The sequence below is a fragment of the Callorhinus ursinus genome, unplaced genomic scaffold (genome assembly GCF_003265705.2).
Source record: "Callorhinus ursinus isolate GAN/ISIS: 27379988/994484 unplaced genomic scaffold, GSC_fseal_2.0 scaffold14, whole genome shotgun sequence".
Classification (NCBI taxonomy): domain Eukaryota; kingdom Metazoa; phylum Chordata; class Mammalia; order Carnivora; family Otariidae; genus Callorhinus; species Callorhinus ursinus.
The window spans coordinates 30,100,775-30,172,863 of record NW_027397076.1 but is presented as its reverse complement, the minus strand read 5'-3'; the positions used below and the strand labels follow the sequence as shown (position 1 = coordinate 30,172,863).

The window sequence follows — 72,089 nt, the reverse complement described above, 5'->3', positions numbered from 1 at the left end:
CTCTTCTTCCTTTTTTCTTAGGCTAATTGAGACCCAATTAAAGTGATTCCATGAACCATTAATAAGATCCAACCCACAACTAGAGAAGCACTATAATATTTGAAGGTGCTTTGGATCTAAGAAGAGATATAAGCATGAGTCTTCCCCTAGAAGACTCATTCTAATATTTTTAGAGTCCGATTAATTAACAGTAATGATTATCATTATCATAGCATTCTTGAATGCTTATTATGTGCTTATGAAGTGTTTTGCATGCAAACCCTCCGGTCTTTGCAGTAAGGTGGGGATTATTACTGTACCCATTTGACAGATGAGGAAACTGAGGAAGAGAGATTAAGACATTTACTCGAGTTCCCATGGCTAGTACATGATAGGACCAGATTTTGAACTAAGCAGCCCAATTCTAAAAACCCTTGTCTTCAACTCCTTTGGCCTTCCACCCACTCTGCTTCAGCTGGATACGAGTCCAGGGACGCTGACTCCTAAGGGTAGAAGAAAACTAGCTGCAAAGGTTAGCGCCAAAGCTACAGAAACATCTGATGATTCTAATAAGCTGTAAGACACTGGGAGAGAGAAACCTGATGGTTCTAACTGGCCATAAGACACAGACAGAAGGAGATTGGGGAACAGTGAGAGGTGAGCTAGTTTCCGCCCTCAGAGTAGTTGTGGACAGTTTGCACAGAGCCTGTTGTGTTCCCAAATCTTTTCTCTCCCTACCCAAGGAAGAGTAGGTAGAAGAAACACGAAGCCTATATAAACCAAGGTCAGAAGGCATATTAGAACAGCAGGGCTAGTTTTTCGGTCAGACATTGGACAGAAATCTGAAATGAAACTCCACCCTAAACACACACATGCAGATATCTGTCTATCCTACTTCTTAAAAACACAGAACCTATAATCTTTATTGGACTGTGCAGGGGGGGGTAGAGGGGAAGGGAGCTACAGTCTGAATTTGCAAATAGGAACAGCAGCAAAAGCTACTCCATGAAAAATGTGTTCTTTATGATGTTAATTGAGGCATCAACACCTTGCTGCCCTGGTCTTCACAGAGTCCAGAAATTGGGTTTTCCTAGGTCACCCACTACAATCCTCTTTTTCTTTCCTTTGATATTTTACCATTGGTGCTTCAGTCAAAGACTTGCCTTGTTCTACTGGAGGAGGAGGAGGATTTGGTTTGGTGGTAAAAGGGCACCATGGAAGTGGCAGGACATCCTCATCAGGCAAGTCTTTAAAAACTGACGCAGTGATTCAGGCCAGCATTTAATAACATCACAACCAGGAAGTCCTTTTTTAGATCTAATCTGCACCCATCTTGCTGCAATTTATAAATAAACTTTAGCCTCCTACTTCAGCCCCAGAGTGCCGGATGCCCAAGGAAAATTTAAAACAGTAATTGAGTGTACACCAAGCCCAGGAGAGTTCATTAATTTGCATACAATGCACTGTGATCCTCAGATAAAAGATGCCACATTTGTAGGAAGCCTCACGATTTTTTTTTCACAGATTAGTCCCATAATTAAACTCCTGCTAATAGTACTTGCAAATACTTACTTCATTACAAAATAATTCCTATTCAGAAAAGAAAAAGATGTGGCTCGTTTACTTATTTTATTGTTGGATGGACATGCACAGTGGATTTTTATCTAAAAACTCAGGGCACTGAGCTCTCGCTGAGATAAAGTAGGAACAATGCTGAGATAAATAAGGAGCAATGCTTTCAAATCCTCTGCACGGGAGGAAAATGTGCTTCAGCTTCCCAGGTGTTGGTCAGAGGTGGGCGGACTGGGTCTGTGGTTGCATATTAACTCCCTGACCTCCACTAGATAGCCAGGTGACAGCTGCAGTGAGGTTTCTTTGAAGTGTGACATTCTTGCGGCACTTCAAAGGGCCCTGGCCTCTGAGGTGGGTATGTTTGTTGGCCACACCTGGTACCTGCCAACCCCACCGTAGCAGCTGGCCCACAGGAAGCTCCTAAGAACCAGCCCGGATCTCTCTAATGAAAACTGCACCAAAGAGAATGGGGCCCTGAGACCAATCAAGAGCTTTGAGCCCTGTCCTTTTCTGAGAAATAATGTCTCCTCCACCGTGGTCGCAGCTCAGAAATGGCCAAGTATGGAATTCTGACTGGAAGATGCTCTTCGTGGAAATCAAACCTTATTCACACAGGGAAGAGGTCTGAGCAGCGAGGCTTAGTTAAAAGTGAAATGTGAGCAGAACGCTAAAGCTGTAAACTGCTGGAAAAGGTAGGTGTGAAAGAACCACAATAACTGAAGACAACTGGCCAAAAGGAGCACATAGAGATCAGATCTAGAATAGAAAAATAACCCTGGCTTCAGTCCAGGTCGATTAAAAAGCACTGAGCACATCCCTTATGTCTTGCACCATCCCGTCACCTGGAGCGATCACCTTTCCATGGCCGTGCTCAGTAACTGGAATTACGGAATCCCTACTCTGAACAGACGTGCTATGAAGGTGACGAAACACAATACTCCTCAAAGAATTTACAGTCTGGTGGAGATTATCAGCTATAGACCTCCCTGTCAGGCATTGGGCCTCTAAGAACAGACATCCTTGGGTTTCAATCAGAGTTGTCCCATTTGTTCACTGAGAGATACCGTAATAAAAAATATGTGAATAAGGTCTCTCTCTCTCTCTTTTCCTCTCTCTCTCTCAGAACATCTTATTGTACTGTACTCACCCTTCTTCTCAGGATGTGAGATGCTAAAGTGCCCACGCCGCGAGAGGAAGCCAGGTGAATGACGGAGGCATTGTGACGCACCTGTAGGCTCCTGCTGACCTTCTGATGATTCGTCAGAAGGGGGACCCTCAGCTTCCCGCCTGTGGTTGACGTGGGTAACTGACACCTTGGAAAGCAAAACTGCGGATTAGGGAGGATTGCTAGATCTGCACTCACAACTCGCATGTTCCTTGGAGGGGAAAGGGCCTATACCAGCTCTGGCAGAGAATGCTGTGACCATCAGTAACAGGAGTCCCCTGTGTAATTTTCCTACTACGTCTCGCCTGGAAGCCAGTGTCGCAGACCCCACCCTGGTGAGGCACAGCAGAGAGCTGGAAGGTGCTCGTACTCATCCCAACCCACTGCATGAACAGTGCTCAGCTCATGTGCTCATGACAATTAGATGAGATCATGAATGTGACGCTCTTAGCAGAGTGACTGGCACATATTAAGGACTCAATGTCCATAGTTTTTATTAAGATTCTAGGCGTTGTCTGGGGCACCTGGGTGGCTCTGTCGGTTGAACATCCAACTCTTGATCTTGGCTCAGGTCTTGATCTAGGGGCCATGAGTCCAAGCCCTGTGGTGGGTTCCACACTGGGTGTAAAACCTACTTAAAAAAAAAAAAAAAAAGACATAGGCACTGTCCCTGGAATAGCAAGTGATTATTTTTCATCAACATATCTATTCCTATCACGGAGCCTATCCACATAATGAAAGATAACTGCAGATGAGAGAAGACAAAGGCAGAGACTGAGGGCCTTGCTTAACTTTGCATCCTCACACGTATTACCGAGTACTGGAAAGAGCACTGCTTTGGATTCAGATAGACTTGAGTTTAAATACTGACTTCACAACATACTTACCAACTTACTTAACCTCTGTCTCAGTTTTCCCATCTATAAAATGGAAAAATGGATTGTAAAAATCAGACATAATGTATATAAAATACCTAGCCCAATGCCTGGTGTACCCTGGCTAATAAGATACATTCAGGGCACCAACTTTCTCTGTTGGTTCTTCTTTGTGCCTTTTATAGATTCCCTTTTAGCAAGTGCTTTGTAAATAGCAAAGGCCATGAAAATTGTCTGTAAAGGTAGCATAGAATCACATGCTGGCAAACATCATTTTTCACCAGAAAGAATGAGTGCGTATAATTGTTAGAGAACCCAGTGTGTCAGCATATCAGCCATGCTTCCCATAGGTGAGGTCACAGGTAAGTCCAGTCCCAGCCAGAATGGAAAAATAGCAGGAATCGACTTTTTTTTTTAAGATTTATTTATTTATTTGAGAGACTGTGCACACATGTACCGGTAGTGGGGAGGGACACGGGGAATCTCAGGCAGACTCCCCACTGAGCACAGAGCCCAACATGGAACTCGATCCCATGACCGATGAACTCGTGATCTGGCCAAAACCAAGAGTCAGGCGCCCAACCAACTGAGCCACCCAGGCGTCCCAGATATTTATTTTAATTAACACATATCCTTCCCTTATTCCCAGTAACTGCCCCCATGACTTTCTTTGTCTCCATTACCAACTAGGCAATGACTTCCAGGCCTTTCTCTCTCTCTCTCACACACACACACACACACACACACACACACACACACACACACCCTGCATTCTTGGATCTAGCCCCCGTCTTCTTCATATTGGTAGTCAAATGTGGCACATTGTGGTGGAAATGGCCTGAGCTTTGAGGCTAGACACATCAGTGACTTCCTAAAAACCAATCTCCCTTTCAAACAGCCAGTTTCTCTAAGACCCAACCCCAGCCTTTTCTACCACCTTTGCCAAGGCGAAAGCATGTATGGTCTCTCACCTAAACCCCTTAAAACACTCCCAGACTCCACTGCAGCGCAGTTCTCCTCTATCTGTACTCCAGGGGTCTGCCATAGGGATCTATACCTGGTATTCTACTCACTCCCCCATGGAAAAACAACCCCATCTGTGAATATGAAAGCTATTAATATTATTGCTTCTGCTACCATTATAATGAAAGCTTAACTTTATGAAAGCATTGTGCTAAGGGCTATCAATACATTAGATTTTTATTTCTTCCAACTGTAAAGTAAGTGTTCTTTTTCCAATTTTGCAAATAAGCAAACTGAGACTAAGTTTGGATAGCCTGCCCAAGGCCATAAAGCTAAAATATAGCAGCTCTGGGATTGCAAACAGATTATTCATTCATATATCCACCTACTCATTCCTTCAACCTCCAACAAATAGTTATTGAGTATATACTCTGTGCCAGGCAGAACCAGGTATATCAACAAATGAGGTGGATGCCATTCCTGCCCTAGAGGGATTTGTCTTCAGTCTGACACCAAATCCTGTTTCTCAACCACTAAATGTGTTGTCTCCCAAAGTAGAGGCTAAAGAGATGTCCTAGCATCGTAGAGTATACACTAATCTGGAAAAGGACTCATAATTTGACTTACCTGGAGACTATAGCCTGATGTTCCAAATCATCACCCTTCACAAGCTAAAGGAAGAACTCCTAGAAGAACATTCAAGCTCTTGCTCAATTTGAGTACAGTGAGAAAAGTCAACATCTGTTAAGTGTCGGTCACTCACAGTTGACCACCCTCCTTTTCCAGCACAAGGGTCCATCCTGCCTGATGGAGGGCATTTCTAACAGATGCTTCAGTTAATTTCTTTGTTTCAGGCTGGTTTGCCTCACTTCTAAGATTGTTCCTCTATCTGTCTCTCCCATACCCAGCCAAGGCCAGACAGGGAGGCTCCCAGTTAGTATTTTAGTGTGATTTTAGAAAACACTGAGATGCTCACTACGATCTCCTCCTCTAGAGCCTCTGCACTGCACATCATTAGGAACATAGAGAATATAATTTGACAGGTGCCCCTAGGATAGGAGATTCCCCCACAAAACCGTAGTAATTCCTTACATACCCCAGATGCATCAGTGTCTCCTTCCACACTTAGTGAAGATATTTTAAATGCAAATATTCTTCTAAATGGCCATATCCACACTAAGAGTCCATCTTTTCCTGATGCCATTTGGGGGCGGGAGTGGTAGGGAAGTGGGGGTAGAGTTCCTTTTGGCAGCCAGGATTGAAGGAGAATTTGGAACATAAGGGAAAAAAGTACTGAAGACACTGAGGACAGACCCTGTCCACGTCTTACTCCCTATACCAAATTTGGGCCTCATTTTCAAAATTACAAGAACCTCAAACCAAGGGTAAAGCAAGTTGAAATATAAGACCCTGCTTTGTGTTCCTACACTTCACTCACAACATGTACCAGTAGATAAAAATCTGACACAATTTAGAGGAAAAATATATAATTTCCATGGTACCAAACCGCCAATTATTTTCTAGTTTTCAGAAGATTTATTATAACGTTCTGACACACATATCATTTTAAGGAGACAACTCAAGTTTCAAAAAAGAGGCATTTCGTATAAGCTTCCATAGGAAAATATAGCCTGTCTTCCACGAATAAGATGGGTTTCACTTAATATCCCATTAAAGTGTGACTTGCTTTCAGCTCATAAATCTTGAAAACCAATTCTGGCCCCCTGCGTACTGTTTTCATTGGCTAACTCACTTTTTCCTTCCCTTGACACTTTATAGTTTGTGTTTAAATATGAGGCACAGCTGGTTTTGCCAGTGGGGGTTTCTGGTTTGGTTTTACAAGAAAACACAGAACAAAATCCTCAAAGAGTTACAACAGGTGTTCCATTTTCTCCTCAGAGTGAAATAGTACATTGTGTAGCGATGAAAGGGAAATGAAAAAGGTAAGATGATGAACCACCCAACGTAGCAGGACAGAAGATGTGAGATGAGGCTGATTGCAGCTTTAGAGCATCTGCTATATTCTACATCTTTATAGACACAGCCTGTCTGTCTGTCCCCTTTAAAAAAAAATCACCAGTGATAAGGACACAGACTTGAAAATGAATGTTCATATTCTCAAATTGGAGAGTGTGTGTGACAGGGTTTGGGGGCTGGTGATGGCAAGGGAATTCTTAACAGATAGCCTATTTTCAGGTTGTATATCATATTTCCCTTTTGGCTCGCACAGCAGGTATGGACTAAGAGTACTCTGGGTGGCCTAACAACCAACCAAATCAAGTTCCTGTCAAGCAAGAGAGGCGGAAGAGCCAAGGATTGGAACATAAAGGACACTATATGTTAGAACCAACCTTGACAATATGTGAGTGATACCCTATATTGTGTTAATTTTCAGATAGTTCTTTTTTAAAAAATATTTTTATTTTTTTATTTTAGAGAGAAAGCGAAGAGAGTGGGGGGAGGGGCAGAGGGAGAGACTCTTCAAGCAGACTCCCCACTGAGCATGGAGCCTGACTTGGGGCTCCATCCCATGACCCATGAGTTCATGACCTGAGCCAAAATCACAAGTCAGACGTTCAACCAACTGAGCCACCCAGGTGCCCCCAGATAGTTCTTTAACTAAGGGAAATAATAAAAAGAAGAGTGATGATGGTGATAGCTAGGATTCATCAATTGCTTAATATGATTCAGGTGCTGTTCTAAGCATTTTACTTAGAGTAATTCATTTAATCCTGATAACAACCCTATGTGCAGGTACAATGATTATCACCATTATCATCTGTATGAGGATCCTGAGGTCTGGGAGTGAGGTGACTGGCTGATGGTCACACAGAGAACAAGGAATGAGCCAGGATGAAATAGCTAAAGAGGAAAGCCTTTGGACAAGCTTATAACTGGGTACCATGGGGAATGTTAGCTATCTTCTTGTTCAGTGTTCTCTGCAGTCAGGTGGTAGGAAACACTGGTGATCTGGCCATCCAGGGACTCTTAAAACGTCTTCAGAAATGCTTAACCTATTCCAAAATTTCCAATTACTCTGCCCAGACTAACCATTAGTTATAGAAAATGCCCAATAAACTTGTTCTATGTTCCTGTTACGATTTCCAGTGCTCTAAATGTATTACTGATGTAGGCTCATAAACCCAGTGAAATGGGTACATGATCATGATCTCATTTACAGATTTGGAAACTGAGGAACGGCAAGGCTTAAAAATTTCCCACCTTTAGACAAATGGGATATGGTTTTTTCAGGATTCTAACCTGGGCTTTTATGGGTTCAGAACTTTGAGAAAGAACACACCTGTTTTGTTCACCCTTCCTTCACATACCTGGAACACATATGTGTTGAAGGATAATCAACAACCGATGTCCAATAATGTTTGTTGAACTGAATTGATACCAGACATGAACCTGGATACTCAAAGACCCTCTTGTTTCCTGATTACACATCAATTGTCATTCCTTTTGGAGCTGCAATGTCTCAAACCAAGAAATAATTACACAGAGAGAAATTCTATGCTCCTACCTAGCAGGCTCTTATGTGCTCTGTTTTCTCACTGCCTGTTGGAAGCCCACTTGTTGTTTCAAAGGCTGGCATTCCCTTCTCTGGAAGACATCCCTGATCACTGCAACACACAGACCTCCTCGCTCCCTCCTGTGTGCTTTACAGCCAGAGCTCTTCTAACTTCTGTGTGCATCCAAACCACCTGGGGATCCTGTTATGAGACAAAATCTGATTCAGTGGGGCTGGGATGAGGAGTGGGATTCTGTATTTTTAACAACCCAGGGATGCAATTCTTGCCCAGGAACCACACTGAGTAGAGCAAAGCTCTGTATCACTCCATTGGTTAAAAGGGTTGGTTATCACCTCACTTACCTTGCTAGGCTGTGAGTTCCATATGGGCAATGGCTCCTGCTTATTTGTCTTTATACCTCGCACAACATTCTACTTTATTTTGAAGTACTCTTGATATTAGAGGTTCCTCACCACAATTCTGTGGGATCTGGATAACCAGTCTTACTATCCTGATGAGGAAAACTGGGGCTTGGGGAACTTGAAGAGCTTGCCCAGAGTCACCAAGTTATCCCAAGTTCTTGCCCATGGTCAGATTTTCAGGTTTAATTAGCTCAGGTCCTGCCTTGTGAGCCTACCAACCTTCTTAGCAGAATAGCATGGGGGAATGGGCATGGGCAGGCATGTTATGTGGTCACAGTAACTGGGGAGTTCCTGGTGGTTGGGGATCAGAACTTGTAACTGCTACTGCACAGGACAGTCCAGACAGTATTGTCTCACCCAAAATGCCATGAAGGGAAACTCACAGAAGACATTTAGTGTACATGCAATCACTAAGATGATGATGCTCAAATCTTGGCTTGAATCTTCCAGCAGCAATGATGCAGCACAGCTTAGTGGTTAAGAGGCTGCTCTGGGATTTAGGATCTGCCCCTGTTGGGTCTCTGACCACAGCCAAGTTAGCTCACCCCTTCTCTGTCCCTTCCTCTGCAAAGTGAAGATGCTAATGATAGTATCTACTTTACCAGATGGCAGGAAGGTTGAAATGAGAAATTGCATATAAAGTACACAATGAATTCTCAATAACCACTAGCCATTTCATTATTACTATTACATTTTTTGTTCTGCAGTTGTTCATTTCAAACAAAGTAATGGTTTGAATGGTTAGTCATCTCCCAACTAAACGAAGGAACAGCCACTTTGTCAAAGCCAGCATGACTCATGAGGGAATGTTTGGAACCTGTGCCCCGCAACACACACACACACACACACACACACACACACACACACACACACACACACTCCCTTCGTCAAGCACAACTGTTCTGTATCTCCCTGGATGCCCAGGACCCCCATTTCAGCCCAAAATAGGGTTAGAAGTAGGGATGGCACCTGACCTCCCAAAGCTGAGTGCCCTGGTTTTTTTTTCTCTTCCTTTAACAAAACTCACTCGGTATATTCCTCTGAAACTGCTGTTACATGATCATAATACCCTCCCAGGAAACTTATCTGTATTTTGGCCAGAAGCCCTATACAGATACTATATCTCACTCAAAGAAAAAATTCAAAAGGTCCTGGCAGGTGGGATTGTTACTCACTAATGTATGAGCCCTCTTTCTGGAAAGCTCTTTTCACCTCAGACATTTGATGATCTCCTACTCATATTTTAACCTCACATACGGTGTACTCTGTGAGGTTTTCATGCCTCTAGCCCCCCATCCTCGTCCCATCAAAGAGCCAGAATCTCTCCTCTGTGGTACCATTACAACCTGCACAGGACTCCACTGCATTATATTGTTATTAGCCCACTACTCCACTCCATACTCAGCAAAGCATCCGCCCACCCTAACCCTTCCAAGCTCCTCCTTCCTCTGATTTATCTGGGGAAATCTGGGGCACAGGCTGCACCCAGCTTCCACATTCCTGCTTGTTTACAGTTGCCTTTGAAGTACTGAGCAATGGTCCCCAATTCCTGCAACGTGATTATGCAGAGCAAAACCTCTCTAAATTTCCAGACCACAGCCCCACTCTTGGAGGAAAGGAGGTTCACTATCCAAAGGAGGAGTTCAATCCCAATTTCTAAGAATAGAGCCATCACACCTGGGTAAATTATGTCAACATCCCCATGTGTGAAAATGGTGATGGTCATTTTTTGTTCCAAAAGCAATGCTCACCTTCCTTTTGCCCTGACTTGTTCAATCCCCAGTCAGAACCATGCATGGGTCCACATCCAAACTAGGCCAGAAGTTACTTGAAGGCAGGGACAGCACCACATTCATCTTTACATCTCTGGGGGCTACTGTGGTCCCTGATGCTTAAAGTAGTGAGGAGGAAGAAGATGCGGGTTTCGAGCCCTTTCGACAACCTCCATATCACACCTCTTTGGCAACCAGTTCCCCAAGTGTGGGAAATTCCAGCCTGCTGGGAACTTCTACTTGCCAGACCCTGCAGCAACCTGAAAGATGAGCTGTGTGAAATATAAAAGAAGACACACACATAAAACAGGGCTTGCATTTACACTTTGATTTAGCTCTTTTTATGCAGTCCCAAATGAGATCAAGACCTGAGCTGAGGGGCGCCTGGGTGGCTCAGTTGGTTGAGCGACTGCCCTCAGCTCAGGTCATGATCCTGGAGTCCCAGGATCGAGTCCCACAGTGGGCTCCCTGCTCAGTGGAGAGTCTGCTTCTCCCTCTGACCCTCTCCCCTCTCAAGCTCTCTCTCACTCTCTCTCTCTCTAATAAATAAATAAAATCTTAAAAAAAAAAAGATTTGAGCTGAGATCAAGTCAGACACTTAACCAACTGAGACACCCAGGCACCCCTAGTTTTCCTTTTTTTAATTAGTAAATATCTTGAGGGAGATACTTAGAAACTGCAGATACTGTGTTTGTTCTCAAACTTTCATGCACCGATACCTGCCACAATTGTTACTGTAGTGTTCTAATGGTGATTTTCCATTTCCCTCATCCCATCTATATTTATTAATTGGAATCCTCTATAAGGAGGAATTGTTCCTTCTCCTCAATTTATTTATTCAATTAATTATCGCTATCATTATGGACTCATGGATATTTTCTTCTGACTTTTATTTAATCTAACACTATCATTATTTATTTTGTTTTACAGGATAACCCAATATTTTTTAAAAAGCTGATAAAGGAACCATTAGCTTCACCTTTCTAACTCTGTTTCCTCTTCTACTGAATGAAAATAATAATAATAATGCTGCTCTTAAAAGGCTGTTGTAAAGAGAGGCGCCTGGGTGGCTCAGTCGGTTGAGTTTCTGATTCTTGATTTCAGCTTGGGTCATGATCTCAGGGTCCTGGGATTGGGCCCCGCAGCCAGTTCTGTGCTAGGAAGGGAGTCTGCTTGGGGATTTTGCTCCCTCTCCCTCTGCCCCTCCCCTAGTTTGTGCCGTCTCTCTCCCTCTCTCTCTCAAATAAATAAATAAATCTTTAAAAAAAATGGTCGTTGCAAAGATTAATAATTTCATGTATATAAAGCCCTCAGCTTATTGCTTAGCATCCAGTAGACTCTTAATATATATGAGCCACAGCATCACTATAGTCCGTACGTAAATATATGTGTCAGATACAGACAAGACCCAGTGACATAGTGAAGTGTTGTCAGTTGTGGAGCAGAATTCAGGAAGACAAGTCAGGCAGGAATTCCACAAGTCAGGCAGGAGGCACAGGACCGGCTGCTGCTAACCAGCCACTGATATTGGGCAAATCACGTCCCCATCTGGAATACAATTCCTCACGGATGAACACTGGAGGTCTGTCCAATTCTAACACTGTGTGACACCAACCTGTCTTAGATATATGGAAAGATTTGGTTAGTCCCACTAAGTCAGGAAACAAATCAGTAATGTTCCTATAATGAGTTGGAGAAGGGGCTAATTCACAAAAGCATAATGTAAGAATTTTCTGCCAAAGTAGAGACAGGAATGAGAAAAAGCAAGGAAAATGACACATGTGGCTATTTTCTTGTCAGGCTAGTGCTTCAATCTCCTAGTAAAACTCTCCCGATTTCCCTGCATCCAAGTGTTACACATGGTGTTGTGGTTTGTTTTTGTTTTTGGTCATTCCTTCGGATCACAAATATAAGCAACTTTTTTCTTGTAATTACATAATTGTATCTTAAAAGTTTATTGAAAAAAATGAAAACTTTTTAAAATGAAATAAATTGTGCTGTTCATCTGTGTTGTTCACTTGTGTATCACCGGGGTCTAAGTCAGTGCGGGTCACTTAGTGTGAGCTCAAAAAAATGTTTGATTTTTTTTTTAAGATTTTTTTCTTTATTTATATGCCAGAGAGAGAGAGAGCACAAGTAGGGGGAGTGGCAGGCAGAGGGAGAAGCAGGCTCCCCACTGAGCAAGGAGCCTGAGACGGAACTCAATCCCAGGACCCTGGGAGCATGACCCGAGCCGAAGGCAGACATTTAACCGACTGAGCCACCTAGGCGTCCCAGAATGTTTGTTGATTTAAAAAAGAATGAACAAATTATACAATATACGTATTACAAAAGAATGAAAAGCATTTCATAAAAAGATAGCAACAATATGATCATTTCAAAGGAGTTCGAGAGTAGAACCAGGCCAGGGTGAAGGTGAAAAATTGTTCCTCGTCTCACATGGGTTAAAAGGTCCCAGAGACGTGTTGAAGTGGGAGCTGCCACCACTGCTCTCTCTCCAGCTTCCTCTTCTGAAAAAATACCCTTTAACACCGGGCACCAAACCTTGTTGGATGAATGAAAGCCAGTGGCCCAAGGTCAATGGCGTCTGTGACAGGCTCTGAGCCTTGTTCAGGTTCCACATTTAGTGTGACTCAGATGTTACTCCCTCCCAAAGTTAAGGACACAAATCTGAACAATTCATAAGCACCTCTGAAAATAACTTCAACATGCTCCGTTAATACCATCTCCAGACATACTCCAAAATTAAATCCCTGCCTTGTTTGTTTTCCCAACACCGGCTCCTTGACTGACCAAACTGTTTCACAGGAGCATTTAACCTGCTCTCCTCTCGTGGAAACACCAGCTACAGGGACCACACTGGGGAGCTGCCTTATAGGCAACACGTAAAGTCCTGGTGGTGCCGGAACCACCTCTTGGATAAGGTCCAGGGTGGACGGGCAGTGAGCAGCACCATAGAGAGAGGGGTGCTACAGCGCAGCGGATGTGTCCGGGGCAACCGCATGCCATGTTGTCCTCACCGTCTTCCGATTGGCTTCTCTCACTACGCTTACAATGCTGACCACAGGCTCTGGGCCACTACTGTGCTCATGACATCACGGGTCTGGCCGCCTCTGTGACCTTGTGCCTGGTACCCCTGGGTGAAGGGGGTCAATAAGCTAAAAATAAACAATAATCATCATCCTTATGATTATCCCATAGTGTAATTAACATTTAATAAGATAATAGACTCAAAATTAGGGGTGCAATAAATGTTGATTTTCCTTCCCTCATCCACAAACCTGCCTGAGCCAATCAAGGAAGTAAAGGAAGACAGGAAGTAAAAATGGTTAAGAATCAGGTTTTAAGTCCCATTCCCACTTCTCTTTTTTTTTTTTTTCCTAGTTCAGCAGAAACTATGAGAGACCAAAGAAGGTCAAAGAATCCTTGTGGGGAATTGCCATGAAGAGTGTGATGAAATATTCTAAATGGCCCGCATGTTCTCAAAGGAGGAAGCAACACGAAGGAGAATCCAGAGCCAGTAAATGGGTCCTTTTCATGCCCAAATTCTGTAGATCTTAGACCTTGCCAGGCTACTTCTCAGGAAAGTGAAAGGGGAGGGGGCAGTATGGGGAGAAGAGAAGTGTTCCTACTCCCATTACAAAATTGTTTAATTTTACCTGCCCTCAGAAAACCCAGAACACAGAAGAGAAACCACTGAAAGTTTCATGCTTGTTTCACCTCTTCACTGTCTTTACTGTAAACATGTGTTGTAGTAGGAATATTGTTAGTTTACGACACAGTAAACACGGATGAGCAGTTCTGCGGAATTTGGGGTGATGGAGAGAATGGGACCTGTACACAGCTGCAGCCCAGTGTCATCCCATGGTCATAACTTAATACAAATGAATTATATAGTGCCACCAGCGGAAATAGAAGAGATATGACCTTAGAAAATAGCAATCTTGCAAACATAGGCGGTAAGAAAAGCAAGGAAGTGATTACCGCAAAAGTCATGATAGTGGTTACCTCTGAGGAGGGAGGGGGTGTGGTCTAGCAGGTAAACAAAGGAGGGGCCTCTGGGCTTGCCCTGGTCCATTTCTTGATTGAGGGGTGTTCGTTTTATAATTATTCATTATACTGTACATTTATGTTTTCTGTTTGTATATTCTGTTTCATAATTTTTAAAAGTTTAAAAAAAGAAAGAGAATAATATCCCTCCCATCATTGAGGGGAAAAAAAAAACAGTTTACTGCAGAGCTTAGCTCTAGGTAATTTCAACATCTTCCTCAACCGGCAGCCATGTTCCTCCCATAGATTGTTTTCTGGGAGCAAAGCAGGAGGATGGATTTTTTGAGGAGTCACAAGTAGACTGCTGTTAACACTCCAGGATAGATGACTTACCAGAGACTGTTTTAATACTGGAGTATGTTTGGGATAGATTTTTTAAAGTCCAATTATTCTAGAGTTAGAATTCAGTGGGGCACCACAAGAGAGCCGAAAGTTCTCCAAGAGGTAGGCAGCATTCACAAGTCAGAGTCATCAGACACAAAGAAAGGGGATACAAATGGGCTTATGAATTAATCAGAAAAAAACACAAAAATTTTAAGGCGATATTAAGAACTCAGTTCCTCTGATTCAGGGCATAGCGGAGCCTGGGGGCCTGCATGTGAAGAAAATCCCTCCTGTGTTTGGCATCTGAGTGACTCACCCAGAAAACCATCCACTGCATGCAGCAAAGAGGAAATGAATCATGGAAGCTTCTGACCTTTGCCCTTGTCATCTTGGTACAGGGAAACCACCCACAGACAGTCTCAACAGAGCTGGAGACAGGGCAGCCAAACAAGGCACAAGAAAAGTGATGCAAATGCATTGGCAGAAGAGAGCAAGATAATCAGGTCAGGAGAATGCAGCTGAGGGGCTGAGAATACAGAGTAAGCATTGATTTTCTGAGAAAACTTAGCAGTTGAACTGGCATCGAGGATGATCCGGCAGTATCCACTGGCATGTTGTCTCACGCAGTTATCTGAACACCTTCCAGCATGGGCTGGCGGGGGGGGGGGGGGGGGGTGGAGGAGCAGCTTAGAGGGGAACAATGACCCAGTGCCCCTTGGGATCCCCATCCTATGTTTGGTATTTAGAGAATTTGCTTGGCTTGCTTCAAGGAAGTAGACCAAACTCATACAAGTATGAAAGTTGGAATGAATTTGACAGGATCATTTACATTTAAGCAGATGGGAGCTCAGTGTCTGCTCCAGAAAGGCAAAGTTTACAATAACTGGTGGAGGAGTCCAAACACAATCTGACGAATTGTCCACAGCCATAGTCCAACATTCAGGTTGTGATTGTAGTTTTAAACAAACTCAGCATGACTTCAAAACGCTAATCCAAAAGCTAAATATAGTTCATCCAAAAACATGTACAGAGTAGAAAGCTAACACCCAGGAGGAGAAGGAAAAGCTCTCCTTGCTTATGGTAATGAACACAAGTGCTTTTGCAACAGCCTCTCTCCTCACCAATCAATAGTCAGGGAACTGGTGACCCCCTGCTGAGCTGCAGACTTCAAAGGCATTTCCCTCTGCTCCACTATGAGCTTTCTAGTGCAATTTCCCTCCTTATACGGGTCTACAAAGAGTATGGCATCCTCCATACCTTATAAAGTAATCTACTATCCCTCAAAGAAAGTACCCAGGCCCTTGCCGTTGGAATGAATTTGGCTAAGAAACCTTGCCCTTGCTGGTTAGGAGAGTGGGAATTAGGTGCTCACATGCCACGCAGCTTACTTCAGAGCTCTGATCTGTGCCCGGGAACTCAAGTCGTAGAGGACATTAGGATACAAATGATGTTCTGGTCCTAGCTCAAGAATGCAGGTTGGTGCTAACCTTGGACACTTTCCTTTCCCTTCCATCCTCACTTCCCTCGAGGGCCACTTGTGAATTCTCTCTTCTTACCCTCACCAACATTATCCCACTTTATTAAATTAGAGAAAGGAGTTTAGTCATTTCCAGGTAGACAGGCAGGACTTCTTGGTCCGCACCCTGTTACTGCCCTGAGCATTTACTGATGGAAATGGAAGTGATTCAGTCTTCTCTCACAGCAGAGAAGTGCAGTACGATCTATGATTCTCTGAGCACTGCTAAATGATTTACATACAATTGGTATCAGGGAGTCCTGCTATTATCTTCCCACTCCCTTTATGAACTTCCATCCTTGCAGTATTTTCAGCTAATGAGCCAGTGTGTTTTCTGTGACTACAGTAATAATTTTTTTAAACAGCTGCCATCTATTCAATGCTGACTGTATGCTCGTTACCCTGCTAACGGTTTTACTGACATTAATCCTTTTAATCTTCATAGTAACCATAGCATAGAGGTATACTATTTCTATCCCAACTTTATAGGTGGGAAACTATAAAGTAGAGAAATTGTGTCACTTGCCCAAAATGAAGCCAACTCGTAAAGGAACCAAGATTTAAGCCTAGAGCTGTTCCACTTTACAATCTGAACTCTTCACTATCACGCTGTATGGGCCCTACAAGGCTGGGGGCAGGAGAAGAAACAAGTGAATTACTTGTTGCCACACTGACTTGGGTCACCTTTTCCTTACACTCAGGTATGTAATCATAGAAGGCAGTAGAGGGGAAACAGAATAAAGCCTAATTTTCCACGCAGACATCCCACCTGTCATCTGCTCATTTTCTAGATTTCTTTCTTATGTGTAAGAAATGAGAAAGGAAGAAACCTAGCATCAGAAGTGCTAGCAGCCTGACTTCCCTCTTCCTGGATAATGGGGAATTTGACCTTTCTGAAAAGATGATCTTTCAAGCTTGACCAATCAAAGTCTCATCAGAAACACCTCATCAAGCACACATTGAAAGAGACCAATTGAGTTCAGCCTTTCATTTGGAATTCATCTTCCGACCTGCTGGGAACAACAGTAAAGATAATACAAATCGCTCTCTCATCTTCTACCTCCATTTTTAACCTGAACTAACCTATCAACAATGCACGGAGTGTCTGTCATAAGCTTTGGGATTAGAACAGTCGTTGGGTAGCAATTATGGAAGAATTAAACAGTCTGTCTTTAATGAGTACATGTTCCCCATAGTTTGGCATTTGGGAGCTGTTTCGTCTATTGATGATGTACAGTATAGAACAGTTGGTTTCTAATTCTGGAACCCACTATGTTCAAAACCATATTTTTTTAAAAATTAGCAGATTAGAGATTCAGGGTTTCTTTGGGGTAATCAGAGTTCTGACTCCAAAAATAGGAAAGGACATTGCAAAGACAACTCAAATTTTTAGATTTCAGATGAGTATCAAAGTAGTTGGAAATTTTCCAGGGAAACTAAAATCTTTGGGAGAAGGCAAAGGAATCATCTTGATTCTCGTCTGCTGATTTAGTTTAAACCCCATATCATATCAGGAAGTTTTGTCCTTAGGAACATGTGTTTTAGAATCAGACAGATCTGGTGCAAGCCCTGATTTCCCACACTTACTATCTCTAACTTGGGCAAGTTATTTAACCTCTCTGAGGATCCGTCTCCATCTATAAAATGGGTTGTGAGAACAGAATGCATCTTCTGTGTAAAAGACTGGCCCAGCATAAGAGCTCAATACATTGCAGCTTAAAAAAACTGAAATTCACATTGCATTCTTCCAGTCAACCAATTTGAAAACTGTAGGTGCCAAAGACAGGATGGCCTGTGCAAGATAAGGGCTAGCAGCACAATAAAGACTCATCATGAAAACACTGGCTGCCCAGCAGATTTTGCTAAAGGAAGGAGGAGGCGTTTCTTTCCAAGGAATTTCACCCATATTACACTCCCCAAGGACCTGAAAGCGGAAACCCACTTGAGACACCAACGGATGAAGATTGAAAACTTGTCCTTAACTGAAGCAGAGTGAGAATTTGCCAAGATAATCAACAATAACTGGCATCAGAGAAAAAGGCTTTTGAATTCAAACCCAGCTAATTGGCGGAAAAGAACAGGTCAGACAAAGGGAGCCTGGGTACCATGTGGAACTGGAATCTGAGTTCCAGTCAACCCAGAGTCCTTAAACAACTTAAACCAAATGACTTGAACCATGGAGATCTCTGACATTCAGATCTCTGGATCAAATAACTTCTTCCCAAAATAAAGCCAGTGGGAAACTTTCAAGTCGAGTTCGATAATCTTGAAACAAAATATTAATGGCAATTGTTATATGTTTTATCCCAGCTGGCAATCGTGTCATGGACTTGGCATGGGGAGAATCACCAAAACTTGCCCAAATTAAGTTTCATTATTAGGGATGTATAATTGATTTCTGAATGAACCTGAGAAACCTACAAGTAACATAATGAAGGTTAAAAAAAAAACAAAAACCACATTCTGAGCCTTATTGATTAGAGTCAGATAGAACAAAAATGCGAACCAAATCTCCGTATACAACAAATCAAAAGAAATAAAATGGGGGAGGAGAAAGGGGGAGAATAAGGAACAAAAACTAGCCAAAGAGACAATTGCCAAGTTCTCACAGCATCTACAGAGAAGGGGAGGAGCAAACATAGAAGCTGACAGGAAAAGATTCAAGAAGGAAAGTGTGGGAAAATGTGAAAGTGCATTGAGGAGGAGCCAAGTTTTAGTGGGTGGGAGAGATGAAATGATAACATCTGTTGCCGCCTAAGCTCTGAAGGAAGAATCAGGAATCTCCTGCAGACCTTTGAAGAAAGAAGAGGGCTCCCGGAGGTGGGGCAGAGGCCGAGCCATGTGAGCTCCAGGTGGGAAGAGGCTCAGTCATCACAGCAGTGGGCTGAAGACTGTGGCTGTGAACAACATAATCGTAATAATAAAGGCTTGTCTCACTCCTGTATAGAGATTTTTTTTTTTCTTCTGAGGTAATCTGTATGGAGAATAACTCCCACATATTTCTTTCACAGCTACTCTATTGTGAGGGGAAGTGGCAAGAATGGGTTAACCTGGTCACACCAACAGAACCCTGGTGGGGAGGGGGCAGTGACTAAGAGGTGGCTGGGGGCCTCCGGTGACTCAGCTAGGTCATGGCCGCTGAAGCATGGAGATGCGCTATGCAGCTCAGCTCTTCCATCTGTCGTCTGAGGGCTCTGGTGACCTGTCTTGCCCTGGGATTCAAGAGATTGCCACACACTGGCAGCTGCCTGTGCTTCTCACCTCCCTAAGACAGTCACACCCCCCCAGCAAAGTCCCCCAAGGCAGGGCTCTGAACCTCCCCTTATTCTAAGCAGCCTTCTCGCCCATTCCTCACCCTTGTTTTCATTTCCCTTTTCGCTTGGGTGAAAGGAAAGGATTCCAGATTTCGCTAGTTGAAAAAACACCTCTAACTGCCCATTTGACAGTTCCACCAGGATATCTCGTAGACACCGCCGCCTGAACGCGTCAAACATGAACTCATGATCCTCCCCTCCCCTGCTCCAAACCAATCATGCTCCACCTGAAGTTTCCCCCTTTCACTGGATGGCAGTGGCATCTTCCTTAGTCCCTTCTCTTTCGCGGGCACCCACACCCCGTCCATCGGCAAACACTGCTGGTTCACCAGCAGAATATACCCAGACTCTCACTTCTCAGCACCTCCATTGTCTCTCACCGGCAGAGTTGCAGTAACCTCCTAACTGGTTTCCGTGCTTCGGCCCTTGTCCTCCCTCGTGTGACATGGCAGGCAGACTGACACAGGTCACAGCGCCTCTCTACTTCCAGTGAGGTCCAGTCTCAGCTGGAGTAAAAGCAAACGTTCTGGGGCGCCTGGGTGGCTCAGACGGTTAAGTGTCTGCCTTCGGCTCAGGTCATGGTCCCGGGGTCCTGGGATGGAGCCCCATGTCCGGCTCCTGGCCCGGCAGGGAGCCTGCTTCTCCCTCTGCCTCTCCCCTGCTCGTGCTCTCTCTCTCTGTATCTCTGTGTCTCGAATGAATAAATAAAACCTTTAAACAAACGAACAAACAAACAAAAAGCGAACGTTCTTACCATGACCAAAAGGGCCGTGCACACTCTGGCCCCCGGTGCCTCTCTTACTTCCATCTACTTCTCCTGCCCCCTTTCCTCGCTCCAGACCACCCATTGGCCCTCTTTTACTCCTCCAAAAATGCTAAGTATACCTAGAGTTGCCAGATTTAGTAAATGAAAAACCGGACAGTGTGGCTTTTTAGTATAGTATATTATCACCCAAATATTTCATGGCACATACTTCTATTCAAAATGTAGGTGTTGTTCATCTGAAATTCATACTTCCTGTGTTTTCTCTGGCAAGCCCAGATACACCCCCACCGCAAGCCCTTTGTACTACTTGTCCCTGCTGCCTGGAACACCCTTCCTCTGAGATTTCTGTGGCCTGCTCCTTCACCTACTTCAGTCTTTTGCTCAGATATCACCTTGGGGTGGCCGGCCCCAGTCACATGAAAAACCATACTCTGGTTCTTCCTATCCCCTTTCTCTTTATTTTTCTCTAAAACATAATTTACATAATTTACTTGGTCTCCCCCAACTGGAATGTAAACTCTATGAGGGCAAGGCGGGTGTTTTGTTGTTTTTCTGACTGGTTCACTGCTCTGTCTCTAACATTACCTGACACCTAGTAGACCATCAGTGAATGTTTGTTGAATGAATGAACAAACCCCTCAAAGCTGTTAGTAATAAAACAGCCAACAACAAATTGCCACTGATTCAAGGACTTTTAGACTCTACCCTCCATCCATGTTGAGATTCCTAAAGAAGCCCACCCCCCCAAAAAAAGCCCACCCCATCCATTCTCAACAGTGTCATCCCAGAATAAATCACCTTTCTCGGCAACCCACAATACAGATTGTCTTGTTTGATATTGATTTTAAATATGAAAACTCCAAACTTCACAAAATGTAGATAATGCATTAATTTACTTTGCTTAGTGCTTTACAGCTTACAAAATGCCTTCACCATGTGAACTCCTTTGGAAGGCCTTAAATGCAAAAGAATCAGACTCATAAGGACCGACTAGTTTCACAAGGGGAAAATTTGGTTTTCATCATAGTAATTACATTTGCAAAGACAGTACCCAACCCAACCCAAAATAATTCAGCACAATTTCTGCCATACTCACCCCGCTGAAAATGTTCTTTCCAATCCAGTTGAAACTGTTACTTCTGTGACAAATAACTTATGAAATATATTTGCAGTAGATAACACCTTGACCTTGTATGTGTGTGTATGTTGTGTATGTGGTTTTAAGAAATTAATAACCTGCATCACCTCTCCTGAATAATGCTAGCCTAATTAATCATTAAACATGTGAAGGTTTTATTATCATCAAAGTCTCTTCGATGTTTACGTTAGAGCATGAGAAAAGTATACATTGTTATGTGCCACAGAGTGAGCAATGTGCAGCCCCTCTTAATTTTCAACTGTAGGGAAAAAAGCCATTGAGGCACTTCTCTGATTCACATACTGCATTTCCTTGAGTCTTTCTGGAAAAAGCTAGGAACACAGGTGTGTCTTAGCCTTAATGACGCAGGGGTTCCTAGCCTCAGCTACAGATTCGAATCACGTGGGGAGTGTTAACAATCACTTACTGGGTGCCTGGGTGGCTCAGATGGTTAAACGTCTGCCTTCGGCTCAGGTCATGATCCCGGGGTCCTGGGATCGAGCCCCACATCAGGCTCCTGGCTCAGCGGGGAGCCTGCTTCTCCCTCTGCCTCTTTCCCTGCTCATGCTTTCTCTCTCTCTCTCTCTCTCTCTGTATCTCTGTGTCTCAAATGAATAAATAAAATCTTAAAAAAAAAATCACTTACTGATCCCTCAATCCCAGAGTATCTAACATAATTGATCTGGCAGGGAGCCTGGATCCTGGGAGCGTGAAAAGCTCCCTAGGTGAGTCTAAGAAACAGCCGAGGTTGAGAATCACTATTTAAAGTTTCCCCAAAATGTACTGTGGAAAGAAGCCCGTTTTGGTTTTCAATGAGAAGCCACATTTCCAGGTTTCAAAAGCTCATCTCCAGATTATAGTGAAGTAGATGAGTTTGAAGGAGGGGGAAAAAAGCCTCTCCGATTTTATCTAAAATCAATGTGTACTGTTTGAGGAAAAAAAAAAATTTTCCAGGCTTTAATATAAACAAGAGAAGTTTCAGTTCAGCAGCCCTGGGAAACTCCCCAATTTAACGTAGCCTTTCAACGACTCTCACGTGCCATAACTGTGGCAGCAGAAATAACTGACAATGTGCTCTTTATTCACACCAAACACGGCAGTGGACTTCAAAAGAAAATCAACATTTACAGTTTAATTACTGTTTATTCCCTGTATTCAAATCAGCTTTCTTTGGCTGCCCCCTTCTAAATACTCAGAAGGGGATTTAATCATCTGATCTAATTCTTCCAAAGAATAGAAAGTTATCATTATGACAGCACAATGAAAAAAATCATTAAACAAATAAACGCAAAAGAAACTGTACGAAGGATAACCACATTGGGTATTTTTTAAAGCTTCTGTAAGATGAAACAGTTCATTTTTTGAAAGACTATAATTTAGGAGTTAAAAAGCCTGATCTCTCTTTTTTTAAGATTTTTATTTATTTATGAGAGAGAGCACCAGGTGGGGAAGGGGCAGAGGGAGAGGGAGAAGCAGACTCCCCGCTGAGCAGGGAGCCCAACTTGGGGCTCTAACCCAGGACCCTGGGAGCATGACCTGAGCCAAAGGCAGACACTTAACCAACTGAGTCACCCAGTCACCCCCTTTTTTTTTTTAAGATTTTATCTATTTATTTGAGAGAGACAACCTGAGTTGTCTTAACTGAGTTTCAACTGATTATGTCTATGCTAGCAAAATGAAATGCATCAGTAAAAAATATTAGTGCTTAAACTCAATGTGGTACCATCTATACCAGTGCTATCCAATAGAAATATAATGTAAGCCACTTATGTAATTCAAATTTCTGGCATATATATTAAAAAGTAAACAAAAAAAGTAAATGGGAACAGGTGAAATTAACTTTTATAATTTATTTAGCTTTAACCAAATATAGTTAAAATACTATTATTTCAATTAAATCAACATTAAAAATCATCAATAAAATACTCCACATTTTTTTGTACTAAAAATAGAGAATCCGTATATATTTTATATGCGCAGCACGTCGTGGTGCAGGCTAGCCACATTTCAAATGCTCAATAGCCACATGTGAGTAGGTACTAGAGAGTGCAAGTCTATAGCAACACAATAGCCTGAAAATTAAAGTATGTTCCCTTCTGGTCTTTACTTTTTGGCAAAGCACCTTTAGTTGTGCTAAACAGAAAGCCGGGCTTCATGACAAATGGCCCATGCTGAGCACTTTCTACCCTTTAAATTTTTTTACACGGCTTTGCTAGAAATGGAAACTATAGTTTGGCCCTTTTCTGCACTGGTATAATTCATGTTCGCTTTTCATTAGCCAAAAAGAATGAATCTGACTCAGCCTGGTTCTTAGTTACCCCTGAAAATTAATAGCACTTGTCTCCAACATATGACCTATTCATGTTAGACACAGTTGTTTTAACACCTTCTTTCCCCTGGCTAGTAATATTTGTTGATTACACTAGAATGGCTCGCTCTACCTTTATTAACTGCAGTATACCGGGATTTTGCAATTTTATTACAATATCCTGACAACAGAGCCTCTTAAACAGTCCGAGGGACTACCATTGTAGACAATGTTTTTACAACTTAATGTTTTTACAGTAAGTTAAGCTTATTCCTAACTTTCAATGACCTATGCAACAGGACTTGTTCAAATTTAACCCAAGTCAACTTCCCATAATATCTAGAAGAGATCCAGGCAATCTTTACCTAGGTCTCTCTCTACACACTCTTTGAAGTTACATTATTTCTTAATCACCCTTCAGCCATTGGTAAATATGCTGCCTTCTCCAAATCAAACAAAAGGTCTCCATGTTCTCCAGCTAGTAGATGATGTCAGAAGAAAAAAGTGAAGGAAACATTTTATTTATGCCACAAGTCAACACATTGTGACCCTCGCCTCAGCCTTCAAGGAAAGCAGATCAGATAACTAGCTACAGCAGTTTGTCACAGGAATGGATTTCAAGAATTCAGTTATCACTTTTGTCCTTTACTGAGATCACTGGAGTGTAGTCATTGTGCACTGTGCAAATATAATTTGCCTTCTTTGAAATCGCTTCATTTTTCCACGCACAAAGCTTTGCATTTTAAAGAATCTTTGCACATAGCAGAGCCCTGAGAAGAGAGATGAAGAATTCTGTAGGCTCAATGACATATTTTTCCATCTATTCTCAAGAATACAATCTCACCACTGGAAAGGATTTATATTTTGACATACACACTGCACAAAAAATCAGAATAAGAATCTGCTATGGATGCCTATTACTTATACACCAAACCTGAACTCCTTCCGTAGTCTGACCTCACACAACCCATCATTTTATCTCACTACTTGCTTTCATATAATCTTCCCTCCAAACAGGATGATTTCTCTACTGCCCCTCACCCAACCCCTTCACTGCACTCAGCCCCACCACCACATACTTATTCCTGCCTGCGTGCCATTACCGATTGTTTTCCATATACCTGGAATACCCTCAATGCTCAGGTGAGCTCATAAGTAAGTATCAGTGAAGGCACTACACTTTATACCTTATTATTTCCCTAGGTTTGGGTTTGCAAGGCTAAAATTCACAAGACTCCTTTATCCCCCATCACAGTAATCATTGCCTGGCTTGACACTGTAATTTAATTAGCTAGGATTCACACAGGAATGTTTCACTGAAGTGGAAGAGACACTTTTTATTCTCAACTGCTCTTTATAAGCAAAGGGAATACTTATTCAAGGAAAGACTAGATGCATACGCATGTAATTTTTTAGGAAATGGCTGGGGTTTTTAAATTGTGATAAGAAACACTAACATAAAGTTAACCATTTTAACTATTTCTAAGTGTTCGATTCAGTGGCATTACATACAATCATATTGCAACCATTATCACCATCCATCTCCAGAACTTTCTCATCTCACACTGAAATTCTGGGGCACCTGGGTGGCGCAGTCAATTAAGCTTTGGACTCTTGGTTTCAGCTCAGGTCGCGATCTCGGGGTCTTGAAATCAAGCTCCGTGTCGGGCTCTGCATCAGAGTCTGCTTGGGACTCTCCCTCCCTCTCCCTCAGCACCCCCACCAATATAAATAAATAAGTCTTCCTTCTGTCTCTATGAATGTGACTGTTCTGGGTACATCATATAAGTGAAGCAATGTCATAGTTGTCCTTCTGTGTCTGGTTCATTTCACTTAGCATAACATCTTCAAGTTTTATCCATGTTGTAGCATGTATTAGAATTTCCTTCCTTAAGGCTGCATAATACTCCATTGTGTGTATTCATCACATTTCGTTTATCTATCAGTGAAGAAACTATCAAAGGAGAGGGTTTATTTGCCCTTTGAAGCTTCCTCTTAACCTCTGCTTCCCATCTCCCTCATGGCAAAGTAGAATTCCCATAATTTATTAAAACACACGCACAGACGTTTCCATAGCAACTTGTTATTAAAAGTTCACAAATAGGTCTTTTGAACATTTGGAGAGTATTTGATTTCCCCACCCCAGCTATCTCCTACCCTGATCAATCCTGCATCGATTAACAATGAACTGAATTCAGTTTTCAGTCCCAGCCGCACTGACTGCTTCTCACTCAGCGTGGGTATAGGACTAGGATTTTCTGAAATCCCCGTTGGTGATGGAAATTAAATTCTTAAGTCACATGTAAGGAGACACTAAGGTCCTATGAAGGGAGTTTTTAAATACCTGCTCTGACCCTTCTCATTTATATTCATCTCTCCTTTAAATCACATCTTTGCATTATTATTATTATTATTATTAAATACTTTAGAGCTTTCCATGGCAGGTAGCATTAAATTCTATTCCATATTATCATTTCCTTGATTTGTATCTTTTCATTTTGTCTGCCTAGCTCCAGTATAAATGCCTTCAAAGCAGGTTCTGGATCTTACGTTTCTTTTCATTCCCAGTCTATACCATAACACAGCACTCATTTCTTGGTCCAAAGAAAACATTGTCTGACTCCTTAACTGCCTGAGGTTCATGGCGGCTCACATTGCAGGTTCTCAATAAAACATTAAGCAAGAATTTCTTTCTCCATAGGTTCAAATGAATCATACTTGAATTTCACACTTTCTTCGAATATCCTGACTCACTAACTCAAATATCTACCCATTGACGTGACCACACTTAGTAACAAAGCAAGGGCACGGGTGAAGCATGCTTCTTGCTGTCTTACACCTTGGGTGTGCTGCATTCCTAAAATTACTTAAATAGATTTCACTCTGTCTCAGAAACGCCAGGCAACAAGCAACCAGCAAGTGGGCAGCAACGGAGAGGGGAGGTACTTGAAGGTACTACAAGTCACTCTTCAGGGAGGGACCCAGCTGTAAATGAGGAAACAAGTTTTCAGTCAGTCCACTTCACAGCAAGGAAAGAGGCTGCAAATGCCAAAGCCCATATGACTTCAGTGAACGGAAACTGTGTCTACTTCCGTGGCGTGATCTACCAGCCCTTGATGTGTGGAGGCAGCCCGTCATAAATGGAAAGTTCTCTTTACTCACAGGGAATGATGATGATAACAACAATGACAACAGGTGACAACAATGATCATAGCAACTACTGAACACTGACTTTGTACCAAGCAATTTGCTAAGTCACTTTTTTCTAACACCTCTGCAACTCAGCTATAATATCTATTTTACATGTGAGGTTATTTCAATTAAATACCATACCCACTTACTTAGGAGCTGTCCTGGCATTTAATCCTAAATCTCCCAGACTCCAGAATCTGTGCCATATATTTTATCAGTCAGACTAAGCCTGGGGGCAGTAAGAATGTGCTCTAACTTATACTTTTCCTTAGGAGAAAGGTTAGTGCTGATCTAATATCCTGGACCACTCCGCTTAATGGCCTGGTATCTCAGAAGTTTGTCTGAAGTACTATGAGAATACCACCTAACCCTTACCACAACTATCTATCATCCAAACCAGGTTTCCATTGTCTGGGACAAAGGTTAAACCAACTTGGTCACCAAGTAAAGAAGCATTAACTGGAATTGCCCAGAGAAAACTAAGATCTAGCTATGTATTAGGTTTTGATGGCAATATGGTAAATTAAGTAGCCAACTATTTAAAATATTAAATAGCTGAAGTATTTTTACAGCTAGGTCAACTGAACTATAATTCACATACAGTAAAAATTGACTTTATTTAGGTATCCAGTTCTATGAATTTGAATAATCGTAATAAGCTGTCCAAGCTGTTTCAACTGCCATCACAGTTAAAATAAGGGATATTTCACTACAGAATTTATAGTTAATACTATCCCTGACCCTAGTCTGTCCCTGTAGTTTTGCTTTCTTCAAGTGTTATATTAAAGGGATTATATAATGTTGTTTTTGAACATGGCTTCTGTCAGTTATTGTAATACATTTGAGATTCATCCATGTTGTCGCGTGGACCAGTAGCCCATTCTTTTTTCTTGAATGGTTTCTGTAGTATGAATGTGCTTCAATTTGTTCACTATTCATCAATGGATAGACATTTGGTTGTCTCCAGTTTGGGGCACTTATGAATCAAGCTGCCTAGTAAACATTCACGTGCAGGTTTTTGTGTGGACATATGTCATCACTTGTGTAAACACCTAAGAGTAGGAATGCTGGATTATATGGTAAATATAAGGTTAATTTATAAGAAAATGCCAACCAGTTTTCCAAAATGGTTGTCATTTTTTTCATTCTTGCCAGCAAGGGATGATGTTCTATTAACTCTACACTTTTTTTTAAAGATTTTATTTATTTATTTGAGAGAAAGAGACCACGGGGGGTGTGGGGGGAAATGGCAGAGGGAGAAGGAGAAGCCGACTCCCCACTGAGCAGGGAGCCCAACATGGGCCTCCATCCCAGGACCCTGGGGATCATGACCTGAGCCAAAGGCAGACGCTAAGCCATCCATTTGGTATCTTCAACTTTGATATCTCAGTGAGGTTTTAATTTTCATTTCCCTGATTATTAATGATGTTGAATATCTTTTCATGTGCTTATCTGTCATATGTATATCTTCATTGGTGAAATCTCAGTTTGTCTTTAGCCCATTTTTTTATTGAATGACTTTATTGTTGTTTCCTTCATTGTTAAGTAGTAAGAGTTTGTCATCTATTCTGGATAACTGAAGTATTTTTAGAGGTTAAAAAATGTATGAGTGCAATCTACTTCACAACAATATGTACTTAACACTACATAATTGTACACATAAAAATGGTTAAGCTGGTAAATTTTATGTTACGTGTTTTTTGAGAAGGAGCATGCTTTATCGGGGAGAGAGCACTGCATGTGTCCGACAGATGAAGGCAGCCTGGGGGGAGTCCTACACATCACGCTCAAAAAGGTACAGGAGGTTTTGCTAAGAAAGATAACTGGAACATGGGTTCCTCTGGGCAACTTCCCCAACCTCATCCCTTCACAGGGTCGGGACACCCCTGATTATTTCCTTGAAGGCAGCTATGGTCCACTAGAGATACAGTCCTCAGGGGTGCCTTCTTTTTGTAAAGAACATTTTCTTTAGATTTCTTGAAGTCTTCATTTTACTTCCATTCTACGTTCTCTCAAGGCCATCAGACGATCTTCTGTACAGATCACCTTGATGTCAGCACCAGAAAGGTCATCTGTAACCATGATCAAGTCGTCCAGGGTTCACATCATCGGCCAATGTCATCCTGCTTGTGTGGATTTGAAAGATGCACTTCTTAGTCTTTTCGTTGGGCAGGGGGCATTCAATCTTCCTGTCAATGGGGCCTGGTCTGATAAGTGCTGGATCCAGTTTCTATTCGGTTTGTGGCCATGATAACTTTCATGTCACCCCTTGAATCAAATCCATCCAACTGGTTCAACAGTTCCAACATTGTTCATTGAATTTCTCTCTCACCACCAGAATTTGAGTCATATCTTTTTGTTCTAATGGCATCAATTTCATCAATAAACACGATGGATGGTGCATGTTCTTCCACAACTCGAAACAATTCCCGGACGAGTTTGGGCCCGTCACCTAGGTACTTCTTAATAATTTCAGAGCCAACCACTCTCAAGAAAGTGGCTGAGGTTTGGTTTGCTACTGCTTTGGCTTATAAGGTTTTACCTGTGTTAGGTGGACCATAGAGAATGACCCCCTTTGGGGGCTTTATACCCATCTCTTCATAATATTCAGGATGAGTGAGAGGAAGCTCCACAGATTCCTTAATTTCCTGGATTTGGTTGCCCAACCCCCCGATAGCATAGGTTTCCTGGGGTACCTTTTCTACCTTCATCACTAGAACCAAGGGATCTGTGTCATCCGTGAGCATGCCTATGACAGCATGCACCTTGTGGCTGAGCAGGATGGAGCAGCCTGGTTCCAGCAGATCCTTGTCTACAAAGGAAAGAATGCTGACGTGGTGTTCTGAGCCCACAGATGTAGATACCATGGCATGATTGTCATCAGTGATGTCTTCCAAGGTTCCTACTGACATTGGGGTCCCCCTCAGATCATCCACCTTAGATCTTTCCTCCTCTTGCTTTTCTTCTAAAGTCTTCATTTGTACCTGATTTCTAATGAATTCTTCCTCCATGAGAATACAGTCTTTAGTTCTAACTTCAATAATTTTAACTGGCGCTGAGTGTGAGATGTCACCAGTGGCAGCTTGCTGGCAGCATCTGGCCCATTTGTTTTCTTCTTCTATTTCCCCCACTCTAGTTGGTACAGGAGGTTCATATTTCTTCCAGCAGCAGTGGTTCGAGTGGCTGAAGCAAGATGGGTCAGAGTCAGAGGGGTAGTCATAGCCCTGGAGGTGGCAGGAAGGATGACAAGGACGAAAAAAAAAATCTGAACCTCCTGTTATGTGTTTTTTAACAATTTTTAAAAAGTATAATGGCTGAATGTCACTCTAGAAGTCAGATTGCAATGTGTGCTTTTCCAGGAAACCATCCAAGAAGCCAACTGCTAATACTCCCTCCTGTGCTGGAAACAAATGTCTCCAATTCTAGTAAGGCCAGAGATCCTGTCCCAAGCCCAAGCAAGATGAACCTGCGAGCCCTGGAAATCTGCGGATGATGAAGTACTTGGGAAATTCCTGATGAAAGGCATCCCGGGATAGCCAAGATTATTGGTGCAAGCAGTGTGTGCTATCCGAGATTCTTGGTGTGAGGCACTGTGAGTTTTCCAAATCTTCTGCTTTCAAGAAGTTCATTTCTAGCTGGAATGACAAGACATAGAAAATGAACAATACCAAGCTGCACAAAGTTTGTGCTAGATGAATTTTACAGACAATAGGAGTTCTATAAGTCCAAAGTGGCAAAAGGAGCCCCAACAGGCTTTACAGAGACTCTCAAAGTGGACACGTTTGGGAAGCAGTGAATAGAAGAAAGTTTCCTGGGACTCAGGGAGATCTTATTAAGTGCCAGGTGCTGCATCTGAGAAAAGTATTACCTACTACACACGGTTCTTGGGATGACTTACATGCACGTGAAGTTCTCCGTGTCTGGCACCTGTTAAACGTCCTCAGAAGTTAGATGTTATTTTCTCACTTCTTACAACCCCATAACGTGTATCTTATTATTTCCACCTCTTTAACTTGTTATCTTGAACTAATTTTAGACTTACATGAAAGTCACAAAAATACTCTAGAGAATTTTCTTATATGCCTCACCCTGCTTCCCCTAACAAACCTTATGTAACTGAGGTACGATTATCAAAAAACAGGAAATTATCACTGGTGCAATATTATTAACTGGAAAATAGGCCTTCATCAAATGTCACCACTTTTTCTACTAATGTGCTTTTTCTGGTCCAGGATCAGTCCGGGATCCCACATTGCATTTCACTGTCATGTCTCCTTGGTCTCCTATGACTGTTTCCCCATCTTCCCTGTGTTCCATGACCTCGACACTTTTGAAGAGTACTTGTCAGTCATTTTGTAGAATATCCCTCAATTTGGGTTTGTCTGCTGTTTTCTCATGATTAGAATGAGCTCATACATTTGGGGCAAGCATACAAGAGAAAGGCTGCTGTGTTTCTTCTTAGTGCATCATATTTATTATTGTCTCAGTTTTCAAGGTGAGGATTCTGAGGCTTATAGGAGGGTACACTATCACTTGCTGCCTCTGTACTGGGCTGCGGGGGGAGACATTTGGAAATGGACTTTGTGGAAACCAGAGTGGAAGGCTTTTTTCTGAATGCCAAACACATGAGTTGGGGCTCTGTTCTGCAGAGATTGGATAACTATGAAAAGATTTTTAGCAAAGCAGTAAGAGGTCAAAAGCAGGGTTTGGGGAGATTACCCTGACCACAGTATAAAACATGGGTTGGAGAAGGGCGGGCTAATGGCAGGTGAATCGCTGAGCCCTATATCTAATGAGATAGACCAAACAAAGTTGAGAAAGGCCCACAGGATTTCTCCAAGGGTGCCCCAAGAAGCAGCCACATGAGAACCATCACTGGGCTTCTTAATTTTATTTTATTATTTGTTTAAAAAAAAAAACCTCATTTATTAGCTCATGGTTTTGAATGTCAGAAGTCTGGGCAGGTGTAGCTGGGTTCACTGCTTAGGGTCTCACAAGGCTAAAATCAAGACGTTGGCCAGGCTGAGATCTTATCTGGATGCTCTAAGGGAGAATCCACTTCCACACTCATTCAGATTGTTGGCAGAATTCAGTTCCTTACGGTAGTAGGGCTGAGGTCCCTGTTTCATTGCTGGCTGTCAGCTGAGGGGTGCTGGGCTTTTTTAAAATGTAGATACTGGGCCACACAAGAGACCTTGGTCAAACCGGAATCTCTGAGTAATTACATTTTAAACATGTTCTCCAGTTCATTCTTATACACATTAAATGATTTAAATAATTACAACAATAAACACAGAAGATTAGCTAAATGAAGGATCAGCAGACTTTTCTGTAAAAGGCCAGGCAATGAATATTTTAGGCTTTTCAGGCCATATAGTCTCTGTCACCTGCGCCAGCTACATACTTTGTCGAGTATGGACCCTGCTAAGCACAGGACCCTGCTAAGCCTGGGGCTCCGGGTCACCGCACAAGTCATATGCCCACAAAGCTAGCCCCGTCTGTAGCAACTCCGAGTCTACCACTATTTGTCCCCGCCATCGATATGCAGAAGCACCTGGAGACAAGTACACAAATCAGCAGGTGGTGGCAGGAGTTGCTCAAGTTGCCCACCCCTGAGCTAGATCATCTTTTAGCATGAAAGCCTGCTCCCTGATGTTCAGAAAGCTAGTGAAAAGCTAATAATAAGAATAAAAAAATACAAAGTCAAATGAAATTGCATCTTTGCTGAATAAGCACCATTTCATACCAGGGTTAATTTAGCTAGGCAACTCTTCAAATGAATTTTATTTGTATTGATAGTCTTATTTAATGTAAGAGAATGACTGCACTGAATGGAGAAAGAAACAGGGGAGCTTAGACACCAAAAGGACATCCTGTGGTTCAGGATCTCTCTGATGCAAGCCTTGTTCCTGGCTTATCTCTCCTCTGCACACCATAATTCAGTTAAAATCTCTTTCAGAGGAATCCGTAGTCTGCTAAATTGTACAAGATCATCCAAAAAAGTAAAGACGGTTTTTGTGTTTGAGTCAGAAACCAGATTATAGCAGTATGGGCTTTTCTATCAAAGCAACCTAAGGAAGATTTAGAGTTCCACTGAAATTGGAAAAGGAAATAGCAAATTCCAACTGGAAATACCTAATCAGCTTTTCCCTGATGTAACAGTCCAACTACAGCGTTACAGGTGTCCTACTGTGCCTAACTTCATATCCTGTCTCCTACCATTTAGCATTTCAGGCCCTCAGCTCTCTCTCCGCTAATAAAATTAGAACCATTTTTTTTTAAAAAAACCAAGATGGTATATTTCAAAGTGATCGCATTTATTGAAAAACCTATAGCTCGGACACATGGAGGGTGCTCAAAACACGTTTGCCATACTCTATTGATAAAATCACACAAAACCAAGCATTAAAAGGAAAAACATCATTAATTCCTCAGAGGAGGGGAAAAAAACACTGGCATTTTTTCCATTCTTAATCGTCCTGGTGCCCATGGCCATGACTGTTTGAGGAAAACATATGCTGCACAGCTGCAAATGTAAACCTGATTACCTCTAAATTAATGACATGGAAGAGGCAGCACTTGCAGCTGTGAGACAGAGGGAGCCAAAGAGAACCCCAGTGCAATACAATCTCCCTAACGTTCGTAATGTTTGTTTTATCGTAACCAGCTTTAAAGAACTGTACTAAAAATCTCTGAAGAGGGGGGAAGCACAACAAAGCAAGAAAGCTCACCACTACGATTCCCTTGCTCTTGACCAGGCCCTTAGGATCATCATCATCTGAGGCCCCGTTGGTTTTCTTCCCTGAGGCGCTGGCTCTGAGGACCTTCCAGCACCCAAAGGGATCACAGAAGAAAGACTGCGAGGACCTTTCGGTGGTCAGGGAGCTAGCATTTCCAGTCTTTACCCCTCGTGTCAAACACGGGAAGTTGGACACAGAAAATCACAGCTGTGAATTTCTGCTTAAGGTTCATTTTCTCAAGAGCAAAACTAATGTACCATGTAACGGGGGGACTGGGGGAGTGGGGGTGGGAAACTTGGGGCAAAGCATATGTATATGTACTCAGGAGACAGTGTTTCTTTCAACATGCACTACGAGGAGGAAAAAGAAAGAAGTTTGTAGGTAACTTCGAGTCTGAACGGTCTTGGGTTTGGCCTGAATGAAGGCTAACACCTAAGTTATAAAGATCCATTAGTAAATTCATCAGTGAGACTTTTGTTACATTCAAGTTCAAGTAATCCTGACTTTAACCAGCCTGTGTAAGAACATTCCAGGGATCTGAAAAACAGAGAGTAACCATGCTTGACCTAGAAGCTTTAGCTCCACTTTAGCTCCACTTTTATTGGGGAAGCAAGAAGCATTCTTATAAAAGGGAGGATTGAATATTAACTGATTTGGTAGAGACTCTAAATGCCATGGGATTGGAAGAAAGAGAAGAGTAGTGGGCAGATTCTGACTGTAAGCAAATGATTTCACCTCTCTGAGTTCAGACCCATAAAATTGACATAATAATGCTCACCTCACAGGGTTGTCGTAAATGTGATTGTAAGTGTCTGGCATCTAACAGGCCCACCAGCGTTAGTTGAATCTGAATCTGAAGCAAATGTATGGAGAGTCTGGTAGGGAGGAACACGGATCCCCCAGTGGCTTTGGGAAGCAGAGCCCTACCTCCAATCTTGATGCATCCTGGACCATTTCAGGAAAAAATATTCATTGTGCTGATACTTTTAGGTCTTTTTGTTATCACAGTTTAAAATAATAATCCTAGGTAATCTAGTTAGAAAGCTGCATGATGAAAGCAGGGCTCTAACAAAATGACATGCCTGGGATTAAAGAAAAAAAATAATAAAATAAGAACTACCACTTATTGAGGACCATCAAATGCTTTACATGATAATGATGATGATGATGATCATCATCATCATCATGCTGATTATGTGCCAATAACTGCTCTGAGCACTTCATGTATATTGTGTATATTAACTAATCTTAATTCTCTCCATTAATTCACTCCATTAGGTGGATACTCCTATTATCCCCATTATCCACAGTTCACAGATGGTTAAACTGAGGCATAAAGTATTTAAATAACTTGCCCAAGATCACATAACTGTGGGTAAGATCTCATTGGGTTCTTTCAACATCTAACTCTATGAGATGGGTCTTAGCATCCTCGTTTTGCAGATGAGAAACCGAGACTGAGACACCAGAGTATGTCTGAGGACAGACCGCCAGGAAGGTGGGGCTGCTATGCTTGGCACCGAAGGCCTTCCGGAGGCTGTCCGTTCACCCTCTCCCCCAGAGTCCGGAAGTCAGCTTGGAGTCTTCCTGAGAACCCAAGAGGCTGGAGGGAAGACTTTATTTACACCTTATTGTCAGAGCTAATTATTTGGTGGGTTAATCTACCTCTTCATCTTTCATTAGACTTAGTACTGCTTTCCAGTAAAATAAATAACAAGCTTGAATTTCACCAACCTGGGCAAATCCCACACATGTTACACTGTCTGAGAGGTTCCAAGGATTCTTAGTCGCTTTCTCCTCAGGGAATGGTTGTAACTGAGACAGGAGCGCTCCTCGGGCAACAGATTAATAGGGTGATGGGTTGATTAACAAATCCTTAAAAACTGCCTTATAGCAAATTTCATGGGTTTTGTTTTGTTTTGTTTTTAAAGATTTTATTTATTTATTTGACAGAGAGACACAGCGAGAGAGGGAACACAAGCAGGGGGAGTGGGAGAGGGAGAAGCAGTCTTCCCGCCAAGCAGGGAGCCCGATGCGGGGCTCGATCCCAGGACCCTGGGATCATGACCTGAGCCGAAGGCAGACGCTTAACGACTGAGCCACCCGGGCGCCCCAAATAGCATGTTTTTTTTTTATTTGAAGGAAATTGGTGCCACCACCACAAAAGGATATTTATAGAGACAGGCAGGAGGAAAGTGTCCCCCAGGAGCTGCCCTCCCAAGGATGAACTGACACCATACAAGGCCAAGTAGGAGGTTTGTCTTCCACTCTGGCCTCTTCAACACCTATCACTGTCCACCCATATCCACACCCCCTGTCCTATATTTAAATCAGATGGATTCATGTCAGTCATTTTCAGGCACACTGATTACATACACAGTAATCTGTTATACACAGTAACCTGAATGCGTTTCAACCCATTACTTCAACAGCATTTGTATTTTATAAGGTGTTTGTCTATGTCTAATTTGGGGGCAAAATCCATGGTTTGCTATTAACTGAATTTCACGTTCTCTCCTGACAGGTAGAGACCTAATTATCTGAAAAACCTCTGCAGACTCCTCCAGTAACATACACACATACACACACACACACATACATATATACATACATCATACATTTGTCTATCTATCTATCTATCCAGCAGCTCATTTGGAGCAGAGAATTGTATCTTACTCAGGTTTTTAATACAGACTTTATCAAAGTTCCTGGCAAGTAGGAAATAGTCAATAAATATCTGTTGAGTAAATGAAATAATGAAATATTGAATAATCCTTATTCAATATTTTTTAATATGTGTTGAATGAATGGGGGGAGAGATGATAGACTAGAATCATATAACGGTGGTTTCTTGTTTCTCGAGTATTCTCAAACATACATGCATACATACACAAACATATGTGTTTAAATATACACAACACCACATGCACACACACACACCCCATCACCACCACCATTCACACCGTTTCCCAAGGATTGGCTCAGAAATAGCTACAAGGTGGACGCCTGGGTGGCTCAGTTGGTGGAGCGTCTGCCTTTCGGCTTGGGTCATGATCCCCGGGTCTTGCGATCGAGCCCCGCATCAGGCTCCTTGCTCAGAGGGGAGCCTGCTTCTCCCTCTCCCTCTGCCTGCGGCTCCCCCTGCTTGTGCTCGCTCTGTCTCTGTCCCTGTCTCTGACAAACAAATAAAATCTTTTTTAAAAAAAGAGTAAAAAAAAAAAAAGAAGAAATAGCTACAAGGGACCACAGCTTGGGGTAAGTGGTGACAAAAGCCACTAGTCCTTGTCAATAAGTCTTTCAGAGGCAGCAGCATAGGAATCCTCCCAGAGCTCCCTTTGCTGCTGGAAGCAGAGCAGGGCTCCTTCCTCCATCCCCCTGGGCCTCACATCAGTCCAACCCAACTGCTGCTCAAGACTCCCAGGCACAGATTTTGTGTTTTCACTGCACTTAAGTTCCCTCCAGTGAGTACTGAAAGTCTTGTGAACCCTTACTTCTGTCATCCTAAATTAAATACTGTTACCATCTCTCTTAGCCTACCTCTGGTAATGAAGTCTCTAACAAGAGGCTGTGAAAAAACACTGTTGTGGTATCCTTCTCAATAAACCTAATGATGTCCTTCATCAATAAAAAGAGCACGAGTAACAGGTGGTGGTACATTTTAAGGTTTCCCTGGGGGCTAAGGCTTTATGTGCACCTCGTCATTTAATCCTCCCAGCAAATCTTTGAGGTAAGTATTACTACTACTACTATTATTATTCTTGTTTTCCCTTTTGTCTAGATGAGAAACTGAGTTATAGAGGCATGAAATTGCCCAGGATCCCACAGTGGAGGAGCTGGGACTGGAATCCATGAACTCTAACAACAAAGTCAATGTTCCTACGACCGATATCCCAGTTATTCTGAATGTGCCATTCGTCTGGGATACCAGAGTGAATATTGGAAAGACGCTGGTTTGAATTCTGATGGTGCTGCTAAGTGTTTTGGGCAAGTTTCTTGACCTCTCTGTTTCCTCATAGTAAAGTTCAGATAACAATAACTAATGTGCAGTTTATTGTGGGAATCAAAAGAGGTATGAGACAGGACGCATCTTACCATAGTCTGTCACCACGAATGGATCCATGACTGCTTCCTTCATTTTTCCCACCCCATTGTTTATAGCGCTCATCCAATAACTGTATGTCAGAGGAAAATGTATTAAACCCTCAATGCATATCCCAGGAAAAGTAGATCACCTCGACCTGCTAGAGAGATTGAATGACTTAAAAACAAATCTTTCTATCACAGGAAAGGCACAGGGCAAACAGTCTTTCCCAAACACCTGCAGGAAAGCAGGCATGGAGCTGTGAGTTTGCTCTACACAGACACAGCCCCTCATGCTGGTTACCCATACCCCATCTGGAGATTTTTATTTCACTGGGCGCCCTTGCACTTCTCAATTAGAGTGGGGCACTTGGCGTGAGAATCATCAAAGCTATTGACTCCTACCAAACAAAATGTGTTGGCACATGATGTATCGCAAGCTAATGATTTTAGACTCTTTACAGACATGGTCCAGAACAGCAAATGTTTCCTGTCCGCTTATTAAAGAGCCCAGAAATTTTGGTGAAGTGTAAGGTGGCATAAAAGAGTTGTATCTATATAGAAGCAGAGTCGAGGAAGATTATGTCAGTAAAATAATTGAAACAGTTGATACCTAATACTTAGGTTTCAATCAATTGTTTACCTAAAAGTAGAGGGTTTTTCAGGGGGGTTGGGGGGGTTTTTGTTTGTTTGTTTATCCTTTTACCTCTAGGTTTTTAATCTAGCCTATAGACCCAACTGTCCCAATTCTTAACATCATGTAGAAGTTTAGAAACAGTCAGGATTAACACTTGCTGAAATATGATATCTTTTCTTCACACAAATGGAGATCACTTGTGAAATATGAGTGAATTTCAAGTAAACAAATGCCAAACAGAAATGTCAGTCTATTCAAACCTCCCTTTTCTGGCTGAGATTCTTATTTAACTAGACTGACATATAGCAGTACTCCACTGTATTAAGAATCATGGTTTGAAAAAAACAAGTTTTATAATAGAAGGGTGATCACAAAATGGGTGTATTTACAATATTTAATCCAATCCCCAGCATATGGTAAGCACTCACTGACCAGTCACTACTTTATAATACTTGTGGAAGTACTCGAAGGGTAATAACAATAGCAGTATTTATCTCCTGTATGTCAAGCCCTAAAATATATTTATTTATAATGTCAAAATGAAGCCTATCCTTGGATGAGGAATTATCGGTCCTATTGTACAGATGAGAAAACAGGTCCGGTAAGCTATTATTGTACAGATGAGAAAACAGGTCCGGTAAGCTATCAAGTCTATGAGTGATAGAGTTGAGTTTTGGCTCTTGGCTTATCTAATTCCAAAGCGCACATATGTCTTGTTCTGTGAGGCCAGGCGCTGCTGAGCAGTGTTAACTGGGTGATCAGCAAGGTCATGCATGTCAAGGCCATGACCACCAGAAACCCACCCTGTGTGGACATCAAATGAGATCCAGTAACCTGACCATCTTGGTCTCTTCTTCCCGTTTTCTCATGTCTCAGCCATCACTCTTCTTCCCAATGCCAGGAAAATCTGGCTGAAAGATGGAGCCCGTGGGGCGGGGCAGGCGGCATGTTTGGAGGGCTGTATGTGGGGCTTAGACATGGCTGTGGGTAATAGACATGCATGTTTCCTTGATTAAAGTCAGAATGCCCTGGCATATGGGGTGCTATGAGTTTGGCAAAAGCCAGGAGGGCATTTTTTCTGTTTGCTGAGTAGCTGATGTTCACATATACAAATCGCTCTTCTTTGAAGCCCTTCTGCTGTGTTTACAGTTATGCCCTAGTCATTAGCCAAAAGGGACTTGGGGAGTAGAGTGTTCTGGGAATACTTCCTGTCAGGTTTTTCCCAGCCTCTCTTTGGAATGCCTCTGCAATCCACTTTGTATCTCTGGGGGTGGTCCAATATGCCCAGAGGGATTCTGCCTTGTATTACTCAAAAGGATTCCCAGCACTCAACCTCAAAAATAGCTCAGGGCCTAATAAGACCTCATTGAAATAGTCTCTGTTTTTGCCTAAAAACACAAGTCTGGACTGGTCTCTACAAGTCTATCCATAAAGAATGATTTTGCTACTTTTTAAATTATATGTCACTGTAGGGTACTAATTTACATGCTTATTTTGGGAAACTGTGAAATGAAATAGGCTACCAGGAGTATTCTATCTGTGTGAGGAAGCCCTAAGCCTCCCAGAAAAAAACAGCAAAGGGACTTCGGTCTTGACAGTAGACACCTGGTAGACTGGGATTAACACCCCTGAGCAAATGCTGCCTTGATTTTCTGGAACAGCAGTGGGGAGGTAAGAAAGATGAACGGATGACTGGGGGCCACCCAGGAGGAAGGCAGCTAAGGGCAGGTCCTGTGTGGGGAATCTCTGCTGATGGACACTTTTCAGTATCACACATGCTGGGGTCACAAATGAATATGGCCCAGGCCAGGGAGGCCTCTCAAAGTTCCTCAGTGGTGATGGTATAAATTGAAAGAGCCAGACTCAACTCCAAGATCTCAAGAGGCCCTGTGGTCACTGGAGGGACAAACCCAAGACAGTTGTGACAGAGGACATGTCACGCTGATAATAGCTTTGACTGAACGGTCAACACCAAGCATCCAGCAGAGTCATCTTGTCCCAACCTTCTAGGGAAAAAGAGGAGGAGGCAAAGGTGAGCGGGTTGGGGTCCAACCAAATACCACTGTCAGCATTGCGCACGCATGTATCTCCATGATCAGGGGGTCTGGGGACATTAGGATTTCTTAACAAGACCATAATACTAATGGAGACTGGCTCAGCTCCTTTCCCCTTTGTGCCATGCGTGCTTACTCCCATCTGTGGGTTCCCACAAGGCTTCATTCTTTTCTCTGCCATCTGTGATCCTGATCCTCCACTGAACCCCATTTCCATCTCCAGCTCCTTTCCTTCACTGGTGATGTGCTATCATATACTTTGACTGCACATGCTAACCACCAGGGAAACTGGAGCTGCTCCTTTCCTGGGATCCTAACCCTCTCAGGGCCATGCACTCCATGAGAGAAGCGTCCTTCTAGAAAGTACTGTGAGCACCCTCATGTTAAGAGGTCAGATGTGCAGTGAGAGCAGATCATGTGGAAAAGAGTGGGCGGTGGAGGCACAGACTGTGGGCAGGACTCAAAAGGGAAGGTCCCCATCCACAGAGTAGGCAGACTGCCCAGATGTCAAGTGCAGGGGCCTTGGAGGGATGAGGTTGCAGGCAGACCAAGGTGGGGGTGGAGTGGGGAGTACAGAAACGCAACTCTTGGAAAAAGCTCACTGCTGGGCAACATCGTCACCTGCTGTAGAAGGAATCACGGCTGGAATTAGGTAAAAATGTGAGAGCCTACTTAGGCTTCCAGGCTATTCACCCTTAATTTTCTCTTTGTAAGGGCTAGAATTTGCATCTGCACTCAAAACCTTTCCCCTTTCTGCTTCCTAGCGAAGTCTGTCTTACTGTTTACATGTCTGCCCTCTCTGTAACTTCCACATTCCTTAGGAAACTAGTCATCCTAGGAAAATGTCTTCTACACATTCACACTTCCTCCCAGTGGGAGATAGAGGGGTCCCCGTTATGACAAAGAGGTGCCTCTCACTCCTGAAGAGCAAACCTGGATTCCACACCTTTTCCTGAGCCTTTGTTCTGCAGACTGAGGGAGGCAGCTCTGCTCTGGGGCTCTGCAGAGACTCTAAAGGCAAATGAGACACAAGGAGCCAAATTTGATAAATTACCAAAAAATCAAATAAAATCAAGGGTTGGTGAGAACAAGGCAGCATGGTGAGTGGGCCAGGTCTTGAGACCCCAACCCCCTGTCTAGATTTTAGCTCCTTTCCACTCGTGTTCTGTGCAAGTGCCCACACCCCACAGTCTGCCACCCAGCCTTCCCATTCACTGTGATTTATGTGTCTTCCTTGGATAAGGCCAAGGGTTCAGTCTTGGCAAGGTGGGCGGGTCTCTGGGATGACAAGATGTTCCCATTAATTCCCCAGGAAGTCATCCTGTTGTTGCAGTTGGGAGATAAGACTTCCATTCCATTCCCTATAAAGGCATGTGTGTATTTTTTTTTAAATAAATGCTAAATGAAACTAGTCATTATGTTTTTTCCCCTTGATCCACAACCCCATCATTCCGTAACTAAAATGATAACTTCAAAGTTCACAGACTGCTTAGCAGGGTGGTCTGGGAAGAGAATCTGCAGGCTGCATGATGGCCTCTGGCACCACACTCTTCTCTGGAAAGTCATCCTGGCCTCACAGCTGCCCTCTGCCAAGGCCCTCTCTCCCCAGGAAAAGATGAGCCCAGCTGTGCTTGGGCTCCCCCATTCCCGCTAAGTCTGAAGGGCTGGAAGTCGGCCTCCCATTGTGGAAGGAACAGGGCCTCTGGAGTGTCCCAGATCTGTGTCATTGCCTTCTGATCTTGGGAACTTATTTAACTTCTGTAAGTTTCTATTTTCTTATCAGAAAAAGGGAGATAACACTACCTACCTGGTAGCACTGTTAAGATAAAGGACATGTCATAAAGCAAATGCTGGAATAAAATAGTAACTACTATAATTACATCTTTAGTGTTTCCTCAATCATTATTGTCTCTGGTTACATGATTGAAGGTAAACACTACTCACCAGAATGTTCAGGTAATAGAGGATTCAGCTCAATACATTTTCTGCCTAAATCAAGTCTTTAGGAAGTACCCATTTTCATTTCAGGCCATCATGTAGAAAATAATTCTAGATCATGTTAGCATTTATTCCAGCTCTAGGGAATAATCGGGCACTTGGGTCACTCATGTCTTTCATCATTCTGATCAGCAGTTCTCATTGTACAGCTGGGTTTTCATTGGATAGGAGTTCAAGGAGGTTGGGTTGAAGGCATATTGGGCTGTTGAAACAACAACAAAAACAAAACCCTGCCAAGTAAGCATGTCTTGTTGTAGATCCTTCTTTTTCCTAAAGGAAGGATGAGGGCAAAGTACAGAATAAAGACAGCTGATAGAGATTGTAAGCTGATAGAGATTTCAATGTCTGTGGCTCCAGTGGATTGAAATAAAGAGGTCATGAGATGGGGATGCTCTTTAGCATACACCGGAGACAAGCCCTTCCTAGATGTTTTGCCTGAATAGACACAGGCTTCCCAGCAGGGGAAAGGTCTTCAGTGTTGTATCTAAACCTAACCAGATGAACAGAAGAGACCATATATTGACCTATGGGTATAAGCTAGAAATCCCTTCCTTTACTGTCTCTCCCAATGCAGACAGAGATGACATAACATATCAATCTCTCTCTCTCTCTTAATTGGGTATAAAATAGATACAATGCTTTAAGTGCTAAAAAAGAACTGTTACGTTGGGTTAATAACATACATTGATTGCATTTACTGATCATGTACTACTATGCAAAGCACTTTCACAAATATTATTTATTTTAATCTTCACAATAGCTCTATGGAACAGGTTTCATTATTCCCATTTTACAGGTAAGGAAACTGAAATTCTAGCATGTGAGGTGATTCGTGCAAAGTCACATAGCTTAGGAAAAGCAGAGCTAGGAGTAGAACCCAGGTCCTCCAAATTCAAAGCTTCTACTCTTTTCAAAGAAAGGCAGTTGAGTTTACAAATAACTAATAATTGTAAAATATTATCATTGAAAGGGAGCAATCGAAGACATATCTGTAGGCAAAGTTATTTGCTTAGGATCACACAGCTCATTAGCAGCAAAGCCAAGTCTAGACTCCAAGAGTCTTTGCACTACTCTTCTGACCCTTGAAGGAACTCCCTAAAGAATAAGCTCTCAAAATATAATAAACACTAAGTGTGCACCTCTTGTTGAGCATGAATGAAAATCATTCATTTCTTTTCCTGTTTCCCTAATTAGGATCTTGTCATGGAACCTTCAAATGCGGGTGGACGTGAGATCTCTAAAAGGGCTGGCTGCCGTAAAATCCCCAAGCAGCACTGATGGAGATCCACCTTCAGTTGCCCCGGGGTTCCTCTGAAACCTTAGATCTGTCTTATATCTCTCCTATGTCAATAGGACTCTGACACAAAGGCAGGAAAGTGACCTCATCTTTCTGTTTTAAAAATCTTTCTAGTTAAATTGTTCAAATGTAAAAAAGAACCACTTTAGGGACATCTGGATGGCTCAGTCAGTTGAGTGTGTCTGCCTTTGGCTCAGGTCATGATCCCAGGGTCCTGGGATTAAGTCCCGCATTGGGCTCCCTGCTCCGCAGGAGTCGGCATCTCCCTCTGCCTCTGCTCCCCCTGTTTGTGCTCTGTCTCTGTCTCTCTCTCTCTCTCTGACAAATAAATAAATAAAAATCTTAAAAAAAAAAAGGAACCAAATGAACATCATTACAACACTACCATATTTGAAAGGAACATGTAAGACCTTAGGAAGAATTATGACAATACATAAAAGACTGTACGTTGATGTTTTTAAGCATCCCCCCGTGCTTGGGAGAGGTCTGCCTTGTTTTTTCACCCCAATACATGGGCATGGCTTGCATAGGGGTTAAACACAAAGGCAATAGAGTTAGATGCTTGAATGACAATCCTGGTCCCACTGTTTGCTGGCAAGTGTCTTCAATTCCCAATCCTCAATTTCTCAACTACTAACTGGAGGGTGATAAGAACCATGGCTGAGATTGCTAGTTCTCTTCCCCAAAATCATTCTTGCCCCCTTCTTTGCTGACAGAACCCTGATTTTAGTAGGGGATGGCAACATGCCTTGCTGAAGGGATAAATTTCTGGCCTTCCTTGCAACTTTGGGTGGAAAATAAGATGTAAGTGAAAGTCATCCTATGGGGATAGCAAAATTTCTCTAAAAAAGAAATACTTATCTGGGAAGTGTTCCTTTTGATCTGCTCCCAATTTCTCTTTCTTCTTGTCCAGGACTCAGATAATGTGTCTGGAACTTCAGCAAACATCTTGGATCATGAGGATATAAGCCCAGTACCAACTGGGCAGTGGAAGAGAAAGATAAAAGGAGCTGGTTCCATGATGACCAAGAAGTCACTGTACCAGCCCTAAATGGCCCACCTCCAGACTTCTTTTATATAAAGGAGAAGAAAATCTCTATCTTAATATGCTTATTTGGAGCTACTTGTTAAATACCATCAAATCTAATGCCGATTGAAGTACCTACATCAAAGATCTCTCTATACTAAGCAAATAAAATAATTCCTATAAAACATGTAGTGTAGGGCCCTGGCACTTAGTAATTACCCAATAAATGTTAGTTGCTGTTGCTACTATTACTAATACTCTATTAACTATGATTAGTATTAGACCACCAATAGTATCATGTCTTATCTTCCCCAGGGCTTCAGATGCAAATTTCCTGAGAGCAAAACTTATAATATACTTCTATTTGTATCGCCTGTAGGCCTGCTGCTATGCCCTGCACATAAATTTTCTCAAAGGCATCTCCTACTTACAGAAAAAATAAGTTTAAGCTTGTTTTTGAGCTAAATTGGCTGAGTAGAATCAGTTTTATCAATCATTGCTAACAACACTGGAGAAACAGTTCCAATTTTTATATAGGTGTCTGTATTCCCTAATTCTTGTTTTAAAACAGGTGTCTTATTTATATGTGAATTAGCAACCAGTTTTGTTAAGGTATGCTGTTAACATTATCTTTATTTACAAAAAAAAAAAAAAAAGCGTGCAAAAAATCTTGGCAAGTCTGCCCGCCAGACCCCAAAAAGATCTGCCCACATTCAACAGTCTCATTGTTACTATTGTTGCTATTCCTTGTTGAGCACTTACTATGAACTTGGCACTGGGTGAAGCACTTTCTGTATCTTGTCTGAATCAACAGCTGGTATCAGTGGGAGAGACAGGACTGCCTTCACCCCTTCCTGCAGTCTAGTCTAATGTCAGCTTTTCAAACTCAAGCCTAATTACAGAAACTGTTTCTGAAAAGATTTGAGCCTATAGAAAACTCACAGAAGTTCCCCTTTATTCTGCATTTACTTCCCTTTTCTTCTCATTTAGAGGAGAAACAGTTTTCAAAAGAGAGAAGAAATCTTAATTCTTCATTTCTCTTTTCCTCCAAAATAATCTCTATTTTTTTTTTTAAATGATGTTCAGGGCGGTTGGGTGGCTCAGTCGGTTAAGCGTCTGCCTTCGGCTCACGTCATGATCCCAGGGTCCTGGCTCCGCGGGAAGCCTGCTTCTCCCTCTCGCACTCCCCCTGCTTGGGCTCCCTCTCTCTCTCTCTCTCAAAACTAAATAAATAAGACTTCTTTTGAAAAAGTTTTTAAAAAATGATGTTCATAATCCCTTGTTAGAAACAAATCAAACACTTAAAGGTCCATAGGAACTTTACATCCCGAGAAAAAGGGAAATATTCTTTGGTACTTAAGGAAAGTATGAATTGAGGAAGTCTTTCAAAAAATATATTCGTTGGCCCTCCATTCTCTTGCAAGAGCTCTTCACTCCCCGGGCCTGCCTGCGTCCACCCTTAACAACTCACACACCCTTCTGTTTCACACCCGACTCGTCCCATATTTCTAATTCGCACACATTCTTTGTCTCTTGTCCCTGCTCCGCATGTTAATCTCAATGCAATAACTTTGAAGTAAGAATATTGATTTTCTATGTCAAGTTAAATGCATACAAATAAGAGGATCCCCTGATTATGACACCGACACCGTCATGAATTTGTTTAGGGGCCCCGAGGGCCAGCTAATCCTACAAAAACTGCTCTGTGGACCTACGTTACACAGTCACTCGGTTCAACTGGATCTTGTTTTTTAAAGTCACATTGAAATCAAAGTGTTTTCCCAGGCTCTTGAAGTGCCCGGGTCAAGAATGCTGACAATCTGCCATCAGAGAAAGGCTGTCAGCGTCCTTGCTATCAAGCCCGTCCAGTCATCACTGCAGAAGGACAAGCAGGCAGCCCGCTGCCTTATGACAAGCACTGTGACTCCGGGAGGGAGCCAAGTGCTATGAATGAAGCCCCGTAAAAGGTCATTTTATGTAAGAGGAAAAAATGGCGTCACCCGGAGCGCATACATAATTTTGAATCAAAAACCTGTTCACTGGATGCTGGAGCACATGTACTCATTCAAGATCCCTCTTCTTCTTTCTCCCCTCTCCTCTCATGAAATCTCCAGGTTGTCCAGTTTGGGCATTTAATGTCCTAGGTAGGTCATAAACTATTACTTATGATTGAATTTGTGGCCGTGTGGGTTACATTCACCTAGTTTCCTAAAAGGGCAGCAACAAGTTTTACCATCCCACCTACTAGGATTTCATGGAAGCCCATGTCCTTCCACAAACTTTTTTCAGGGAGCAGTTCTCCTGACACCTACACAGAGAGGCTAGAAAAGCCAGTCAGCTTCCTCCTCAAGTAACTATATAAACATTCAAATCACTTCAAAATTCTCAGCTTCAGAGATAATTTCAAGACCTCAAGGGTGACTAGTAACACTGGAAACATTCTGTGAATATTTTGGAAGTCATATGATAAAACAAATTCCCACATCTTTTTAATCCAATTTCTAAATAAATGATTTTCAATAAATTAAATATATATATATCCCAACCACCATATTATAAAATACGTCCTTTGCAAAATATATATCTGCTTTCTTTCATGAATTTTCCTCTTGCTTAACGTTTCTGTTAACCCACACACACGGATTATATTTGAAGGGTCTAAGACATAACTCACTTTCTAAACTTGTGGAATTGGAATTTAATTAAAATAAATGGTTTATTTTCAATATCTATAAACTCCTTAAGATGGTTTATATAATTTAAATGAAAATGTATACTTATGGGGGGAAAGCTGTGATGTCTGAATTCTTCAAGTGGTTATCTGCAAGAACAACAACATCTTGAATTGAGGTAAATTATCTTCCATACCTCACAAAATGGTGGCACAGTGGGAAAAGCATCAATTAAGAATCAGGAAAGCTGGATTCAGGTTCTAATCTGGTCATCAGCTTCAACTGGCTGTGTGCCCATGGGCAGGTCATTGCCTCCCCCACCCCAGCTTCATTTTCTTCCTCTGCAAAAAGGGGAAGGATGAAGGAGACTTTGTCTAAACTCCTAAAATTCCATTTTCAGCTTTGGTCTCAAACTCACGATTTATGCAAGAAGAAGAGAGGCATTATTGACTACCATTTTATAGAAGGCAAATACAAAGAAGGGTCCACTAGCTGTTGAGAAAGTCATGCAGCTCAGGTCTTCCAGTAGCTACCTGGCACTTTTTACAGGCATTGGGACTTAATTAGAACTTCTGGCAATAATTACAATTATTGAATAGTGGGCCTGTGCATTGTGGAAGGATCAGATTCACCCCCACACCTGCAAACACAACTCATAGACTGACATCTACCTTAAGAGTCTCCTTTGTTGGGCACCTGGGTGGCTCAGTTGGTTAAGCGACTGCCTTCAGCTCAGGTCATGATCCTGGAGTCCTAGGATCGAGTCCCGCATCAGGCTCTCTGCTCAGCGGGGAGTCTGCTTCTCCCTCTGACCCTCCTCCCTCTCATGCTCTCTGTCTCTCATTCTCTCTCTCTCAAATAAATAACTAAAATCTTTAAAAAAAAGAGTCTCCTTTGTTGTCAGGGACTAAGGATAAAGTTATTGAATTATCCTCCCACTGAGATCTAGCCATTCCCTCCTGTGGTGGTGTTGAAACAAAACAACAGGAAATTGCAAAGGGCCCTGGCACCACCACAAACCACTGCTTTGTAATAGGAGTTTAGGCAAGGTGGGGCTGACCCTCAAAGCAGAATGCTTAACGTTCTGAGGGAGCCAGCTCTGCCCAGTGCTGTTTCAAACCCTTCAGATGTCACGTTCTGCAACAAAAAACTGACCAACCCGCCTTCATTAGCCATGAAAGTTACTAGCAGGAAAAGTGAAGACCCACACACACACACACACACACACACACACACGTACATGTATTGGGAGTTACTTAGAAGGATCATTAAAGTGTGTGTTTACAAACTGCAGCCAGGTTTTGTAGAAATGGGCATTTCTACAACAGCGAAAAACCAGAAAGGAATAAAATTATTACAAGTTTGGCTTCTTTGACTGTGATGAGTCACAAAGCTGCTCTGCGCTTTTGAGGTGATGAGTCAGCCCTGATGGGGTTAGCTGCACTACTTGGTAGAATTTGCTCCAGCAGAGTTCAAAATAATTGCAAAATAACCGACCTGTGTGAACTATCAGCATCGGGAGAGAGCCAGCGGAGGACAATGACATAATTAAAACGTTGAGACTCCTCAAGAGTCATTTCCTGTTTCTTTCTGCACAACAGTCGAATACTCATTCATCAGAATGTCTGGTCCTACAGGACGGCAGTTCGTGTTTGCTCACTCCATTATAAATGACTCTGGCAGGGTTTGAGAATAGGCAACATAACCACATGGACGATTTTTTCAAGTCTTCATTTCCGGAGTCTAACAAAACATCAGATGCTTCAGGTGAATGCCCGGGCAGGGAAGTAGCCATGCCCACATCTACCCTACCTCAGAGCAGTTAATTGTGACCTATCAGGTAACAAACCGGACAGCTCTGTCCTCAGGTGCTAACAATCTCTTCAAATTAAAGTCAGATGCCAAACAACCCTCAGACCAAGGAGACCTGCCTACAGCTGCATTCCACCCACATCGTTGTCTAAATCTCCAAAGTCCTCTGGCCCCCACCTGTGCCATCTTTGATAACCGGACTCACTCTGTAGGCAATCAAGGCCGGGGCTCTAGAACTCTCACACCATGATATTTACTTGCCTTTCTATCTGGATGGTGAGAGTTTCCAACAAAGTCTTTGAAAAAGAAGCAAAGCAAGTAAGAACGCCTTGTTCAATAGCTTCAGATGGCCAGTGAGTTCATGCCTCAGCTTTTCCTCTGTTGGTAATTCTGGACAGTTGTAATATTATGTTCACATGATTCTTTCCACTTTAATATAAATATAAATTTGGCTTAAATTCTATTTTAAAAAAAGGCCAGAATTACTTGATGTTATTTTTTTTAGTTGCAATAATCTTCTACTTCTTAAATCCAGATTGCTTGGATTGGAATACACATATGTGTATTATATATACATACGATATCTCTAGGTATAATAGATATATAGATATAATATCTAATCCCTCTTAAAATAGTACCCAGATAGTAACAATGTTTTCATTCCCATAGTGCTTTGTTGTGAGTATAAAGTAGTTAAGTGGTAGCTCTGGGACTTAAACTCATGGAGATTTCATTGCCACTTCATAGTGTGTCCATAGCATCGCCTCAAGAGCCGGGCTACTATTCCCGCTTACAAATGAGGAGACTTAAGGCTCAGAGAGATTAAATGAGCTGCCTAATGTCACAAGACTAAGCAGAGTCAGAACTAGAATCCAAGTCCCTGCTCTTCTCAATATGAGGAATACGTGAGTATATTTATTGAAGCAGCATTGACAATAGCATAAAAACAGAAACTCACTGGATGACAATAGGAAAATCAATGAAATAATATATCAAAACAATGGGATATGATGTTGCCATATGACTTTAAATAGTAATAATTAGGATGATAGCTACCATGTATTGAATGGGTACTTTGTGACAGGAACAGTGACAGCCCTTTATGTAAACTACCTACTTTTGGTTTCACAACTCCATGACACAGGCACTAGTATTGTCTGCATTTTACACATGAAAACTGAAGTTAAAATACATCACTTTCCCAAGGGAACTCAGGGAACAAGAACGAGATTATCTGGCTCTAAAGCATGGTTTCTCAACTTTGGCACTATTAACATTTTGGACTAAATAATTCTTTGTTGTGAAGATCTGTCTGTCCTGAGCATTGTAGGATATTGATCCCTGACCTCTACCACCAGTTGTGAAAACCAAAAGTGTCTCCAAACATTGTCAAATGTCTCCTGGGGAACAAAATTGCTCCAGGTTGAGAGCTTCTACTCTAAAGCATAGGCTTAACCATTATACTATATACTGTGTCCAATATCACCAACCTTCCTACAGAAACATAGTGGTAGAAATAAATATTTATAAATATCGTATGTGTGTACATACAGATGTATAAATATGTATATTTATACATTCTTTCTATATAGGTGTTCATTCACAGACATAGTCATAGGATTACTTGAGAAATAGGTTCTGAGACTCTCAGATTTGATTGCAAGAGGTTTGGGTGGGAAGTGAGGAGGAGGGTCAGGGTTCCTGGGAACCTTACCTGTGAGGAAACAAGGGAAACAGGATTGGCCAGAGGGGGAACTAAACTGCAGTGCAAATTCACTGTTGGGACAGGCCTCAACAATTCTGTGGGGAGCTCTGGATGCCCCTTACACCTGTCCTGATGGATACAACAGCTCTCCTCTCTCCACAGACCAATCACCAGACGTGGGCTATCCCCAAGGAGGAGCGCATCCTAGAGCAAGGTGGCTCTCCCTGAGACAAGGCTGAGGACAATTCCAGGGAAAGGGCTCTCTGAGAGCACAACAGCCACCAACATTCTCCTACCTGGGGACCAAATGTCCTCTCTGCCCTGAAGTGGCAATCTGGGTGATTGCCTCTACAGATACATGTAAGAGTATTTTTATTGTTTATTAATATGTTTATTGTTTAATTGTAACTCGCTTAAAATATATAAGCATGTGGACCAGAATTGGAAAGTAATAAGCAAAGGAAAACAGGAGCACTATGAATAATGATTGTTTTTCTTTTTCGAAGTTAAATACAAGGATGTTACCATCAAATTGGTCTTACCCTTTAAAAGAAGTGCTGAGTTCTCAGAAAATACAATTCATAGCTTTAACAATGTCATATATTATACATTCATATGGCTATAATGATTCCCAAGCCAGTTTATCTGCTGTATGCAGGGAGCTTCTAAGCACCTTGATGTGTGCTAACCTAATAAATCTTCTCAATAACCCGAAGGTAGGAATTTTTGTTAACAATTTAACAGAGAAGGAAATTGAGTTTCTAAAAGGTTAAGACATGCAAGATCTACCTATCTGGTAAGTGATGGAACCCAGGTTTGAACCTATGCACTAGGACTCTGAAGTCCTTCCAACCCGGCTTTACCCCTTTTCACATGGTATCCCTGACATCCCCTTGCAATGGCAGTAACTTTTCTTCTCGTTTTTCATTTCTTCTTTAAAAAACAAAGAAACGGCAGAGTAATAAAGCTATCACTGTAAGACTATGCTAAAGGATAAAAAAAAAAAATTGCCTTCAAATTCCCCATTTGAAAGTCTTTTGAGATGTAATGTCTTTTAGATGCCAGTGGAGATTGTAAGAGTAAAGTTATATTATTTTCCTTTAAAGAATCAAGTCTCTCTTCTGCTCTCAACACAAAACAGGAAGCTTTACAGATAACCTGTTTGAAGAATGATTCTCTCAGAGTCGAGGCTTTATGTTCTCAAGAGACTGAGAACTCCAATCTGTCAGAACTCAGAGGGAACTGCCTTCAAGCTAATCACTAGGGACCATCTCTCATCCTCTGGGGTGCTATGGAAAATTCAACTCAAATTCATTAGCAATCTGAAAGCTAATTATTTCACCAAAAGATCTTAGTGAATTTCTATATTAAAAATTCCCAGCTGGGGCACCTGGATGGCTCAGTTGGTTAAGCACCCGACTCTTGATTTTGGCTCAGGTTGTGATCTTAGGGTTGTGAGATCAAGCCCCGCATGGGGCTCCACGACCAGCTCAGGGTCTGCTTGAGATTTTCTCTCTCCCTCTGCCCCACGCCCCAAACACCCCCTCCAAAATAAATAAATAAATAAATAAGTCTTTTAAAAAAATTCCCAACCTCAAAAATGGTCCTTTTCTTCTCAGAATGGCCATGGCCTTTATAACAGCCAAGCCCCTTAGAACCTTTCTCCCACTGGAACACATATTGTACATGCCAGGTGAACAAGGCCTCCAAAAGGGGCACAGGTTGGTCATCACAATGGATACTTTATTTGAAATGGAATGCATTTTGAAAATATGAAAAATAAATCACATCTCTCCAAAATCATTTGAGACATATTTACACAAATTATGACCACACTATTAAGTTCACAAATGTGACATTTTCTAAAGCATTTGGTACCTGGTGATGCTTGGTTTTCAGAAGCCGACATTTGCATATTCTAAAACTAAGCATAAGACTGACAGTGGAATGTAATGGACAATAGTTTTATCTTTCTTCTCAAAATAAATACAGTGATCCAGAAGGACCACCTATTATTAAACCTTCCCCAATGCCTAACTGATCACCGACAGGTCACTTCAAAGCAGGTTGCCGTAGGTCTCACCAGCTTTTATGCAGATGCTTCCAGAGTCCTTCTGCTGCCTTCACTGGACAATCGTGCCCTGCCAGGAAAACCCTGTTGGATTCTATCCTCCATTTGGCAAATGTCCTGCCAACAAAGTCACAGACCCCTTTGTCATCCAATCTTCTGTAAATCTAGATTGGCTGTTCAACACTGCAGATCAAAAAGTCACCCTTCAAATTGTGTCAAGAATTTAGAAAACAGATCTTTAAAACCCATTCAACAGAATTCCACAATTAATACATCTTAGGTTGCTTTAGGTAAACATGCATATTTCTCTTGAAAGAATGATATACTCAATGTCAAGCTCTATAATTCCCAAGTTTAAATTTCAGGCTGCGGCTGAGGGCAGTTTATTGGTAAAGCAAAAGCAAATTAGCTTGACATTTACAAAAGAGAAGAAGGAATACTCCGAGGCCCATTTTCACCTACAAAGCTCTGAGCTCCATGGGACTGTTCCCGTCTCACTCAGGTCTCAGAACCTCTCTTCAGCCTGCCCCTGCCCAGGACACTGCAAATGACTGGAGCCCAACGAAAACCAAGTCACTTTCTCTGGGGACAGAAAACATGCAATGTGCTTGAACTCACACACTGGCAACAAACTCCTGTAGTGTCAGATTTAAAGTGAGGGGCCTTAAGAGAAACCGAGTGTTGGTGTATGAGGGCAGGAAAGAGTCAAAGCAAGCCTTCCTCGCAGTGTTTACATGGGAAGGGAGCTCCTTTAAGCAATGAGTTGCTTTTTGGTTTTTGTTTTACCTCCACTGGAAAAAACACATGAAGTGAAATTATAAAGTCGGGCTGATTTCTACATGATGAGAGAATCCCAGCTTCCTCTATGACAGAAATGATCACTTTGAAAGGGCCCTTTATAGCCATTTACTCTCTGACCTCAGCACTCCCTGTAGGGCACACACAGATCCATGTGCATTTCTGCTAAGAGTCTGTCTAAGGAGCTTCGTCATGAGGCTTAGCCTGCCCAGTGGTACTTGTTCTCCGGAACAACATGAAAGCCAGTGAAGGAAGCATGTGTGAGGCAAGAGAAACCACCTCCTGGATACTGGGAGCTACATATTTTTTCTTCTTTCATTCATTTGTCCCAACAAATAGTGACTGAGCTCACTGTGTCCAAGGCTTGGTGTCAACACAAGTTCAAGGACAAAAGTTCAGTTTCCAGATGGGGACATTGCTTTTCACGTCTTCTTCCATTCCTTTTCCAACTCTTTACATTGTGTTTATTTAAGGGGTGCATTTTCTATTGAACCTGTCCTTTCCTTTTTACTTTTCTTGGACTGAAAGAATCATTTTTACCTTTTTCCATGATTTGTCAGGCCTCAAAACACCTTAGGTGGTTTGTATCATTTTCTTACAGAATATGGTAGAATTTGGGCACTGACACATTAAGTGATTTGCATTTATACTTTGTTTTGTTGAGTTTTGGTAAGCCTGTTTTTTGTTGTTGTTGTTGTTCTGAAAAAAATGATTCAGCCATAATCATTTCAAAGTGTCAAACAACAAAAAACATCCTATTTCTCTCCTTTCTAATTTCTGAGATTTCACAGGTAAATGCTAAGAGGGGTTCAGACTAGAGAGCCACTAAGAGGGTCAACTCAATGTAAACCACAATAACAACCACAGCCATGGGGGGGTGGGGGCAGGAAAAAAATTTCCAGCAGCCAGGAGGGAGCCTGGGCATATTTTTTTGAACAACACTACCTAGCCTATATGTCAGCTAACAACATACAAATACCTTTTAAAAGCCCACGTGAATCTTCATTTTAAAAATATTTGGTATGGGCGCCTGGGTGGCTCAGTCGTTAAGGGTCTGCCTTCGGTCATGATCTCGGGGTCCTGGGATTGAGCCCCACATCGGGGGTCCCTGCTCCGCAGGAAGCCTGCTTCCCCCTCTCCCACTCCCCCTGCTTGTGTTCCCTCTCTCGCTGTCTCTCTCTCTGTCAAATAAATAAATAAAATCTTTAAAAAAAAATACTTGGTATGGACTTTACTTTTATAGCACAAAAACTTGAAAAACTATAGTTTAATCAGGGGTTATATGATCTGCATATATTAAAACAATACAATGAGACATTATCTAAAAAGCTCAGCAGTAGTCTCAAGAGAGGCCAAACCACACTTCAGAACTCCTCAGCTTTGCTGTCGGAACTGCCCATCATATATACATATATGTGTGTGTGTATATATATGCTTCTGACCTTTGCAGCATATTTTCATAGCTGTGACTTAGCCACTGGAAGTGGGAGTCCCTTAAGTTTTTCTTGCCATTTGCCTGAGTTTTTGTTTTTCCCCACAACTTTGCAGATTAGAGTTGTGGTCTCAAAATTTCGTCATTTAAGTATTGCACTAAAAAGTAATTAGATCTAAACTCCTTCCCAGGTGGAAGGAGAATAAAGACATCTCTAGCGTTAAATTCTACTTTCGTTTCTGTACTACCTAACTTAGCAATAGCCTAATACTGACCATTCCCATTTGGATGCTGGAAAAATACTATCAAAGACTTTGTGGGAAAGAGAATGGAAAACAGAGATCGTCAGTAAAGCCATGCAGATAGGAAGTGATTTTCAGCCCCAAGAGGATTTGTTATCAACTATGGCTCTTTTTAAGCTTAAGTAGCATCTGCCCTTGTGGATTTTGATCATCCTTTTGATTTGACACAGAAGACGGTTTGTTCCACCTTTTAAAAGCACATGCTCCCCCCTCCACCCCGCCCCTCAGACTCCTGAACAAGTAGACGTTAAAACAAGACTGGGTTGTTTTCTCACTGAAAATCCAGTGTTTATCCAGTCCTTCCTTTTTCAATTTCTGAGTTTAGTTAACCTAACTGGAAAACATAGAACCCTCAAATTTCTCACAGAGCAATAAAAAGCAAAACAGTTGGTTTCTCTCATCAACATTATTTTCAGTACAAATACAAAAAAGCTATGACTCCTAGTCCTTCAAAATATTTACAAACTGTATTTTAAACTATGAGATTCTAGAGTATATTTCTAGAATACAGTAAAAGGGTCAGAAAATGTGGTTCAAGTAGAGTGTGCAAAGCTAGAGAAGGGTAATCTCTAGTGTGAATAAGAGCACAAATGTTCTCTCAAACAAACTGAATGGTTTTCTCTTTTCCCCCCACTGTGTTTTTTGAAACGCCTAGTGCATTCATACTCAGAAATCATAGAAATCTCCTTATTAGTCTCTTCAAACGGATGTTATAAGCAAGGCTTTTCCTGCATTACACCAGCCCTACCATATATTTATGGTATGTTCATCCTGCCATCAGTTGGGTTATGTATTAAATATTTGGAATTAGACATCATTACTACGAATTTCCTTTTAGAAAAGCAATTAGATTTTCATAGTTATACAATTCTGAACATTTAGCTTTTTAAACTTCTATTCTACAGAAAATATGTCTAAGAAAAAAAATCTCAAAAAAAAGAAGTAATATCACAGAGTTTAATTTCAACCACCTGGCATAACAATGAAAGTGTCAGACCTTCTGAAAATGCCCTAGGAATAATGAATGAATTCTTAATGTTTTCCCCTCCACCACCCTTCTACTTTTTTTTTTCTTTTCCAAGATTAGAATTTACTAGGGAATAGGTTTTTGAAAATAAAGTTTCTTTTTTGGAAAATGGCCTACATTCAGAAATGTCTTAAAACAAGCATTTTTTAAAAAACTAATAAATAATCATAAATCAAAATACATTAAAATAAAATTACAGTACATCATTGCTCCTAGAAGGTCCACCACACTGGAAGATCCTTTCAAAGGTTCATAAATAAAGCCTTCTGGACTGAAACCGTTTCCTGCATTGTGATGAAGAGTATGCGGAAAACTAAGAGGAATCTCAAGTTATCAGTAGGGTGATGTCCAAACTACTTGATCTGGTGCGGGGCGGGGAGACTTTTGTTTTCGATTCAAGTGAAGACAATAGAAAGGTGCTCGTCCCACTTCCTCAAGTCCTCAAAACCTGGAAAGAAATGACAGGAAATTAAGTCATTGGCTCAGAATCCTCCAAAACCCAGCTCTCTTAGGCCAGTCCGGCGGACAAAGCGCGCTCAGAAAGACACAGGGGTCGCTCCCTCGAGTGTCCGACACTCGAGCGGCTCTGGTGACACGGACAGAGCCAGCAGCGTCGCTGGGAAGCGCACCACCGGACCCGCGCGGGCCAGGGTGCGCGGGAGGCCGTCCGCGAGGCTGCCCAGCCTAAATCCAGTTCCTCCATCCTTCCCCTCTCTGTCCGGCCTCTCCTAGCTCCTCCGGCTTGCTTCCCTTCTTTCTACATCTCCAGAAACTTGTAGTGACTTCTCATTTTCCCCTCCAAGCACCACACCCATGAATTAGGCTTCCTACTCCTCCCAACAGCCCGCGAGATCTCCTTGGAAAGGCTCTTGGTAGCCCGAGTTGTCGGGACCTTACCTTGTCTGGCCCGGGTGCTGCCCCCTTCAGGCAGAGTTGGAGGTGCTGCGGAGAAGCCTGTGCCCGTGCGGCTGCGAGAGCGGCTGTTGGTGCGAGTGCGGTAGTTGGTGTGGGTGTGGGTGTGGGTGCGGGTGCGGGTGCGGATACGGGTGGAGCTGCTGGGGCTGGGGCTGGGGCTGGGGCTTGGCATGGGTCTGCGGCTGAGACTGTGACTGGGGCTGGGGTTGAGGCTGGGGTTGGGGTTGAAGCTGCGGCTGCGGGGGCTGCTGCTGGACCAGGTGCTGCTGCTTCTGACGTGTGGACTTGACCGCCAGGATAGCCTGACGATTCTTGTACTGCACCATCTGCAGCGTGATCTCGGCGTTCCAGCCCTGGTCCTGCGGGCACCGAAAGTCGATCTCCTTGCCCTCGGCCATCACCACAGTGAAGTACATATACTTGCCCTTGCGCTCCACGCAGTCCACGGTCTTCATGTTGGAAAAGTGTAATTCCTTGAGCTTGACCGGCGGCTCGAGGCTGGCCACCGCGGGCCCTCCCGGTTGGGACGGTTCGGCCGGCCCCTGCCCAGGCTGTTGCTGCTGCTGCTGCTGGTGTTGCAGCTGCTTGGGCGGGATAAGCAGCAGCCCCTCCTCAGTGAGGATGCAGCACTTTTTCTTCCAGAGCTGCAGCAACCCGTCGCTGCGCTTCTCCAACACACCCTCCTTCAGCGCTTTGCAGCCACTGCTCTCCAACATCCTCCCGGCATAGGGAGGGGCGCCGCTCGGCTCGGCGTCTCCACTTCCAGCCGCCCGGGCCGGGGGCAGCAGCAGCAGCCGCGCGCCGTCCTCGCCCCAGCGGCTCCCGCGGCCGCCCGCCCGGAGCGCGCAGAGAAGGCTAACACGCAGGAAGCAGAGCGGCGGCGGTGGTGGCGGCGGCTCGGGATCCGGGCAAGCGGGCAGCCGCGTCCTGATGCGCCACAAGGTCCCGGAGCTGCGAGCCTCCGGGCCTCTGCCGTCCTCTTGCGAGCGCTCACTGAAGGCCACTGGCCGGGCCCCCTCGCGGCGCTTTTGAATGGGCCATCCCCCCCACCCCCGAGTGACACCCAGCGGAAAAGGCGGCTCCTGGCGCCCGCACCGCGGGGGAAAGCCCAGCTCGGAAAGGCGCTCTGCCGCCGGCGCACGCCTCATTAACTTGGGGCCTCTCCAAAGCCCGCCGCGTCCACGCCCCCCGCATCCCTCGCTCCGCCTCTCACCGCCCACTCGCTTCCGCGCTCCTTCCCGGCGCAGGCTGCAGGGACCCGAGCCCCGGAAACTCCTCTCCTCCGTCTGGGGCGACTGCCGAGGGCGCCCCAGCTGCCCGGCGACAAATGCCGACGCCCAGAGGGCGCCGAGAGGCCATCCTGTCCCGCCTATCCCCGGCCGGCAGGCTCTCTACCAGCATTAAATGAGGACGGGGGCTGCGAGGGTGGGTACGGCTACCAGGCAGTGCCTGGAATGCCAAGCTGTCTCGCTGCCCTCGAGAAGCGGCCCCGGGGATTCGCGATGTGCTCCGAGACCCTATGTAAACATCTGAGGGCACAAAAGCCGAGAGGACACGGTGTCTACACTCATGTTTGCTTCCAGTCATTAGCTCTTCTTGGAGCAGAGAGGGCGATTGTTAAGTCAAGGCAATAGGGCTGCCGTCTGTCCCGTTTGGAAGGGCCAGTAGAGAAGGGTGACCCACTTCAGAGGACGTCTCACCTTCCCTTTCTCGACCCCGGAGCTCTGGCACTAGCATATCTTCACCCAAGACACAGGCTCTCTAGATTCCTTCTTGACCCATCCGCACAGGCTGCAACATCTCTCAACAGTAACTCAACTGCAGCTACAGGTCCCGGGAATGTCCAGCGAGACCTCACACTTTAAGGCACAGCTTAGCCCTCCAAACAGCCGAATGGCCTCCGCGGGTCTCTCTCTTTGGAAACGCCTAACGGGCCAGATCGGTTTTGTAATCTCATTCATCTGTGACCTGGGGAAGGTAATGCTGTGCTCGCCCCTAGTTCCCTCCTACTACTCTCGCATCTTAAAAAATTCTGTAGGGGCGCCTGGGTGGCTCAGTTGGTTAAGCGACTGCCTTCGGCTCAGGTCATGATCCTGGAGTCCCAGGATCGAGTCCCACATCAGGCTCCCTGCTCAGCGGGGAGTCTGCTTCTCCCTCTGACCCTCTTCCCTCTCGTGCTCTCTCACTCTCTCTCTCAAATAAATAAATAAAATCTTAAAAAAAAATTCTGTAGATATTCTGGGAAGCAAGGCAGAATCAAAAGCACAAACTGAAACCAAACCTGTTGGCGGGGAAATTCATCCATTAGAGAGCCCCGACTGTGTACCGACCCCGAGAATACGAAGAAACACACGAAGAAATAAACCAGAGTTGGCCGAAGGAAGAGGAAAGACTGCTTCTTGTGCCCAAGAAAGGAGGGAGGACTTCGCTCATCTGCTAGTTTACTTTGGCTGAAACAAAGAATTCAACAAGCAAAGAAATGAGCGAGGAGCTTGGGGAGCAAGTCAAATCCTTTTTGTGTCATGCTGAAAAATTCGAACTTAACTCCAGGGTAATTGAAAACACAGAACTTTTAAACACAGGAGGGTCCTGAATCTTAGTATAAGAAACAATGTCTTAGCAAATGGGACCATTCCAGCACAGTCCTGAATCTGAACTGCACTTGGTAGGCTCTGAGAGCCTTCAAATTGTTAATGGATTGGGGCACCTGGGTGGCTCAGTCGTTAAGCGTCTGCCTTCGGCTCAGGTCATGATCCCAGGGTCCTGGGATCGAGCCCCGCATCGGGCTCCCCGCTTAGCAGGAAGTCTGCTTCTCCCTCTCCCACTGCCCCTGCTTGTGTTCCCTCTCTCGCTGTGACTCTGTCAAATAAGTAAAATGTTTAAAAAAAAATTAAAAAACATTGTTAATGGATTAGCAGTTTTCTATGGAGAAAGGCAATTATTAAAATCACATAAAAATTTCTAGTAAGATTGTTTTAAAAAATGAACAATTCCATATACCAGTGACAAACCCTGCACCTAACATCTCAGTTCTTTTGCTGTCTTCGTGGGACAAGTGAGCATTCCAGAGAATTTCTACATGACCAGCTGTTCATCTTTTAACAGAATGCCATTCTTCAGCTTATGTGGATAGTGTGCAACTCACTCTCTGAGGGCACGTGTAGTTGAGAAAGACATTTCATGTGGAAAAATGACACAATACAAACTTGACTGGGTAAAAAACTAAGATGTAATCTTGGAAGTGCAAGCCATTATCTTAAGAGAAAATATGTTCAGTGTTACCTAACCTTCTGCAGTTAATCAAGATGCAGCAGATGCATTCTAAATTAATTCAAAATGTCTGAAAACCAGCACAATTTCCAAATTTCAAAAACCAGCACTTATTTTATAACTAGATACCTTACCACCCGATTTCCACCTAGATATTTCAATGATTTAATGACTTTGTGAGCAGCTCAGAAGTCACTCTACAATATGCCTTCCCTGACCACAGTGCATCGATTATTAGAGATATCAGGTATGTAGGAATCTTGTAGTTCAGTGACAACTTTGCTCTTTCAACAGTCACATCCAATTCACAAAAATGGCCATGTTGGCCATGTTTTAAAAAGACCATGAAAAAATTTCACAAAAAAGTAACTGTTTTGCCCAAAATACCACAAACCTTTAGCTGTAGATATAATGAAACCCTACAAAATGTCACAAGTTACTAAAGTTTCAAAATTGAAATCACTGCTTTGGTAAACCAGTTTGAAAAGGCGGATTCGAATTGCATTATTACAGCTGTCTACATCACACTGTGTATCAGCAGCATCTGACAGTTGATTAGCTTCCCCTCTTGGAAGCAGTTCTTCACTTGGCTTCAAGGACATAGCTCTTAATTTTCCTTCTACCTCCCCAGTCACTCTCAGTATCCTCTATAGGTTCCTCCTCTTCCCCCCATCTTTTAGTATTAGAATGCCCCAGAGAGCTGTCTTCAGGTCTCCTCTTGTTGGTCTCATCCAGTCTCATTTTTAGGAAAATGCCAGAGACTCCCCAATTTACATCCAACTTCTTGTTGACAAAGAATAAAACAAAGGCTACCGCGTTTTAAGAAATAATATTAACATGCCAGACGAGAACACATACTGGTGAAGATATTCATGGAGTAATTTCACTTCCGCTTCAAGAGGGAGGGCAAGGACCATTATTTTGACGTGTCCCAATCACTTTGTATAATTCTTGGCACATAGTAGGAACTCAATATATGTTTAATCAGTTGAAACTTAAACTCAATCAGAAGCCTCACTGTCATAAAAAGAAAATGTGTTCAAAGGCTTTTGACAGATTTTTCACAATGCATCCTTTCGAAAACTTTCAAAATGTAAGGGACTTTATGAAAAAACTCCCCAAACTTGCCATACCAATATGTATTTGGTATAATTTTTTAGGAATACTACACATGCTAGGCCTCTCTCTAGATCTTAAATGCTATATCCTACAGAGGCTATCTAAAATAAGTCCTATAAACTTTTCTGAGCAACATGCAATCTAATATTATGAGAGGTACTTATACCAACTATCATCCTATTGGTTTTTAAGATAAGAGTAATCAAAAGAATGGAGAAACAATAATGGAACAGTTGACAGCAGTTTCTCCTACTTGGCAAATAGCCAAATACTTGTTTAAAAAGTCCACTAATCAATACTGGCCTAAAGACATTTGACTTAAAAGAGGTTGGTAATTTATTAAAAACTGTTTAACTTTCATTTATAACTTGATTATAAGACTTAAAAATCTATGAACTTCCTAATCTGCAATACACAGAAGATGCTCACAGCAATGTGTTATTAAAGACTGGGATACAGCAAGGTTCAAGTATATTTCAAAAAACAGCTAAAACCCCAGTGATCTTTGACAATGTTTGGTCACTCTCACGAGCACACAAAGGTCCACATTCACGAGGCAATTTAGACTTTTTAGCCATTCAGTTCATTTTAAAATACTATTCAGCAGAAGTACTTTATGAAGACTCTCATCTCCACAATGCCTGGTTGAAAAGGTTAAATACTAACTCATTAGATACAGAACTATCCAGACTTCTTAGGTTCATCTGCCTAGCTGCCTTTTTCACCGCACTAGTTGATGAAGCGATGCCTCCTAGTGATCAGTTTGTATAACACAGCTTAGAACAAGTCAGACTAGTATAGGCTGTTGCTGCTCTCTAGTCTCTATTCATGGGTTAAAACAATTACAACCCACTTGTAGCTGCCAATCAGCTACATCTCTGTCTTTTCTGCCAATAGCCTAACTCAGGTTTTTTCTCTCATCTACTCTTCTAATAGGCTAACCACTTGAATCTATACCATTCCATGTTACACTACTGCCAGTTTTACTCCTAGAACGATAGAAAACTTAATTACCTCTTACTGTATAGAACATTCCAACTCCTTAGTTAACATCTTAGATGAATGTTTTTATCATTGTACTTAGTAGCACAGTGGATCATGCTAGAGGTTGGTGATGGTGCTGACAGCACTTACACTGAAGGAGTTTAAATGTTAGTTCTGGTTGAAAATATATTATTCAAAATAGAGAGAACAGGTTGAAGACACTGAAAATGTCCAGCAAGTTAACTGACTTCAGGAGCATTAAGGTAACAGTAGCGTTGAAGTGACAAATGAAAATGAGTGGATGAAACGAAGCTGGGGTCCAGTTCTTTTTTGTCCTAAATTCAGAATGTAGGCGACACATTTAAGCAGAAGAAAGTAGCCCAATGAAGGCAGGTTAAGAGGGTATGATAAACTTGCATGGGTGTTGTAAAGAGTCTCACAAAATTGCTACTACTCGAAAGTACTGATACTCTGGAAGCCTTTGGGGCAGTAGCAGAGAAGCATCAGGTACTCCAGTGACCGACAGTGGGAGCACCGGTGAACCTGTTTTAAATTTGAGCACTGCCCTAGCTGAATAACACCCTCCACCCCCCACTAAAGAGCCCATGAGCACCTAATATCCTTTCCTAAGTGCACTTCTCAAACTAGGTAAATGCTGTGGTTGTTCACAACTCAAATATCTGATAGCCACTTGGGCAACTCTCTTCATTTAGGAGACTAGGTTGCAAGGACGACTACCCTTTTTCAGTCTTCTATACACAACACATAGTCTGAGAGACTACAGACTATTCAATTTGATTATTACTCGTTTAAAAAAAAAAACATTCAGCAAATGAGCAAAGGCCTTTGTTAGGCATTAGAGGAAAGGAGAAGCGGTGTAATGCTTTCCAAAAATACAAGGATGAAGGAAAACAGATGGTATGATAAACTTGACTGAGTGTTGCAGATGGCAAGGTTACTTTACAAGAGGAATTCAGGCTGTAGGCCAAGAACTGGAGGGCAGAGGTTGTGTCACAGAGGACAGGACTGACAGGATAATGGATGTGAGACAGAAGACTGAAAGGGACAAAATGAAAGAACTCTGTGGGGTAGCCATGCCCCAAAAGGTGGAGATGCTCTTACCAAGAATAGAACCCAGGAAATCTTTTTATGGCAAGTTTCCACATTGCCAGTAAACTTACTAAGAAAATCAAATCTCACATTAAAGGGAACAAATTTGCCACACAACTCCTAACTACAGACTACTTAAGTAAATCAAGTAACAATGACCATCTCTTAATAAGTCAGAAACTAGAATATTCAGCAGTTGTTATTCCCAATGAGATCCCATTTACACTTTTATTTCAGTCACTGTCTCAAACTCATCTGTGTACCCTGTTTCCAAGGAAAGCATCATGCACGATCAACTGAAAAGCCTCAGATGAAGGACTCTGGTCAGTTCGCAATAAGTCTTTGGGCTATATTCCTAAACCTTACTGGGGCCTGTTTACCTATTTCTGAAATGTAGTTATTTGCCTCTTACGTTCCAGGATATCCTTGATCAAACAATCTTTTTCTAAACCTGAAGATCCTCAGTATATGTGACCAATGTGGCAGTCATCATAACCTCCCTCCTCCCAACTCCTACCAAACTCAGCTTCAGCTCTCGATGTCCAGGTCTACCCTATTTACCAGTCTCCATTTGGTGCTGTAACCAGGAATCACAGGCTCTTCTTTCAAGAGGACTGGATGCCAACAGTCTTTTTGCCTCCTTCAGTCCCACTGCTGCCTAAAAGCCCAGACACGATGGGCAGGAGCTGCAGCAGCCACTTCAGCCCATAAAGCAATTAAAAAAAAGAAAGAAAGAAAAGATGGAAGCCATATGCCATGGGCAGCAAAGCAAAAGCCTCTTTTGAGAACTATGAAGCTCCCAAACGAGCCTGAGTCTAATTTACACATAGAAGAAAACTCCTTTTAACCCACATTGCATTTGGTTTGTTGTTCAGCCAACATGTGCATGCAAAACAGGTGTGGGGCACGGGGCAGCCTATCTGAAGGCTGTTTAAAATTGATCTAGATAAACTCTTATGTACTTTAAAATATTTGATATTCTGAAATCCCTAGCTTAATGAAGGTGCCTATTTAACCACTAGTGCACACAGGAGTATCACCAAGAAGCCAGTCAATACTTCTCTTAGAGTGGGTACGAGCATACGCAAAGACCAAACAAGTGCACACCACACTGGCTCCAACAGAGACCAATGCTAGGGATGTGTTAGTTATTCAACTTCTATCTTTATGTATAAAGAGAGTAATTACCATCCTCGGTATAAAGATTAAGTAAAGCATTATTTTTTTTTAAAGACTTTATTTATTTGAGAGAGAGAAGAGAGAAACAGCATGAGAGGGGAGAGGGTCAGAGGGAGAAGCAGACTCCCCGCTGAGCCGGGAGCCCGATGTGGGATTCGATCCCAGGGCTCCGGGATCATGACCTGAGCCGAAGGCAGTCACTTAACCAACTGAGCCACCCAGGCACCCCCAAAGCATTATTTATACTACCTTAAATGGGTACACATTTGGCTCTTTCAAAAATAATCAAGATCTATAATGCTATAAAAGCAAAGTCCCACCTAGTTTAAAATAGAAACAGTAGAGCAATGTTTTTCTCTGAACTCCTCACAATATATTATACCTAACCTTTAAAACTAAATCTATACTGGGACGCCTGAGTGGCTCAGTTAAGTGGCTGCCTTCGGCTCAGGTCATGCTCCCAGGGTCCTGGGATCAAGCCCCGCATCGGGCTCCCTGCTCGCCTGGGAGCCTGCTTCTCCCTCTGCCTGCTGCTCCCCCTGTATGTGCTCTCGCGCGCTCTGACAAAGAAATAAAATCTTTAAAAAAAATGAAAATCAATCTATACTTAATGGTCACCTTATACTTACCATTTAAGGTTACTTTACTAATCAATCTTGAGATTTTTAGGATTAAGAATGAGCTAATTATGTATGTTTAGGAATCTCAATTGTCCAGAAGAGTCAAATGATAAAAGATTCTAATATGATAGAGTAAAACATTCTTTCTCCAATAACAGGCATACAATATATAATTTAAACTATGTTTCTGGTCATTTTGAAAAACTCTTGTAGCCAACTGTTTTCATAAAAATAAAAAAATTGCGGCCATTGTAAGATTTCAGTTCCTCTCATCCAAAATCTTATTATTCCTCCAGGAAGATGTAGTCCCCTTCTGTAATTAAACCTGGGTGGGTTTGTGACTGACTATAACCAATAGAGTAAGTGAGGACTTCCCAGATTAGGTCATAAAAAGGATTCAACTTTTACCTCTTGGAACCCAGCTACACTACTATAAGGCAGTATCTAAGTAGAGATCTGGCTACATCCCAGCTGAGATCTCATCCAACATCAACCACCTGTGCATGAAAAGGCTTCAGATGAATCCAGCCCCTGTCTTCCAAACACTGCCCCTAACGATGCTCAGTACAGCAGGAATGAACTATAACCAAGCAGAGTCAACAAAATAATCTTGTCAATGTCTTAAATTTTGAGAGTGGTTTTGTTATCCAGTACTAGGTAACTGCAACTATTGATACTTTCCATGATCTCATAGAACCAGTGAATTTACAGAATATACAAAAACCAAGCATTGTTTTACCATTTCCTCAATATAAGCCAACCAGTATGTAGGATTTGACAACTACAAAGGACCTTAGACTATCTTGAACCAACGAGAATCCATCGTTTATCTTGTTACAAGACCCATAAGAATGGTTTGGTAATACGGATAGAGTCCAGATATATCCTAACTGATCTACACATACAAAGTCTGCTGTACGCCTGCCATCCCAGTACTGTTAAGTTAGGAAATCCAACAGCAAGCATGCATCCCTAAACCACCTCTTCAACTGGTAGAGCCAGTTCAGAACTGAAGAATCAGAATACGTATTAAATCAAAGAAAAAGAGACTATGTTGCAAGTAAGCCATGCACAGAAGACTAGTGGCAGGAAAAAGGTGAAAGAAAAGGCAGCCAAGCAGAGTTGGAACAGTGCAAATGCAAGTTAGACAGGCTGGGTTGTTGATACCGAAGCTGCTCTAAAGGTTGTACACCCAGTCACCAAGCCAACTAACAGCAAAGAGATCAGATTCAGCTTCTAGTTTTAAAACTTACATCAACTAGCCTAATCCAAATCTAAAATAACATCTTCTTTCAAAACAGACACCTATCTCATTGTCTGCCTCTAGGTTACCTGTCACAATGTCCAGAGCTCCAGGTAAATGTTAGGGATGGAGAAGATGGGCTGAATAGTGACAACTTGGGTGTTCTGGAGCATCAATATCCAAATACTTCAGACTTAATTTTACTCTAGATTATTTCTGTATGAAAGCCAAGGCCAAAAATTAGCATATGAAAACATGTATAAAAAATAAGTAGAGATCTTTTTAAAACTAGCTGACTTTAGAGAACAAATTATTTTCTATTTTAATTTTAAATAAAAAAACTTTCAAAATGAAATACGTTTATATTTCTCATCCAGTCTTGTCTGCTCTTTTGTACACCAAGTAGGGCACCTCTTAGCCAACAGCCATTTTGCCTTTAGAAACACAACAAAACCCCAACTAGTTTTCTAAAATTAACTGCCAAAATCAATTTAAAATGTGATTCCAACTACAAGTTCTAGATTTTCTTATGTTACGGAAGCACATTTACTAAATGCTCATTATTTATATGAGGTTCTAAGTACTAGAAGCATTGTGTTCTCATTAGTGCTCACCACAATCTTCACAAAACAATGAACATGATAGATGAACCCCAAAGCCTGTATTTAACAATTCTACCTCTACCACCCAATTTTAACTATTTTATTCCCACATTTATTTAAAAAATGATAATTCGTCACTTGTTTAGGGGCTATATGGCTTTTTTTATTCATGGTTTTTTATTCCTATAGAGCAACCTCACCCACAATTCTCATTCCTGAGTCCACCTATTTGATGAAGGTAGTTACAAATACGGACTGGAGGAAGGCTAAGAAAAAAATCCTGTGTTGGATTAACTTTGAAGCATTCACTCTGTATTGTTTTTAATCTATTTTCACTGGTCAAAACAAATTTGACTGCACATTCAACATTACTTGTACTGTGATTGTGAGAACGTCTTCATAATGAGAAAAAAACAGCAGAGAGTAAAAGGGTATGATGCCTGCAACTTTGTCAAATAGTTTAGAAACAATGTGTATATGGATGCATAAGAATATAGGGCTATGTAGCATAATCAGTAACCGTATCTTCAGAATCAGAGCTACACTATGTCTTAGTTTAAAAATTGCCTTCATGGAAGGGTCCTCACTTGAAATACTCTCAACAGGTGATTTTTAGTGTTTTAAACCCTTTAAAAGGACTTCCATGGCTTGGCCTCTTCTATCTCCATCCATTCTTTCAACACCTTGAATGTGCCCCAGATTGTCCTACTTCAGCACTTTCAGTGTGTCTCCTCCAGTACCTTCACCTGAACTGTTCTCTGCTCAAAGGATCCATCCTTCACTACACAAATTCCTACTCACCCTTGAAATCCCAGCTAAAAGCTGTCATGTAAGTTTTGAGTCTTCTGGTAGAAAATACTTCAATTCATGAAAAATTTATCAGAGCCACAACTGCCTAACCTCATTATGAATATCAAAATTATGACTATCAATAGCGTTAACTCTTGATATGAGGTTTGTCAACTTCTGGCACGTTTGATCACTCATCCCCAAGTTCCTTCTTGGTTTTTAAGTTTAAATCACACAAAAACTAAAAACTACTTTTATCTTAAGCAACATTTTCTCCTGAGTTTCAAAATAAAAAAACTCAAAACAAGTAATTAAGAGATCTACAAAAGCTACAAACTGTCAATTTCCAATATGAAAATTAAGCAACTGGATTAATGACTTATGTCCTGCTGGCAATTTATTATTTCTAAATTGTTATGCTCCATTTCTCATCTATTTTACACTTGATAGTCAATGCCTTAATTTTAACTGAAAAACCTAAAAGTACATAATGAGGTCAAACGGAAGAAACACAAGATACAAAGTATATTGTATTTTTTGAAAATATAATTAATACATCAATTAAAAATTTCTTATGGATACTCATCCTTTAAGTAATTTCACACTCCAACAAAGATGTTTCCATTTCTCAGAAGTCACATAAGTGATCCCTAAGAACTTGGTTTTTTAATCCAAGTTATATTCTGATACCTGGATTTTTAAACCAGTATACAAAATCACCATTGTACATCTATAAGTTAGTTAATTTCACCATTATCATTTACATTTACTTTTCAGCTATTAGACTTAGTGCTTTAAGTAGCAAATTACCTAAATTATGAACACATATTTTCAAAACAAAATCCAGTTCACAATTACCAAGTATATACAGTGCAGAAGATAAAAAAAAAAAAACCCTAAAGTAGCATAGGATTTCTCTTTCCTAAGGTTCCTTTTAAGAACATATACTTCTAAACTACCTTTATTCTGTACATTTAAAATAACATTTGGCTTAACTTAGTCAAAAAATATAAAGACTAAAATTTTTGTAACACTAACCCTTAATGGACTCAAATTCTAAACCAAGCCCTGAAACCAAGCATTCAAAGAATATCTGAATATTAGTTTAATATTTCTGCATTGTACGATAAGGTTTTCACAAACAATAATTTAAAGTTTTATTTTTACTTTTAATAATGGTAATGGCCTACAACTCAGATAAACCCACAAATTCATACTGTCTTACAAACAGCAGTAATATGATTAATTAATTCAGTTATCTTAGGGGCCTTATTATATACCAATCAGTATCATTAACCTATTCACATTATAATGAAAATATTTCTATCAAAGCTAATGTCTCCCTTTCAGGTTTGTTTTTATTATATGAGCTAAAAAGGAAACAAGAGGTAGAATCCCATTTTTCTTAAGTTATTACTCTGTAAGCCAGTCCCACACATTTTTATGTCACAGAAATATTAATACTACTTCAGTCAACTAGATAAAAGAATTCTGAAAAATTACATAAACTTTCGGACATCTGTGTTAAACTAAAAAAACTGATTTATGAAACTACTGTTCTGTTTACTTACCATATTTGAATGACCATAAAATGACAGAAAAAAAATTTTTGAAGTATTATATAGGGCTGATTATATGAGATTCTGCCATTTCTAGAGAGAAAAAATAGAACTTCTTGGTAATCTGTGCCTGAGTTAGGGGAAACTATAAACTGAAAATGTAAAGACAAAATTCAAAGTGTCTCAAAAATGTCTATAGTTAACTCAGAGTAAAAACCTTTCTAGTCTTCCAGTAACAAACTCCATTTAGCAGGGCTTGGGAGGTTCCTTTTAAAATTATACAAATTTACAGGCCATCCTGGCCTAAGCACAGAATAGCCTACTCTAAACATCTCTACTCTTCAAAAAAAAGTATATAGAAATATATTCACATTTTTAAAAAAACACCCAAAATATCACCAGTACATTTTATAAAATTAAACGCAAATTTTATTAAGGATTTCAAATTACATATTTCAAATTTCTAAAATGGAATAGAACCATTTTGGAACTGGAGAGATGGCATAGATGAACACTGATATCCCTTGCAATGCCAAATTTATTAAGAAAACAATTCCTCTGCAAACCACATCCCTTTATATAACAAGATGAAATAGTATCTGCCCCTTCACTTTGGCAATAGCTATTACCTAAAGGAATGAAAAAAAAAATAGTGGTTCTGCTACTTAAGTTCATTAAAAATGGGATTCTAGCTTTAAATTTTTTTAAGTTCAGAAAAGGCTGTGATCGAATGAGCTATGGGTACAAAAACAAAAATCAGCAAAGAATGTCTAATCAAAGCAACGAAAAGCATTTTCAAAATAAAGAGGAAAAACAAAGTGTTTTCATGGCATTTTTTTTCCTACACACTACTGCAACTGGTTAAGGATTTCCAGTAGTTAATTAAAATCTCAGAAGAGGAATGAATAGTATTACACAATTAACAAGATGTGTTCACATTCCAAGATCTTTAAATACTAAATTTTCAAAAAGGAAGCTCTATCACTTCTAAAAACAAACAATGTAATTTTATTAAGAGCAGGAACTCTAGGCCATCCTCTAATTATAATCCATTTAGTCCACCCTCACTATCAAAGCTTTTAAGCTCATCACAAAAAATTAACAGTAATTAGCCTGAGGTATTTTAAATGTGGCTCTACAGACTCAAATTTAATGGCATTTCCCCCCAACTAAAAATGGTCTTCTTCCTACGTTAGTCCCATGATCTCTGTAGTATTTTACTACAATATGGTCATAACTAAAATACCTAAAAACAATCCTTGGACCTTTTCAAAGAGTTGCTGTTCTAGCAGCTTCTATTAAGATAGGAGCCACACAAAGATCTGCAAGAATGTTGCCTGACCACATCCAGAACAGAGGTACTTGAACCTGTTTTCCAGTTGAATTATCAAACCCTGGTATGAATAAAATGCTGAATATCATACTTGTAGTACAAATAGGTCCAATTTTTGAGCTTTTAATGAGATCGAGAAACATTTCATAAAATCTAACTTAATATGCCTTAACAGATCTGTGAGGTAGTTAGGTAAACAGTACTACCCATTTTAATACATAGTAAACAGAAGCATGGGTAAATGACATATTCATACTTTAAAAGCAGTAAGAATCAGAATTAACCATAGAAGCTTGGGGCCTTCTTTCTAGCTCTAATCAAAGGAAATAAAATTTTAACCTTTTACTCTTTTAAAAAAACATTACATCATTTAAGATTTTGTCTTTCTTTTTTATATTTTCTTAATTAGCAGATGTAGTACCTCTCCCAAAGTTGACACACTTCACTTCCATAATATGGTAAACTGGGTACAATGCTTAATTCAAGCTAGGCCTCTGCTACTACCTGAATTAGTAGAAAATTAAGACATTATCTTGTGAGAACTAAAATTATATTTGACATTTTTATTTTAAGCTGGAAAAACAAAACAAACAAACAATAACAAAAAAACTTGAAACAGGCTTGTCAAATGATGTAAATTCATCCTTTCCAGGGAAGCAGAAGGTAGACCCTACCATAAAGAAAAGATGCTTAGTTAATGGAAGTTATATTTAAAAGTACAGTTAAAATAATGAGGCTTAACTTCTGAAAATAGGTTTTATTCACTTCCCTACAATAACCAATAACCACACTATGCGTTAGTTTTCCTTACTATGGTTTCCTTACTAGGTTTCTAACTACGTC

The 72,089-nt window shown here is 41.9% G+C and overlaps 2 protein-coding genes, 1 long non-coding RNA gene and 1 pseudogene across 14 annotated transcripts in view; 1 reads left to right on the top strand and 3 right to left on the bottom strand.

The window, feature by feature from the left end:
• Positions 1-28,094: 28,094 nt before the first annotated feature.
• On the bottom strand, positions 28,095-49,128 carry LOC112832729 (26S proteasome regulatory subunit 4 pseudogene; annotated as a pseudogene).
• Positions 49,129-49,282: 154 nt separating this feature from the next.
• Positions 49,283-52,368, top strand: LOC112832690 (uncharacterized). Of its 3 annotated transcripts, XR_003210427.2 has the most exons (4): positions 49,283-49,541; positions 49,936-50,093; positions 51,056-51,253; positions 52,000-52,368. It is a non-coding gene; the product is annotated as an uncharacterized lncRNA (long non-coding RNA). The 3 variants fall into 3 exon arrangements; XR_012380688.1 differs by lacking the exon at positions 49,936-50,093 and having other exon boundaries at positions 49,283-49,506; XR_012380687.1 differs by lacking the exon at positions 49,936-50,093.
• Positions 52,369-54,699: 2,331 nt separating this feature from the next.
• Positions 54,700-60,191, bottom strand: PHLDA1 (pleckstrin homology like domain family A member 1). The gene is made up of 2 exons (XM_025883330.2): positions 57,421-60,191; positions 54,700-56,971 (listed from the first exon to the last, which is right to left on the bottom strand). Exon 1 carries the CDS (start codon positions 58,584-58,586, stop codon positions 57,447-57,449), a length of 1,140 nt encoding a protein of 379 aa, XP_025739115.1. The 5' UTR covers positions 58,587-60,191; the 3' UTR covers positions 54,700-56,971; positions 57,421-57,446.
• A 10,124-nt stretch (positions 60,192-70,315) lies between these two features.
• NAP1L1 (nucleosome assembly protein 1 like 1) overlaps positions 70,316-72,089 on the bottom strand; it is a 32,746-nt gene continuing 30,972 nt past the window's right edge. For 8 of the 10 annotated variants that reach the window (XM_073900629.1, XM_073900634.1, XM_073900627.1 and 5 more), the window contains one exon: positions 70,316-72,089. This exon is cut by the window's right edge and continues 617 nt beyond it. The gene's annotated coding sequence lies outside the window, so the exon portion shown is untranslated. The other 2 variants (XM_025882976.2, XM_025882973.2) reach the window with 1 other exon arrangement.

Coding starts and splice junctions, on each gene's coding strand:
- PHLDA1 (XM_025883330.2), bottom strand. CDS start 58,586: ATGAGGCGTGCGCCGGCGGCAGAGCGCCTTTCCGAGCTGGGCTTTCCC.